Source organism: Anarhichas minor, unplaced genomic scaffold (genome assembly GCF_050575085.1).
Source record: "Anarhichas minor isolate MPS153535 unplaced genomic scaffold, ASM5057508v1 ptg000073l, whole genome shotgun sequence".
Lineage (NCBI taxonomy): Eukaryota > Metazoa > Chordata > Actinopteri > Perciformes > Anarhichadidae > Anarhichas > Anarhichas minor.
In genome coordinates this window covers 4,611,634-4,682,092 of record NW_027466519.1, presented here as the reverse complement: position 1 = coordinate 4,682,092, position 70,459 = coordinate 4,611,634, and the positions used below count along the sequence as shown (strand labels likewise).

The window sequence follows — 70,459 nt, the reverse complement described above, 5'->3', positions numbered from 1 at the left end:
TTCTGGCAGGCGGGAGTTGCAGAGGGACTGTGATCATCCGCCTCTGTTGAGCGCAGACGCTGACATTTCCCCAGTTAGCGAAAGTGGCAATTGGGAGCTTTCGCTGTCAATGAGTCATCAAAGAGCTTGTTTGAGAACAGCTGTTGACGTCAGTGCACTGCCAAAAGCATTAACCCTAGTTGAGAAGTGAGTTGAGAAGTTTTTTTTTTTTTTTCCTGAATTGCTGATGATCCTTTCATCTGCATGGGCAACATACAGATCTCAAAGTTCACAGAAATGTTATCCGTCATCAAAAACGGATCATCTTTTGACAGCATTTTTTTTCCTATTAGACTTTGGAGAGGTTGAGCAGAACAATGAACGTTATAATTGTAGTTTTTGAATTTTTTATCACATAGCTGTCAAACATTTTCCAAAGCATACATTTGAACAGAAAGATAAAAACAGGAGTTAAGTCTTGACTTGGATCGTACTGCTGTGACACTTGAGACTTCAAAATCAAAATACATTCAAGTCAAATTTCAATACCATGAAAAGTAGTAAAGACAAAAAGACATATGTAAAGAACAGTCCGCAGCCATGCGTGCAGCCCTTCATGGCTTTACTATGAGCTAAAGGCTAATATTAGCATGTTAAAAGGTGCACGATACGAGATTGAGTGCCTCTCAACGGCTCTCAACGTGGTGACGCCTGAGTCAGCGGCTCGTGGCTAACGGTGCCAACTACGCTTACAGCACAGTATGTTAGTTAGTATGCTAACATTTGCTAATTCACACTATACATAAAGTACAGCTGAGGCTGATGGGAATGTGGGTAGTGTGCAGGTGGTCATAAACCACCTTGACCTGGACTTACTGCATACCTCAAAGCAGCTCGGCTTTTAGTTGAGCTACCATGCCAAGATTAGGATGACAAAAATAAAGACATTCCCTGGGATGGATTATGCATCTATCCTGAGCAAATCTGAAGTCTGAACAAAATCAAAACATTTTAAATGTGTAGGTTTGAAAACAGTCATCAATAAGCTGATGTAAAGTAGAAAATGGGCTAAAACATGCAGAAACATCGGCACCGTCTTTCAGCTGACCTTTCCCAGATTTCTTAACTCCAGGCGCCAATCTACTTTTCCTCTTTGAATATTTCTCAAGTCTCCACAGACTACAAGTTTCCCAGCAGCACAGAAAAGCTGCTCATCTTTGCCATGAAACCACCCTCATCCCTCCTCATAATCTAGTCTCGTGTTTTTGGTTCGTGGGGTTTGGAGCCCCTGCTGTGCTCGCAGCGACAGCCGTCGTGTCATCCTCTTTAATATTCAGACTTCTTCCAGCCAAACAGCTGTTTTGCATGGCAGATTGAATTAGAGCTTGTCCGGACTCCTGACATTCAGGTGGCAGATAGAAGTCTTGAATCACGGCGCAGCGAGAAACACATGAAGACAAGTTGCTGTTGAAAACGAACTGGTACCGTTGTCCCCGGCACACCAATGAAGAACTGCAGCAGACTCTACTTTTTAAATGTACTGTGGGGGTTGTTAGTGTGAAAGCTTCACATAGTGTACATCTATACTTGTATATAAATTAAGTTTTACAATGAATAAAACATCTAGACTTCATATGCAGGGATTTTTTTAGCTTCGGAGACAAGCGTCAAAGCACAGAGAGAGAAAATTAATCGCTGCAGCCACTGACAATATTTCTCCTCCGTAAAAAAAAACAAAAAACTGCAAATGGATTCGAGGAGCGAGCGCGTGGTAGGCAGCAGCCTTTATTAGACACAGCTGAATGCATTGCTTTTGCTTGACGGCGAAGTCTGTGCACTTTATCACGGCCCGGGTAATGAGAGATAACTTCCCTGCGTCTGCGGGAAGCGAGTCCGGCACCACAGCCCCCATGCATTTTTTATCAACCGCAATTACTCAGAGCTTGTTGATATTTCCCATTCGTTTCATTTGGGAACATTTGCATCAGATAACCAGAGGCCTGCTGTAGGGCTAACTGAGCCACGCTGCAGTAAATTATAGGTCTCTGGCTGTCCAACAACAAACCGGAGGATCTGCTAATGGCCAGAGAGGTCAGCGGGTTCCTTTTGACGGTTACTCTTGGCACACAGGTTTATCCATTTCTAGACTTGGGTCAAAACTTATGAATGCTTGTTTGGCAGCATCTCGAAAGCTACTCGACAGATTTTTTACGTTTGGTGTACAGTTTGGGCCAAAGTGATCGGGTCAAACCGATTAGATTTTGGCTAATTGTGAGGTAGAAGAAACATTTTCTCCCCTAAATTGTTTGGTTCTAGATTCATCTTCCTGTATAGCCCACACATTTATCGAATGGACTGCATACCACGCACACGGATTATGGCGGAGTGTCAAGAGCCATTTGGAGCCTTGCTCAAAGACACAACCGACATGTGGACAGGAGGAGCTGAGGATCGACTCACCAACCCCACAATTACTGGACCACCCGCTCTACCTGCTTCCTTTATTACATTTCATCCAGACTAAACATTTATTTCCAGTTTTTATCAAATTTGGTCAATAAACAAAATAACTCTGCAACCTCCAAAACGTTTTGAATTTGCTCTACTGGTATGACAGTGCTTTCCTAAAATTTGTTACCAATTTGCAATTGCATCCTAAATCATGTGGCACATGCACACATCTAATTCGCGTGAGTCAGCTTAACTATAAATACAGTGGACATAAATCATGGGACATGAGTCTAATATGGTCAGTCTGTCGATAGCTATGTTTTTTTCATCCAGGCTCAGACTCGCATTAAAAATGACACACTTGGAAAACTGTGCAGTCTTAGTACTTTCCAAGTCATCCACAATTGTCAGCTTGCCTTACAAATCAAGTTCCTTTAAAACTGTAGTTAGTAGCATAATTAATAAGAAAGCAAAATCCTTCTGCGACACAAAATAAAGTATCTTTCAGGCTTCCCTCTAATCTCTGCTGGCTTCTTGAGGATTACTGCATGACTTTACCTCTTCAGGCCTTAATAATATTCAGACATACGCAATTAATGCCGAATATATTTATAAGATACTCAACCAGTGACAAGAGGTCAAAAGTGGAGTAAAAAAAAGATCATTGTGTAGTACTGTATTGTGTGTTTCTGTGCCATACTGCACAATTAATCCTAATTAGCAGCTGTTCTGATCAATTATTGCTACAGTGTTGAAGTGGAGATGAAGGGCTGAATATCAATACCTCCCTGACAGGACATGGCTGATTGACAGGCAGACCTCTAACCCGATCACAGCGCTGAGACCAGGGCGGCTGCTTCCAGGTGTCTCAGACTTGCTGTAATTGACAGGTGCAGGGAGACGTTCCGGGGTCCTGGCGGAGCTCCGTGCCGTTTATGCAGATTAACACGTCAAAAGTACAAATGAATAAATAAACTGGTAAGCACAAATCAGGCATTTAGCCTGAGGGGACGCCATCATTACCAGATTAAACAAAGTGACTAATCACAAAAACAATCCGCTTCAGAAGTGGAGGAAGTCAAAAGACGCCAAAGCTTGGGGGTAAAAAGCTAAGTCATCGTAATTATTCAGCTATAGGCCAACAAAGATATGAATACTTAATGAATGGAGCAGTGACAGATAATATTTTTATTTTCCAACAGCTATTGTAGAATAGATTATGAAGCTGAGAGGCGACTGCTTTGATGAAAGAGAAAGCGCTCGACTTTCTACAATGATTTACATAAGGACGTATAGGACAATCGGATGCTTTTGACGATGGAAATTGCGAAATTCAAACCCAAATTGAGGCTTGAGGGGGGGCTCACAGGGATGGCACAAATTCCCACAGCAGCCAGCGAGCGCGGGTACCAGAGGTAGAGGCCTTGGGGGAATACTTTGGGTCAGGCTAAAGAAGAAGGGGAGGGGGGGGGGGGGGGCAACGGATAACGAACAAACGAGCCCCCCACGCAGGGTGTTTTGACACTAAAAAGAAAATCCTTCTTCCTTTGAAACCCAAATGAGCGGATGCGAGGTCCTCCTTCCAAGCACACACCCAGGCCCATGAATCGAATCCTTAGATGTTCGACTCTGAGCCAGAACTGTTGTTTTTTTTCATGGTATTTTTTTGTTTTTTCTTATACCACCGAGCTGACCGGAGCAGCCGTAACCTCAGCTTGAACTTCCTTCATGCCTGGACACAACTCGGCTGTAAACACATCACTTCTCTTAAATTGGCCTAAAAGCGCCCCTGGTTTCGAGACCTCCCTCCACGTGCCGCAGACCCCAGCCTCCTTTGACCTTCAGACCGAGCTGCGGCCCGAACCTTGGCTATTGATTTTTCTAACTATCTGTTTACTCCTCGTCTGCACACTTTCCCAGCTGCTTGGAGAGCATCGTTTGCCCCGAGGCGATCAGCAGGGCTCAGCTTGTTCCAGTCTTTGATCATCGTTCAGCCAGAGGATTAACATATGCACACTCTCTTCCTCCCTTTGTCGCTGAGCTTGATAATAAATCTACGGCCTTCCTCTCTCTCTCTCTCTCTCTCTCTCTCCTGCTCCAATACGGGACGAGCCATGAATCAATCACCCCTCTTTACGCCTCGTGTCCGACATGGATGCAAATCACAGAAGGATCTGTGGGTAAAGCTCTGCTTATTAAAACCCGATGCCTGACTCATTACAACCCGCCCATGCACATGCATGTCGCCAAGATGAACAGCAGGTAGCGCGCGTGAAACACAGCAACATTGGTGGAGATAAAACACAGACAGACTAGATTAACCGATTTTTAAGCCTCACCCACTTTGCCAAAACTAAAAGAATCGAAAGCTAATGAAGTTAATTACCGCATCATTGTGGGAGGTTACAGCCTTGTCTGAAAGAGGCTTAATCTGAGGGAAAACTGCAGTGCGGAGGCTCGCCTTCCTACCTGCCCTCGCTGTGCAGTAAGTGTACTAATTAAGGTTGGTTTGAGCCTACAACCACCCCAGTTAGCTCACTTAAAGGGCCAAGCTTCTGGGGTTTAGAACAACACGCATAAGGACTCTGCAAGTAGGACACTGAGTAAATGTGTGCAGGAGAAAGAGAAAGTGTCTGCGTTTCCCAGTAGACGGGTGACTTTTTTTCTTGAAATGCAACCTATGTGGTTTCTCTAATGGCCACTGTTGAGACACGCCCCAGCTCCCCGTTGCCTCTCTTATTTATTACGACCTAATTATATCAGCGTGTCAGCTAACGTAACCAGCTCCTTGCCCTAAATGCCGCAATGCTCTCGTGGCTGAGCTCCTTCTTGCAGACCTTATGTTTTCCAAGGCATGTACCATTTAACCACGGCTTCTCGAGGCACACCGGGTTGTTTAGCCTGCACTTCCACCCCCCCTCACTCAGTCCATCAAGAATGCAACGGACAAGACAGAGGAGCACACGCGGTGAATAAAAATACAGTAACAACATGAGCTGAGGACTGGCAGGAGGAGGAGGAGGAGGAGTGAATCTGGGACGAGTTCCCCTCCTCATCATCAGCGTGTCGGCCTGAGCGGACCGGCGAGGTGCCGGAGCTGGGGCCCTATTAAAAAACCGAAGCCCAGCTTGCCGGAAAAGATCCGTCCTCTCACCTCGGAAAACAACAACCCCGCTCGCCCCGACAGCGAGACAATCAACCGTGCACTGCTCGGGGTGAGGCGGCGGTGACCTGGTGTGCCGAGTTGAGGCCGGTTCTCCACACTGATGAGCGCTTTCGCAGACATCAAACGGGAAGGTGTGTGTGGGGGGGGGGGGGGGGGGGGGGGAAAGGTGCGGCAGACCTCCCCACGACCTGCCTGTGCTGCCTTGTCTCCTGCTCTCTGCTTTTATTTAAGGTTGATACGGGCAGACGGATCGGCAAATATCGATCACGGAGCGCTCTGTAAAATTCTCCCTCCAGGTTTGAGAGGTGATTACAGTGCCCTGGACCCAGCTGATGCAGACTGTGTGTGTGTGTGTTTGCATTTAGGCTTTTCCTACCCTACCTGTCAGACAGGCCGAGGACAGCAGCCCCATATTCTTTGGTTCGTGTGTCTCCAATCATCTGCAGAAGAGAGACATCTTTAGAAAAAAAAAAGAAAACACCCAGACAGGCAGGCAGGCAGGCACACTGTACAACACAGAAAATAGGTTATAAAGCGCGGAGAATAATGCATGTGAATCCCAATCATCGAAATTCAAATGATTTGGATGCATCCCCAACCAGCCCTCCTCTCCTTGTCTGCCTTCTGTCGCGGCCTCAGAACTCACCAATAGGATCGGAGGGGAAACAGGCTGCGGATTCAGAGGGTTTGCATTAGGAATGGCCCGTTATTAATTAAGCTTGTGGGGAAGAGATTTTTGACAGCGGCTCCCGAAGGGCGGCGAGCGGTGTGGATCTTGGCGCTGACCTGGCCCAGCAGGGGTAGGAGCTGTGTCTTTGAGGTGGTGGCTGTAGAATGGGTGGGGGGGGGGGGGGGGGGGGGATATAGTGGGTGGTGGGCGGGAGAGAGGGGAGGAGGGGGAGGGGGGGGCTGGCTCCATGCCGACAGCCAGGCCTGCCACGTCTGCGTGCCCGCTTTGAAGTGTCACCTTGAGGGAAGAGCCGATGGCCGGGAAGCCGGGAGGGCGGGAGCCGCGGAGAGGAGTGGCACGGTTGGCATTGCCAGACATGGCCCTTTAATATTGCATGGGCTCCCGTCCATCTCTGTACACACTCAGGACATTCCTTCTGCTTGATTTAGTTTGAAAGTAGATCTTTGTTTGTTTTTTTCCTCTCCCTTCTCTCCCTTCCCCTCCTCTCTCGCCATGCTGTGGCTCAACACCTGTGCCTGGATTTGTGCTCATTCTTGCCTGAACAAATGTCAAAGCTCTGCAGTCGGAGGAACTTTAAAACAACTACCCTGCGTTATCAGAGTTGACAGTGTTGCATTTGGCCCGCTGAGTGACGTGATACACATGGCTTCTTTTAATCACATTAAATAATTACACTGCAAAAATATCATCTCCGTCTTATGGAGTCAGTTCTATCTAAAACTGATTTAAAAAGAATAATGCTAGAAATATTGACAATACATATTTAATTTTTTTCTTAAAACAAGTGAAAAACTGCAGTGCGGTGAGAATATTTGCACACGTTTCCATTAGAAAGCAACCTTAGAAAATGACCATGTGTATCTTGAAACACACAATCTAAAGCGCCTGTTTACTTACTCCCTCGTTGAACATAGAAACTGAAACTAAAATGACATTCATACTGACTTTCTAAAACCAGATTGGTTTTAGGAAATGCATGAGAAGAGCTGATCTGCAGAGGAACTGACAGACTTTTCTTCACTTGTTTCAGGAAAATAACACTTTAAGGACTAATTTATTAACTGAATAAACTTGCAAGCAATTAAAGATCATCTTTTTCCTCAGAATGAAAGTGCAGAGATTGGTAAATAGATAATGATGTGCCTTATTGGCAGACTTTCTGTAAATAAAAAAAAGAAAAGGGGAGAGATATTCACTGTGGTGTTGCTAATTGCTAATGCTGCTTTCATCACTTCCTCAAATGGCATCTTCCTTTACGAAAAACGAAACCGTACCACCGGAGACTAAACTTAAACTTTAAATATTTCTCTCCGTGTTTTTCTGACCTGCTGCCAGCACAGTTACAGAGCGCGGCGGAGAATCAAACATGGCGTTAGTTTGAGGAGATGCATGAGAGGGAGCTGATCAACAGAGGCTGCAGGAAGGAGGTGTTTTGAAGTGAGGAAAAACGTAGGAGAGAAAAAATAAAGAAAAAGAAAACACTCACACTGCACGCACTTTCTACCCACTTTAACAACCGTCCCAGTTCACAAATAGCAGTTTTAACTCCCCTGATTAGCGCTGACATCTGCAGCCTTTCATCTCTCCCTCCATCTTGTTTTTTTTAATCAGATTAACCCAAACGGGCATCCTTTAATGGCCTCTTTTTTTTTTTTTTTTTAAGGAAAGCTGAAAGAGGAGAGATAATTAAAATAATTAAACCGCAGGGACCGGTCTGTGCGCGCTCATCTCCCGCTCTTTTCTTTTCTTCTTGCCTTTAAGTTTGGATTCCGCCTTGCTTAGTGATTCAAGCAGCACACAGAGAGAAAGACTCATCATCCTCACTTAATTGCATTAAGTTGACTCTCGGAGGTCCAATTTTTCCCCCCGAAACCAACAGCCAATGTAGGATCTGATCTTTAGGTGCATGTCAGCGATCTAAATGTGGAAGTAGAGGGGGGAGGGCACGTTTCTAAACAGCCTTTATGGAGCATATTTATTTAGGCAGCGAGTGTATTTTGCATAAGGCCGAAGATAGAAAAAAAAAAATGAAAAAGCGGGGGAAAAAAGTATCCTCTTTAATGATTATTTATTCATGGACTTTTAAGCTTTTAATGAGGACAAATGAAGCCGTTTTCCAGAGTGTCAGTATGTAGTATGCTTACCAAAAATATTCTTGTTTAGCATTTTCTTTTGCACTGCGTGCCCGTGAGGAATAAACACTAACATTTAAATATAACTAGGAGTTTGGAGCAAGACTTTCTAAGCGATCAGTTTATCTTGATTTTGCATGAATATAAAATTCCCCACAAGTTTTGATCAGACTCGACGATGATGATTTATTAATCGTCAGTAACGCTTGTAATTGAAGCTTAATAGATAAAATGTAATTAATGACCACTGTGTTTTAGAAAAATGGGTCATTCTGGATCCTTCTCAAAATAAAACGGCTGGAACTTATTTTAAACTAAAAACATACACAGTAACTTTATCAATCAATGACATCCTGAACTTGACAAACGTTTGCTCCTTTAAATCAATTATTCACAGCTGTGTAATTTATAGTTTCATTCATATGAACACACGTGTTGTACGATTGTACCTTCTAACTTCTACACTTCTTCTTTGAACCCGAGTGAAAGAAGAAAAAAAAATAAGTAGGCTATACAGCACAGTCTGAGTTATATTTTGCGCTATAGGTGTATCTTGAATATTATAATTACAAGTCTTCAGATGAATTCAAACTTTATTTCCTGTCAAAAAGAATCTAATGAATTCTTGCATGAGGATTTTACCAAGAGCAAGAGCCCCGACATCCTCCTCGGAGTGCAGCCCCAACTTTACACAAGCTCGCATGTCCCCCCCCCCCTCCCCCCTCCTTCATACACTTTCACTTCATTCAGATCATTTTCACAGGGCTTCACTTCAAGTTGGCACAAAAAAAAAGGGGGGGGGAAGAATCCCTTTGCTGGAAATACTTAAGATTTATGTTTAAATTTTCATGGAATCTTTGAGAACATTGAGGAGCAATTTCACATTTGCACTGACATCTAATTTCTCAAGTAGCGTCTGAAAGCACAAATTGCCAAGGATTCCCTATGTGCCCAATTATCCTGCATCAATTTCCTTGACCCTGCGGAATGCTGGTAAATTAATCATACCGCTTTCTTTTTTTTTTTGGACTCTCTCGTGAAATACATATGCACACGTTTGATAAACTAATCATACTTGGTCGGTTGTACTCACAAAAAATGATTCAGTCCTGGAAGCAGGATGAGAGTTAACAGCAAGGCCCAGGGAGTTGGGAGCTGATATAACACACACACACACACACACACACACACACACACACACACACACACACACACAGAATGCTGTTAGTGAACAAAGTGTCAAGTTTTCGAATTTCCAGTTCAATGTTCTACAAAACACATTTGTATGAAGAAAACCTTGTGATAAATTCATGAATTTATAAGACAATTTATAAGTAAATTGTCTTGTGTTCAAGAATCAGTAATAATGGTTTTAGTGTATTGTCTGCTGTCGTTACAGGTGTTTTTATTTTACTGTTGTGATACTATTTCCTAAAGTACCTCAAATAAAGTGAAATATTGAAGAAAAAAAATACATGAACTCAAAGAACACATAAGAGCACAGCATCGCCAGTATCATCAACTGTGCCGTCATATATTGAACAGCATGGTTACCAGCCATCTGAATCATCTTCCATCACAACACTTCACCAGACCCACTCACTGTACCTGTTGATCCCGCGGAGGCTCGGCGAAGGAGCTCCGGTGTTTTTGGAGCAACAGTGTCCTCTGGTGGAAACAAGACAAACAGGAGGAGAGAAGTCAATACAAACATGGAAACAGGGACACCGGCAGTATCTGTGGGGGGGGAAATATATATATATATATATATATATATAAATATCACAGAAATGTAACTCTTCTTTTCAAGGAAAAGAGAGCAGAAAGGAATGAGGTTTTTCTAGAAAATGTCAAACAAACCTTTAAGTTGGAAGACAAAACATTTCGAGCACCACTTTCTTTAGCATAAGACACAAGGTGCTCTAAACATAAAAGGCTGGCTCGTATGCTGTCTTTTGTTTAGCCAACATAACGCTAAACATACATGTGTGTGAACATGTCAGACCGACACTCACCTCTGTTCGTATTTACTGAAGGAACAACTCGACCTTTTGGGAAATAAGTTAAGTGTATTAACTTTCCTGTCGAGAGTTGTAGTCGAGAAGACATATCATATCCGTCCATTTAATATGACGCTATGAGCACGAGGCAGTTAGCTTGTCCGGGTGCGTAGATTAAACTCACGCGACGTAACGCGTTAATTAGTAAGTTTAAAGCAGCTGTGGGGTATCTTGGACAGGGCTACCTGTTAAGTGTTAAGTGTTAAAGCTAAGCTAAGCTAACGGGGTTTACAGGTCACACGTGAGAGTGGGAGCAATGTTCTCAAATGCTTTATTCTACACACTTGTATCTTACAAGTGTGTATTTTTTCTATGTACTGTGGCAGGGTTAGTCAAGCTCTTTTGACTGAAGGCCATATACAAATACATATTAGGAGTCACGGGACGGACAATAGTGAATGTGTAGTTTTCAACATGACAACAAAATTCCTATATTTGGTTCTGCTCATGGCCTAAGCTCCCACATAAAATATTATGTTAATGTAGTTAAATCCAACATGTGAATCTAAGTTTCATATGAGGATGTAACAAAAAGAACAGGCAGAAATGTGTAAAATATTGGTTTCTGGGCCAAGAGGTTAAGACACGGATCGTTTCTCTCAATTTAGTCGACATCTAGTGTTTAAACTAGGATGTGCAATGGACATAGTGTAATTCATTAGAAATATGCTCAAGCAATATTCTTATATTTGAAAAGAAATCACCGTGGCCACCCCAGTATACCGCATCGACGAACTACTTTTAGTATTACCTGTAATAGCAGTAGTAGTTGGTGTTTAGAGCCGTTTCGGTGTTCAATCGTTGTCTGTATGATATTTGAGTTTTAGTACAAATATCAAGAGTGCACTTTTGATACCTTAGTTTAAACCCCGTTATAAATTGAACAAAAATATACTTACTGCTCAATACATCCCCTCTGAACCCAGATGGCCTCCAGCCAGTGTTAAATGCATGTTAATTAGAAAGGCTTAAGGATTTAGATTGGGAAACGTCTAATCAAAGAATGTAAACAAACTTAAGATTCTGGTCATGCATTAAAAAAATGGAAATAGAAAAAAAGTAAATGACCAATCACAATTTCCCCCAGAGCCAAAAGTGTCCAACCAACAGTCCAAACGTCAAGATATTCAGTTTAATATGGTATGTGATGAAGAACAGCAGCAAATCCTCACATTTAAGAAGGTGGAAAGATGAGAATTTAAAATGACTAAAGCGATTAATCCCATATTAAAATGAACTTTTTTTTTCTGTGCTTTTGGGCCTTACCGTCTATCACAGGGATGACCACCAAAGAAGTCATCTATGAATTTATACACTCATTCATTCTCTTTTGATCAGTTTTCTATTGCGCTGTAAACCACACAGTATAGGACGGACTGACTTTTCAATCTACAAACATCTGAACGTGTCCCGTCCCAAAAACAAACTCAACACGGCAGAATGACGAAAACACCTTGACGCTGCATTTTACAAAAGGGCGGCTTACATTCAGCAGCAGAATAAAAGCAAAACTCAGAATTGTAGTGCAAAACATTGAAGACGATCTTTATTGTTCACAGTTAAAACACAAGCCACTGCTTTAAGAACTTCCTTTTTTTTTGCCGTTTGATCCCAGAATGTCCAGCTCCGGTCAGAGTCCTGGTTTCTTCAGTTTGTGCTGATTGTACCTTCTGTCTTGGTTTGCGGTAGTTACTACGGTTGGCATTTAAAGTGGATTGTTGAACATGCTTTAGATAGCGAGGCAAAAGGAAGTGACAGCAGGCGTTCCGGTGGACAACAGGATTAGTTTACTTCTAATACTCAGAGGAAACTCCCTGTTTATCAGACCTGCACAAAAGGAACCCGATTGGACGAGCCGTTGTCTTTCCCACGGTGTACCAGCTGACTGTACGCGCAGCACGAGAACCAACACTTCTGTTCAGAGATGTGCGAGTTCAGCCAGAACACAAATGTTTGTATGGCACTTCAAAAATGGTCGGCAGATCGTCCTGAACAGAAAAAAAAGAAACGAACCATGATTTCTATAAGCTTGGGCTTGTGTCATTTGCCAGGTCTGATTCAAATTTAGAATATGTACTTCATGGCTGAATAAATACAAAAACAAACAAAAAAAAAGGTACAACAGAATGTGCAAATTTCAAACACTTTTTTTCAGGGTTTTAAAGGGTGGGTACACCCAAACTATGAATAAAACTAAACATTTTCTCACTTGGTTTCAGTGGTACAGACTGGAGTTCTATTTGTCCAAATTTGGAGATATTTGTGTCAGAGATTGCCGTCTCCACATGCAACACAATGGAGGTGGCTGTATTGGTGGTGCTAACAGCATTTACTATTAAGATTATATTATAACAGCAACTTGTCTTTCTGGAAAACGTGTCCCCATCAGAGAAGACTTCAGTTGGTGACAGCGTTTCAGAAGGTTGTTTTTAGCGCCACTAAACTTCCATTCACTTCCATTGTGCCAGCAGAAATCTCAGAGACCGATTTCTCACAATTTGGATAAATGAAAGCGAAACTTTCCGCATGGCTGGTACAACTGGAGCCAAGTGGGATGTTTGCAGTTCGGATGAACTGACCCTTAAAAACGTTGGGCTCACAGTGTCACATGTGAGTTATTGATCACGTTGATCACTGTTCGGCGTATTTTCGAGCGTCTTTGTCTCATAATCAAATTCATAAGACTAGCATCTTCTCTGGTAACATCACATCCACTTAGTATCCCTCTCATCATGTCAAAAATTCATCGGGGGAATGACTCGGAAGAAAAAAGAAAAAAAAGCAGAAAAACATTGTGGGAAATCCTGTTGTCTACTCAGAGGAATGGAACAAATAACACAGAAATCCAAAGAGTTGCTGACGGGTTACTCTTTCTGCGGATTTAGCTCTTCTCCGACGTTAAACTCGTCTCTTGACCTCCGTCCCGGCTCAGTCCAATGTCTCTTAACTGTGCTCGTGATGCGTTTCATTGTAGTCCATGATCTTTAGCTGCTGCTGCCGGGGGCGCCCTGAACCCGCCTGACCCCGCCCTCCACCTGATCCCGCCTTCCTGCGGGGGCTTTCCTGGCTGGAGGCCCGCTGCTTGGGCTCAGAGGGGGGCTCCTTGGTGGGCACAGTGAGAGGAGTGGCGAGGGCAGGGGCCGGGGCGGCGGAATGTGCCGAGCCGACGGGGGCGACATAACCGGGGCAGGGCGGCTCCACGCACAGCTCCGTCTTCAGGCCGTGGGCGAGGCCAGCCAGGCGCGACGACTGCTGCTGCTGCTCCTCGTCACACTGGCTCTCGCTCTTGTTGCGGAACAGCTCGCGGGCCCTCATGCCCAGGAAGCTCTTGGCGCTGGGGTAGGAGCCCACGGTGAGCGGCGCGTCGGAGGGGGGCAGGGGCGCAAGCAAGTTGGGGTCGGGACAGGACAAGGAGGGCTCCACCAGCAGGGACGGGGCCTGGTCCTGGCTGCCGGAGTAGGCCGTGGTCCTGGAAGAGTTGCTCGCCTTTGGTTGACGTGGCGATAAAGTGCTGCTGTGGCCCCGAGGGGAGCCGCGCGGTGGTCTGCTGCCCACTTCTTCGTTGGTGTGAAGTTGTCTGTCTGGTACCGTGACACTGTGGAGGACAAGAAAAACACTAAAGTAGTAAGTATTTATGTCCATCAAGACAATACCAGTACATGCATGCATTACATTTAGAGCTTTGGTTTATCTGGTATCACTGATTAGACACCTGAGCCTGGAACAAGTTTCCCTGCGGGACAATAAAGTATATCTTATCTCGTTTTCGATATTTGTTTTTCCACTCAAGATGTAAAACTGTCCACGATGACTGTACGTGGTTAAAAAGAATACAATGACAGATCTCTGTGTGAATTGCTTGCAAAAAGTAGAAGTTACAAGTAAATTTGGCAGTCTAAATGTAACACAGTAGTATGCAAACTGAACAGCTACACTACTACAAAAAAAGAAAAAAAAAAAAAAAAAAGTGCTGAGCCTGACCTGGAGTCAGCAGAAGCGTGTGGGTCAGCTCCGCCCCCTGGTGGCGATCTGCTGGCGGTGCCGGCCGGAGTCTCCGTCTCCACTCTGCTGTAGAGCTGCAGGAGTTCAGTCTGCAGCAGCTGAGTGATTCTCCTCTGAGCCCGATACCTGCTGTCTGAGCCCTGCAGCTCCGCCCTGCAAACAGAGCGAGCAGAGAGGGAAAAGAATCAAAAAAAGATGAAGAGAGAGAGAGAGAGAGGACACAAGGAGCTTGTGTTGAGGACTCGGGAGGTTCACGCTCACTTCGCTTGACACTTCACGTCCTCGAGGAACTTCTTCTGCTCGGCGATGAGGTGCTCCTTCTTGGAGTGGTGCGTCTCCAGCTCGCAGACTCTCTGCTGCGCCGCCTCCATTTTCTGACCCTGAACCAGCAGGCTCTGCCTCAGCGTCTCCACCTCTTTCCCATAAGACAGCTTCAGCATCTGGGCCTCCTGGGTCGTCGTCCACACAGGTACAAAGAGCAGGAAGCAACGAGAAATGAACGAGAGGGTGAAGGAGACACGGATCAAGGATTGTGGAGCTTATATATATATAAAAAAAAAAGAAAAATGTTTATAGCCATGTGACAGCAGCTCGTTCTTTCCATGGTAGTGCTATGGGGAGTTTTCAGTGTGCGTCACTATTTTTCTATGCAATAAATGCTACTTTCTGCCATCATCTACAGCACCTGTGAATGTGCTTTGACTCAGAGTAACCCGTGTTTCTTTCTTTTTGTACACCTCTACGTCATGTGGTGCATTCGATGAAGCTCTGGACATCTGAAACTTGAGTGTCAACTGAGAAATGATATGAAATGGTAATTTCAGGAGAATGTAGTTTACAATATGCTAATTATACAAGTGTGAAAATGCATCCAAAGTGTGGATCTGTAGCAAAGTACAGGAGTCAAATCTAGGAAAACAAATATTGGATTTTACAACAACTCAGGTCTCCCAAACGTAGCAGATAAAATGCACTGCTACTCGAGTGTTAATAGTTGCGTTATAGCTGGCGAGAAAAATCTGCCAGCGTTACCGTCTGACTCATTATCTGAGCTACTCTCGATACAAAACCCCCCAAAAAATGTTTCAGTAAGATGCACGAAGCAGGCCTCTCCATGATCACAACCAACTATGACGTGCATTTCACTCAGGATGAAAACATCAACAGAAATAAAAAGCATGGGAACATGGGTAAGATGCAAAAGGATAACATCTGGCGCAATTGCATGATGTGACAAAGGCGGCAAATATACATAATTTTCTAGTATAGAATATTTTCTAACTCAATTGATTACTCCTTTGGAGGCAAACAAGTACTCAAAAGCACAAGTTGAAATGAATTTAATCTACAGTCTATTTTCTAATCTTTGAATGATTGACCAACCCCCAAATCTTATCTGTGTGTCGGTAGATTACATTCAAAAGGTTAGAACGTGTGACTTTAACACTGGAGGGTTAGTTCATTTCCACACCTGAACTCGTCAGGCTCTGTTGAGGGTAAAACACACAAAGAGCACTTAGGATTTACTTTCCTTCCTTTTACCGTCGGGGAAGTTAACGGATGGGAATTCATGAGCAGAATATATTTTACGATAGACTTAACAAATAATGGAGATTGAAATTAAGTCTTTTCTCACCCTTAATACAACTATATTTTAAATATTTATAACTATGATGACCATGACATGATCTAGACAGACCATCTTACAGTGAAGCTAAAAACGCTTCAGCGGGACAGTTTGACTTGGCGCCCAACAAACCCAATTAGTGTCCCTTTTTTCACCTCAGTACGTCTTCTCCGCAGTTCTCCCACACAGACACTTCGTTCCACCGTACCTTGGTATTGTCGGCGCCTGCGTGGGGTAACTCCTGCATGGACAGCTTATGTGCCTCCCCGAGGAGCAGCAGCTGCTTGTTCAGGAAGCTCATCTGCTGCTGGGTGCTCTCACTGTTGCTCAGCTGAAGGACACACGAGACAAACAATGTCGACGGAGGGCAAAACAGCAATTAAGCTACAAACCAAACCTGTCCAGGAATATCTGGGAGCGCATCAACAACGAGCACGGTGGAATTAGTCACTAATGATCTCTCGCAGAAACCCGCTGAATACTCAACAAGCTGCGCCCGACGATCCGTCTAAACATTTCAGTGTACTCATCACTCTAAGGAGCTACTTCATGACACTGTACAGACATTCTCTGAAAATGATGTTAAGGTATTAATCCACGCACGTCTATTCATTCTGTCTGAGTATCATAAGTAAAGACCTTTAGTCATCTAACAGCCCGTTTACTGAATCAACTGCTCCGTTTGTGTCAGGATTTCGGGTTCAGAGGAGGGAAACAGACTTCAGACAAGCCCCAGGAGGCAAAATAAAACCACCCGGACCCCCCGTGATGCTGACCCAAAAATAGAGAGGGAGAGACGGCATCTCCAAGGCAACCGAGCCCTGGGACAGTCTGCTGTCTGTGGAGAGGTGGCAGGACGAGGACATGCGCTGCTGTAACCCCAGATGTCCTTCAGCCGGCTCCACTCCTCCATTTAGAAAGGCAGGAGGCACGCAGGAATCTTTTGGGATTCAAATTTGACACTAGATGAGCCAGAAGGGCAGCAACCAAAGAGTGCTGCTCATTTAAAGGAATAGTTTGGATTTTTTTTTAAGTGGGGTTGTAGGCGGTCTACATGTCTGGAGCGGCCTTTTAATCAATGACCTGAAACTAGTTCACTCAGACCATTAAATAGGTCTTCCTTTACCTTGATAGTCATCTGGTTGAGGAGGTGACCAGTGTGGCACACTTTGTTGTTGGCCCTCTGAAGCTCCGCCTCCAGCTCATCTATCCTCTTCTGGCACTCCTGCAACTTGCTCTGGAGAACCCGAACAGAACCAGATTAAAGAGTCACATTATATCTTCTAACGGTAACTACGGTGGACAAATATAGGTGCACTTTATCATTATCATGAAGCTGCCTTAAAACGTATACAGTTATTTATACGTTTGTGTGCCTGTATCTAGATCAGTGTGTGTGTGTGTGTGTGTGTGTACCTGGAGCTCCTGGTTCTTGGTGTAGTAGTCGTCCCGACCCTGCTGCAGCTGTCTGATCTGACTGTGCAGCCTGGTCACCACCGTCTCCCGGTCGTCCCACAGCTGCCTGTACCGCTGCTGCTCCACCTGCAGACTCTCCCTCAGAGACACGATGTCCACACTCTGCAGGTTCAGCTGGTCCTTCTGCGCACACACACGTTAAGTACAAAGAGTACGGGAGTTTCTAAACGTCTGTTAGAAAGAACTGATGTTTAAAAGCACTTTGCAGCAGTTTGTGGAGTCCAGCTGGGTTTTTTTAGCGGTGGCAGGGACGGACATATAAGACTATTTTTTACCGTCACATAAAACATAATTACTGTGCAACAAGTTCAGCCGATTGCTGAGTGAATGCGTCAGTGCTCCACCTCGTTTACACTTCATTCCAGAAGACAAAACATTTAATACTGTTTTTTTGGGGGTCTCCAACAGGGCTAATCTGTGATAATGAGCGCGTGCACACTTGCCATAGCGTTGTTCTGCTCCTCCAGCGCGGTGGCGTTGATGATGCGTCGGAGGAGGCGTCGGTTGCGGACGGCGTGCTGCTCCCTCTTGTAGCGCTCGTACAGCAGCTGGTTGTGCAGCAGGAGCAGCTGGCTGCGCAGCGTGTGAAGCTCGTCCAGCGGAGCCGAGCCTGGGGGGGCCACGGTAATAACAATGTAATTAACACGGTCACACGCACGAGTAGAAATCAACTTGATTATTATTAAAGTGTGGAATAGCACAGGCGACGCAATGAGATTTCGCCAAGCCATAAACGCCGACAGCCTTCCGGTGTAAATATCCATCATTCGCAATAAACAAATCAAGTTTTACGTATCTCACTTTACAAAAGGGAACATTTGCTGAACAGTGACGGGAAACTAGAAATGCTAAACTATTTTAAGGGCATAGATATTCGCTGGCTTTCTGTAATCCTTTAAATTAGATTTTTCACAACACAAAACGTTAAAAAAATCGAATTTGGATTATAATGTGCATCATAAACATAATAGTCATGTGATGCATGTATATTTTTCTTTTCAGATTATTGCAGCAAGTCATTACATATTTTCATGAATGAAGCAGTTATCTATGATTTCTTCAAAGCCACGAGACTCCTTTGACAAAAACTGTTCCTCGCAGAACACGGGAGTATCTTAGCTGCCATAAATCTGTATTGTTGTATGTGTTATTGTGAGTCTTCGGTATTTATATGGTTAGTTTGGATCCATCAAAGTCACACAATAACACAACAAAAACTGATCATGGTAACTTCCTTGTTCAGCAAGGTCAAATTACTGTTTTTGTCAAAAGGAGTCTTGTGGCTTTGAAGAGGACTTCCTGTTGGAAAGGGCTGTCTGACTGCAAAGCAAAGCGGTGAAAATATTGTAAATATAGCATACACTTCAACTAATATTGATTTTGTCTAAAATGCGTTTTGCTGCAGCCCCTGGTCCACAGCAGAACATTGCATCGCTCCCGTGCTGGTACTCCTGTCTGTTTCTCCAAACTGGGGGCCGATACAACATACAACCCCACTTTAAAAAAAAAAAAAATCCAAACTACTCGTTCAAGGCTGCCGTTTACCCAGTTAATCACATTACAAAATATATTTTAAATGTTGTACTCTTCAACCCCTACAATTGGCCAACATTACTCTGGATACAGAGCTTCACTTGTCAACGCGTACGAAGGGGACGAGAGCACGGAAGGAACATTTAAATAGAAAAGTATCCTGAGAATTTGATCCAAGACCTTAACAGTGTGCCAGACAGGTTTCATCAGTCAGCCACAAGCTCCGAGTTGAGTTTTGTTTGAGATGCAACCAACATTACATGACTCCTATCAGCCAACCAGGGGAGATGATTCAATTCTAGAGTTGTAATTACAAGTTGGTCAAGAGTATTAACAAAACAGGCTCTGCGTGACTGTGGGAACTCTGCGTTTCTGATTAACTTCCGCTGAACAAATTCCCTGTCTGGCTGGGTAACATTTCAACAGGCTGCTCATGTCTCGGAGCTTGTGACGAATCCCAAGTCATGCCTGAATAACGCTCCATAATGGCTTCTTTTATCAGTGTACGGCAGGCTAGTGCTGCCAGTGTTTTACCTCCAAAGTGCGTCCAGTCAGCTGACTTACTTGGCAAAGGTAATCTGGAAGAGCAGAGAAGGAAAGAAAAACATTTTAGAAGAAGAATGATCTCTCTGGGAGGTTTCTTCTCTTTAGTGATTCATGGCACATACACACACACACACACAATGGAGATATAGCCCCCCCCCCCCCCCCACATGTTCCCATACACAGCTAGGATACTCTTAGATCATCTTAGCTTAGCATAAAGCATGAAGGGGGAAACGGCTAGCCTGGCTCCGTCCACACATAACGAAATCCTTTGACGATCCCCTCTGAAGTTCACTAATTAGCACCGTATATTTATTTTGTTTTACGTGCCATTTCATGGTCAGGAATTGCATCGGCGTGAGGTTGCTGGACAACCAGCAGAGACTTTTGGGCTTTTTACTTTATATATAGCCTGACTGTAGCTTCATATCTATTAAACAGACATGAGTGGTATCAATCTCTTTATCCAACAAGAAACTGATAATATATATATATAACCACCAAAAAATGATTGTAAATAAATTTCCCTATTGGTCATTTGTCTCAGCTGTAATGTCTTTCCGCTGATTGTATTCCCTCCATCCGGCCGTGTTTGTCTCCGATGAAGACAGACGTCGGGGTGATGAGCCACCGAAAAGAGCAAAGCCAGATCGTTCTGTGCCCAATGTGTACTTTGCTGACACGGTTGTATTATTGGCCCGGAGGACCGGCTCACTGTGTGTGTGTGTGTGTGTGTGTGTGTGTGTGTGTGTGTGTGTGTGTGTGTGTGTGAGAGAGAGAGAGAAAGAAAAAGGGCCGAGGGATTCTGAACAATGTCGTGCTTGTTCTAAACTGGGTGTTTCCTTTCGGCCGCGGTAACAGACTGGAAACAACCCAGACAGGCTGTTCACAGTGACCAGCACACCGAGACTCACAACACCCTCTTTCACACCGACAACACACTCCAAGTCTAGAGAGCAGTCAAAGAGCAAAAGTCAAAATGGTGGAAAAAAACCTGTTCAGGTGTAAATGGCTAATAAAAGATAACAAAATAAAAGCCAGAAAACCTCAAATCAGAATCGACCTGTGCGAATGAGAAGCTAAGCCCTTACCTCTTGAGAACTTTATCATGGGTGTCGCTCCCCTGCTGAACAAGGCGATCCAGCACCTCCAGTGGGGAAGCGGTCGCGACTCCTTCCTCCTCCCCGTCCTCCAGCCCCTCCTCCCGCTGCAACATCCTCTCCAGCGCCGCCTTGTGCACCGCCTCCGTCGTCTTCTGGCCCACGAAGAGCGAGGCCGCCCTGGGCAGGGCCAGGTCGAAGAACGACTCGTAGGGCACCGGCGCCTTGTCGCACGGGCTCGGAGAGAACATCCCGAACTTGGCCAAGTCCTCGTCCGGGGCCGAGGGGCTCCGGTGCAGGTGGTGATCGATGGGGGTGAACCCTGACTGGAAGGACCAGGGCTGCTCGAGGCCGAGGGCTGAGCTCCTGCTGTCCCCTGCTCCGCCTCCTCCCCTTTCGCTCCCCCCTGCTCCACCTCCTCCCCTTTCGCTCCCGCCGCCGCTGGTACTCGCGGTGGTCTCCCCTTTGTCCGGCGTGGATACTACATGCTGGGTGTCACTGGTGGGACCACCGGGCTGGATGTCGGAGAAGGTCTTGTCTTGTGCCTGACAGCCGGTCAGAGTCTCCGTGGTGAGATAGAACGGGGAGTCGAAGTCCCCCAAACCCGACAGCTCCTGCTTCTCCTCGGTGATCTTCAGCAGCTCCTCTGTGATGGCAGCTGCAGCAGAAACAGCATATGGGTGATCGAGGTGGACTTAAGCGGAAATATTTCAAGTGTGAAGTACCTGCTATCCGGCACAGATAAAAACAACAAGGTGTCTGGGATTCTGTTTGGTTTTCTTTCCTCAAAGAGAGAAGGGAAATGTTTAAGTCTAAGCAGCTAGCTTTGGCAGCAAGAGCTTGTGCCATTTGGCAGATGCTTCCATGCAAAGTGCTTCACAGTACTGTAGGTGCATTTATTTTTAGTACGAGTGGCTCAAGTGGGATTTAAAACCAGTGACTGTGCAGAGATAGCTGAACACAATCAGGTATATCAACAGGAGTGTGTTAGCATCCTGTATGTTTAGTCAAAGTGTGTGAGCACAGGTGCATTCAGCGCGTGGGATCCAATTAAAAACATTTGGGTTCAGTCAAAACAAAATACCGTACTGAATGACTATGAAACAGTTGTGATGTTGAAATGATGTTAATCGCACCAAAATGTATGGTCTCCGCAATAGGATATCTCTATGCTGTTAGGCTGTTTAAAATAGAGCCAAATATTTTTATGTTGGCTAAAGAATGAATTTGGGCAAATTGGTTTATCGATACTGGAACACCAAACCTGGGTCTGGCCATTTTAGTGGTGTGGCTGTTAATACACACCCACACACAGCAGTTTCACTCCTGTATTTTTTGTGCTTCCCCACCAAGAAAAATCTAAATACGATATTTTCAAGTACAGCAGATTTTGGTTGTGTGAGGATACCCACAATTACGGCTCTTGGCTCAAATCAAGTGGACACTCACCCTCTTCCCTCTCTTTCTCCGTCCTCAGCTGAAGCTCCAGCTCCTGTTTCTTCATGAAGACCGACAGCTCCGTCAGAGTCATGGAGACGTTCTCCGCAGCTCCCGCTTCTGATGAGGGAGAGTCACACAAGTGTGGGTCAGAAACACGTCGACTCAAAAAGAAAAAGCCAAAAACATCGAAATTACAAATCCACCTCTGATAGTTATTTTTTTAGGAAAGTTTGCACCTCGTTAAGATTAACGATCCAATTTTGCTTTCGCAAATAGAGATAGGTAGAAGAGACAGGTCTGTCTGTCAACACCCGAGTGGACTCTCTGATCACGTGGTACATCGAATAATCATCACAGGAGGAAAATGTGCTTTTTGAGGCAGACAGAGAGTGAAGTGCAGTAAAAACAACAAATACTACTGAACCTTTTAACCACGACTGAGTTAACTTCCTATCCGGGTTAAATTATTAACCGTGCTTTTCCACGGGTTCATTTTGGATGCCATTGAAAATTGAGGTGTGAAGAACTTTACTTTGAAATTAACGACGATTAAATCACAGAGATGAGACACTTACCTCTGTTTGTTGCTACTTCCGCACTCTTCTCTGTATCTTTCACTGGTTCCTGTCTCACCAGTGCAGGCTTTCCACTTTCTCCATGTCGACGATCCTGGAAAGTCAAAGTTTATAGTTTTAATTCATTTTCATTTATCCTTTACGTTGTAGTGAATGATGTGGGATTAAAGACCTCAAGGGCAGGCTCTTATTATTGCCTACTTCTACATTCATGCACCAGAATAAAGAACATTTATGAGACAAAAAGCACCCCCCAATCAGACTCCTGCTGAGAACCAATAATATGACTGCGAGGATTTCAACTCTTTTCTCCCGATGCTTCACTTCAGAATCAAAGCATGTTAATGAATTTGCCTCCTGCTGACTAGGAAATGAGTTTTCAAGACGATACAAGTTAAGATCATTTGAATTGCCGGACACGTTTGTTTATATTTGCATGGACGTTCCTAATTAGCAACACAAGAGGAACAGTCTCCTGAATAATTAAACTATTGTGAAATTCAGAAAAGCAGCATTTGCCTTTTGTGCTGAAAAACAAAATAATTGAAAAAGTCTGTTTGTGAAAGTACAAATAAAATTCACAAATAGACATCGACCTGTCACTAACTCACTGACGGGGGAAAAAATGGAAACAATGACAATGTTGTAATGACAATTTTAAAATGCAGGGGAGAGAACATACCTTTCTTGGTGGACTGGACTGGACTGTGTTGGCTGGTAAGGAGATTATGGGGAAGTCATCTGATAGGGTGGGAGGTGGGGAAGAGGTGGCTGGAGTGCTGGAGGCAGGCGTTCCTTTTCCTCCTGCTCAAAAACAAATCAGTGGTCAGCAGAAGAGAAAATTCCAGATCAGTGCACCAACAGCTCTCTTGTTAACGTGCGAGCGCTGACCTGATGTGCATTGGAAGCGGCCGGGAAGGTGTGAGGCACTGTGGGAGAGCTCCGAGTTGGGCGACATACCTCTGGAGGAAGGGGGCGTGGCCATGCCACACAACGAGGAGGGGCTCCACAGAGGGTCCTTCCCCCCGCAGGAAGAGTTGAGTTCACCGGAGGAGTTCTGTGAAGAAAGAGACCCAAACGATTACAGCTCCGACAGAGAAACCATCACAACACAGACATAAGCTGCCGATCTCCAAAGTCAGAGTTAGTGCTACGTTTACACAATAGTCAGTCAGGTTGCGTTGACGGTCTCAAAATCTTACATTCCACCTTGAAGGCTGAGGGGCTGAAGTGGGGTGCAATTACATGGTTTCCCACATTGGTTTATAACAGAGATCGGCCAACTCAGACACAAAAATAAAGCAGTGAACATTTGTTGTTGTTGTTGTTGTTGTTGGGCATCTAGTAACTAAACCTATCACGGGAAGATGTGAGTCAAGATCTGGGTGGCTCAACGCCTCAGCTAAACAATTTCTTGGGGGGAAACTGAGTTGGTAGTTAGGACTCACTCGAATATCCAGATCCTTTGGCAGATCGTCCACCTTGCTGAATCCTTGACCTCTGACCTCCCTTCAGAAAACGCAAGTGTTGCATTCGGGATCCATTTACTGCGTTGTTACTGTTATTGCTGTAATGATTGTAACTGAGGGAGGACTACTTCCTACTTGAAAATGTATGTAACATTAAGTAATATGATCCTGGACACTCTCACGTTGTTGATGAACCTTTACTGAAATGTGTGACTTTCAATATACAATTGACCTGGTAGTGACAGTGGAGCAGGTGGAGGCTCAGCATCTTGCCCAGAACGACACAATTTCACTCAATGTACCCCCCCCCCCCACAAAAAAACAAACAAACATTAAATGGCGGGTCTCCCATGTTTTCCAAATTTCCATCTGTCTGGGACAGAGAGTGTAACGCAGAGACAAATACTCAGACAGACCCCCATAGGGGGTAGAAAAACACCCAGACCCAGGGGGGGGATGACTCAGAAACTGTCTGTCCACTCGCTTCCTGTCGGCATCTTAAAAAAGCAAACGTTGCTCTGATTGAGGACATTGTGTGGTTGTCGGAGGGAAAGCACTGAAGTCACTCTGCCTGACGGGTGACATATGGAGTTTAAACATGACCACGTGTACAAGAGCTGGCAGCAAACGGAAGCTTAACGACTAAAGATCTGCTACCACCCCCCCTCGATCAGCTACCTTGCGTCTCAACCAACATTCTGACAGCGTTATGGATGAGCTTACCTGCCGTCTGGTGGTCTGTGGGCTGCGGGGGGAGGACTGCGTCCCTGAGAAGGGGGGCAAGGACAGGGGCGGGGGTAGCGGCTGCCGTGGAGTCGAGAACGGGGTCGAAGAAGAACTTCCTGTTGTCAAGAAGACAAATAGTCTGATCAATCCTCAAATGGTAGCACCTACTGCTCTTTAGGACACTGCTGTTTGGAGTTTGTCCTTTAAACCAGTTAGAACAGTGTTTAATATCAAAAACACAAGCGCTGTACTACTGCAGCACATACTCATATTAGTAGCACGACACATGGACACAACCAGTACTGACTGTTAATAACATCAGAGGGATGATTCCTTTTGTTTGCACTCTATCCAACATACTATTGCTAAATTTACATGTGGACAGAAAGATGCACTGAAACGGTTTATTCCTTCAACGGGGACACTGAGAACTTAAAATTCAAGATGTCAGCTGAAGTTTTGCCAATATTTTTATCCGACTGTACATTAGATCTATATATGTTGTTGCATTCCCATATCGCTATATTACCCATAAAATATTTCTCAATACATTATGTCCCAGAAAATGTACTTTATTATGAAATATTACATGTACGCTTTCACATTAAAAGAGTTGTTTATGCCAAAATACACATGTAACATCCAAATGTGGCCCATAAGATTTTAAACTCTCACTAGATGTCAGATACAGATTACCAAACTGCGTTAGTTCCAGCATAAATTGAATCAAATGTTTGTTTGGTTTGGGTTTTGAATGACGTTTTGAATGTCTGTCCGTCATATTTTATGACGTCATCATCGTAAAAAAATTACCCCCAAGATAGACTTTTGTCATTGCGGTTAAACAAACGTAACCTATGGTGCCGTTAGATCGCTGCTAGACCGTCCGGTTAATGCCATTCAAAGCTGAGCTTACGTTTTTAGATGGCATGTTGGATTTTATTTCTATCATGATAAACACAACGTTGATATGTGAGGAGCCAAAACCCATCCTGATATAATGATTATGATTGTAATGTCCTGTCATATCACTACACATGCAACTACGGCAAAAGCATATTGTATAACTGTATTTATTGGCTGATGGTAATAGAAAGTTTCCACATTGCATAGTTTTTCCACCAGAGAGCAATGTTCATTTTTCACCAAAAATAAGACGAATATTTATAGTCATGTGCTTCCTGTATGGTTGGGGCTCTACCAGGCGTCATACGTATGAGGGGTTTACTGACCGAAGCTGCTGTGGAGGTCTGTGTAGGGGCTGGAAGTGCAGTCTTGTGGTCGCAGGTGGACTTGGGGGTAAAAGTTCGCAGGCATGTTGGCGTAGCCCTCCTCACAGGAGGCCTCCTTGGGGTCTAGAGACACTTTGGCACATTCGATGACGATATCGTGGATTTCATACTTTTTCCACCTGCAGCAACAGCACAGCACCAATCGTCAAGGAGATGCGGTAGACTTGGAAAAGGAGATTAAACACTGAATTGTTCCTTTACAAGGCAGAGCAGTGCAGGACTTACCTGGCGGGGTCGAGCTCATGGTCCTTGGTACCCGTCACCAGTTCTGGGTGAATACGAACGTGTTCAAGCATCGGCTGGATGGACGAACGGACACAAAATCTCCATTAGTACTTTGTAATAATGTAGAGTGACAAAGCACGGCAGCAGGGGTGATATCCTCACCTTCACTACTTCCTCAAACGTTTCCATGTTCTCCTTCATGCTGTAATGGGAGCGCAGGTAGGACACAAAGTTGCAAGGGTACATGCCGTAGAGACGGTGGAAGAGCGAGTAGACGCTGGCGTGCAGGTGGATTAGGTAAACCTCCGAAACGTGCCCTGAACGTGTCAGAAATATCCAATATTCAAAAGCTTGAAACACTCACATATTCAACGAGAACAGCAAGATAACCGTCTACAGTTGTTTGTTTTGGCCCATTTTGTCGTCCCAGACTTCCTCCCCTTTCACCAAAATTAGATTTCCTTGCTCCAGTTAACTGCCTGCGAGTTCAAACATCATCTCAGAAGTCTATGAGTAGTTGACTCTTTGGTAGATGAGATGAAAATACAGTAAATACAATATTCAAGTTGCTAAAAAGGTTTATGTAGTATGTACAGTATTAAAAGGGATATTTTCTGCTAGCAATACATCATATATCATTATCCTGTGCTGTACTAGAAGTTAGTGTGCGAGTAGTTGCCACCCCAAAGACTAGCTGGGGCGACCCATTCATACATACACGTTGCACCGACGTGTTCTGTGAGATGTGACAGGAAGCACCTACCGGGATTCTTAAGGTTCCAAGACGCCAGGCGGCCGAAGATGTCGCAATACTCCCACAGGTGTTGCTTCCCGGCTTGAGGGATCATGGGGAGCAGAGTGATCAGCACCAGCACTCCGGTTATCAGCACCACTACGTCCGTATCCGTCTGCCAGGACGTTTGTGACAAAGTCAGAGATTGAAAAAGTTGAAATTAAGAACTTTTAATTTGTGATTTGACAAAGACGGTTAATTAACTGTAGGTGCCAGAATGGGCCGGATATCCTTTAGCTGGGAGAGGGTTGAGGAGGCAGGTAGTTGGTTGGTTTAAAAGCAAACACCAGCCTATTGCAGCATACTATGCACATAATCAATATCTCATTTGACCAAACAATGATTTGCTAAAATCATGTCTGAAATAATTGAAATATATATAATAAGCCTAGCAAAGTGGAATCTTATACTTAAATCAAAGCGTTATTGACGTAACGGAGCTGTCCGCCATTCTCCGTTATGAACGTACTCCTCACTACCGCATTACATTGAGGGATATTTATGTCGCAGAAGGGTCCAATAGTATGCAATTCACGTACTGTTGGTTTCATACTGAGGTTTCGGATATTCTAAAACTGTTTTAGCGCACTAAATAGCATAAGATTCCAGCTCAACCAATGCTCTAAGAAGTCTACCTGTGCTGTTAGCGAGAGCGTGTTGTTATCTACACGTCTGCTTGCTTTGTTCGCAAATTAAACAAATGTATATTGTTTGATGGAGCGCCGAAACCTTAAAGGAAATTATAAATTATAAGAGTCCGCCCAAATATCACACATGCTATGCGATTCTAAAGCAGCTGGACGAGAACTTCCGTAACCGTCGTCCGTCCACACGCCTCTCGGTGCCTCGACGAGGCCTTTGCTCACCGAGTCACAGCTGGGTGGTTACCTTGAGGCATTTGAGCAGCGACAGCAGCAGAGGGTATCGAGCGATCTTGTGGATCCAGGACGGCTGCTTGCGGATGACATGGCCGAGCAGGGTGAGGGTGGGCAGACGGCAGGCCTGTCTGGTCATGCACTCATTCATCTTGTCCAGAAGGTGCTGCGATGGGGAGGGAGGGACAAGCAGAGTTAGCTCTGTATGCAACACAATAAGGTGGCTGGAGTTGTTTTTCTTATTAGTAATTGATAAGGAGAGGAAACTATCCTGAAACCTAATTTAGAATTGCACTTTTTCTATATCTAGATCATATATTATCAAGTTACACAAAGCAGTAGCAGCTACAAATCACCACTGTGATTCTACGCCGACCTCTCGCGGAAGTTGCTACGAGCGTTTTGATTAGATGCAAATTAAATCATAGGAGACTGCAGAAATAATGACAATTACCTCAAAGCCCGACACCACAACACATCCACATCTTAGTTTGCTATGGCAATATGCAAATACAAACACAACAACGAAGCAGTGGATGACATCACTAAGAGCTGAGGACAAGGCCACCAACACAATTAATGCCTATGTTCTTACAGAGTCATTATGCGAGTGTCCTGTCCTCTGTTTGTATCAACAGTGCTTTCAGTTCACTAGTCTGGTTTTTTTTAACTTGAGTTTTGTGTCTGTCTCAAAATGAGAATCCAAAAATGAATGAAGCTATTTAACGGTGCTGAACCACTCACTGTTATTTAACCTGCTGTCAGAGTGAGGGAATGGTTTGCAGACAGTTAGGAGACTGAGAGTCGATGGTGACAATACGTCTTCTGAATAACCCGTGTGAACTTACTGCCCCGCTAGCGACTGAGCTACGCTAGCGAGCTCGAGGAGCTTCCTTTTCCCTCGTCATTATTGGACACAATTCCGGTCGGATGTAAAAAGAACGGTGGGGAAAATTAGAGAATTATGGTTGCAGTCAAAGCGGACAGTTTTAAACGTCCTTCACTGTCAGTACTACGGGACGTCCCACCCCGTAAATAAAATGTTATCAGACCCATCAGCCTGTACTCTTTTTACTTTACATTTAGAACAGAGTCAACTTTTTAAAAGCTGTATAGAATAATGATCGTGATGGAGTCTGTTGTTTAACCTCCATGTTATTCAAGTATTTTACATGAAGAGCTAGAATCCTATATATAAATCAAATGCCCAGATTGCTGGGCCTGTCCCTCTCAAACTACAGAAAGTCAAAACATGAATCAATAGTCACGGGGAGAGGAAAGCAAAAAAAAGAAAGAAAAAAAGTTGAGACGATTCAATCGGAAATAATTGATTTCACCCAAAAAATGTTGTTGTTTTAAATCCTGTGTGTCTCTCACCTTATCATGTGGCTCTCTGACTGAGGAGAGGATATGCATGGCCTGGGCAGAGTTCGTTTCCAAGAAGTGGTCCACCAGCGCGTTCAGCAGCATGGACCCTCGCTCTTTAAGGAAAACAGGAAGGATAATTGGGAGGAGTTTGTTTATTTCTTTAAGAAATAGCAGTGAGCATACTAAAACCAGGAAATCCCACCAACAGCGGAGCGACGCTACAAGAAGAAAAGTCCGTGAAAAGAGATGGTAAAAAGTACATCGAACCTGGGTGATGAGGCACAGGCCAAACTGACGAGTAAAGTTACAATTTCTCAAAGCTCCCCAGATATCTGAACACAGAAGGATAAACAACTGACGGCAAAAGGAGCCAAGCCGCCCTACCAGTGCTGAGCTGCTCGTTGATGAGGCCTCTGATCTCGTCTAGCTGCTGGAGGTCGGAGGTCTCAAGGAGCGGGAGGAGGTCCCCCACGTTGGGCTGCTCTCTGGCCATGGTCGGTGGCAGTGCTGGAGGGGGAGGCAGCGTCTCTCTCTCTCGCGGTGTCCGTCCCTGCCTGCCTGGAGGACTCCTGGGGCCACCCACCAACACAGTCTCCAGGCACCTCTACATCACACACACAGAGAACCAAATTCATAAACATTCCCAGAATTAGCGAGCGCTGTGATCTGGGATTAGTAGTCACATGACAATACCGACCGAGCACTTGGAAGCAGGGTTTGTGCTCATGGAATTTTGTCCAAACTGGTAACTCATCAAAATGACTCAGACATGTGATGTGGTGTAGTTATTGGTGACAACGGCGGAACTATAATCCCTAACAGGACTGTTTTCATAAATTATCACAAGTAGCAAAGATCACTAGCAAACTGTCCGCTGGCAGCACTGGCTCGCTAATTGAAATGGCAAACCAGATTAAAGGGTTCCCATGTGTTTTTTGGTTAACCTCTATTGGCACGATGTCTCGTGCACACCAACAGAGCACACGCGTGCGGCTGTACATGCAAACGTACGGGCGCACAGGTGACGAACCGATCGTGCCTGCCAATAAGCCCTTTCCAAAGCAGCCATTTTGACAAGTCATAGTGAGGTAAACACAGGTGTAATTGATCAAATCAATTACAGTACCAGTCTATGTAGTGTGTCACAGCCATTCCATTGAGCCAGTATGCACATTACCCACGTTTACCCTGCAATGACATGTCAAAATGGCTGCTGTGAAAAAGGGCCTATGCTTTCACACTATATCCTCAGATCTTCAGGTGGTGGCGACATGCCGAGAAATGCAGCAATTTCTCAAACTTTCAATGAGAACAGGCCCTTTCTCACAGCAGACGTGTTGACGCACAGGTGTCCCCGATAACGACGTTAACAATGGCTCGACAGCAGGACCCTGAAGCTGAAGCAGCTAAAGGGAACTCAGCCCTCGTTGTCATCATTTACGTCTGTGACTTTCCTACTGTGTGTTCGGTAAAGAAGGCTGACATATTGTGTTACTGCAATGAGAAAATAAATCAAACTCTCGGGAAAGTACAAACCCAGGAGTCTAATGACAAAGCACATATTGAGCTCCGTTGTTCAACATCACCATACAACACGTGTATCACACCACACTTAACGAACTGGAACTAGGTTTTTCCAACCCACAGCATAGGATGCATTTTGTCACGCACTTATACTGAACACATGCACAGCCTCACAAACAAAAATAGACCCAAACCTCCACAAGTTTAGGGAATGCATTAAGACAACAGATATGGTGGAAAACTCCCATGAAGTAATTAAGACAAATATATGACCCGACCACCCCAAAGATTACTTTAGGAGCTGCAGTTACTATTTATTAAAAACACCACCTGGCCTAATGTGTTTACCAGTTTCAGCTCATTAGTCTATTTATGTCGTCTGCACTGCATTTCGGGCTAGACGCAGAGTCACCCATTCAAATTAAGAAGGAGGCCAGGGAGAGCCTTGCAGAATCTCCCATCTGAAAAACAGGGGATAAATAATCCTGATGGGCAGGTCATTATCGTCAGGGTGTCTGCACCCAGCAGCTTATTCTCCAACAGGAGTAATGAATCAGCGGCAGAGAGCCTCATCAGCTCCTAAGTTCTCCTTTCAACACTTAGGACAAAACACTCCACATGCTGGAGGACGAATCCCACCAACTGTTCCATTAGCGCGGGATACTGAACCGTCCCAATGCAGTCACGTGCTACCGAACCCAAGACGACAGGAAGAAATGAATCAAGTATCGGATTTCATCTTACTTCCAATAAAGTCAGCCAAAACCTTCTATCACGATAGATAGATACACACACACACATCACAATACAGCATGTTTTCTGGTATACCAATAAATGTCTGAATGAAATAACCTCACGGTCTTATATGAATTAAATACTTTTTTTTCCTCATTTAATTAAGAGAAATGTGATTGCTTGTGTATCACGATATCAAATTGCGGTATGATTCCATGGAAAGACGATAAATTATGAAGTTGAGCCCTATTTTGGTTTGTGACAAACCAAAGATCTGATGATTGAATGCTCTCCTGTTTGTTGATTCACAGAAGAGGTCACGGCGCAAACGTCTCCCTGTTCAATCAATTAACTGCTCGGTCACGGGGTTTGGGAGTCGGGGTGTGGAAAGTGGAATCAAATGACGCGGCTGGTTGTTGTTTTTTCACCCTCCGAGCGAGCGTCTTCGGCGGCACAACCACGAACCCCGCTCAGTGTGAACTCTCTCCGGAGGACACAAAGAACCTTTATGCAGCCCGAGCACTGGAAACTACATTTGGCAAGCGGTTTACCAACAGCCTCTATTTTCTCCTGGGTGAATAATCAAAAGCAGTTTCATAAAGCACACAAACAGCCTGCTCAGTGCACTCGAAGCAATGGTTTTCATCAACCCAACCGAGAGCCGGCTCATTTAGCTAAATAGCACATTTCCTTTTATCTGCTCGCTGCAGGAGATGAAAGGAAACGTTGAAGTGGTCTGCTGGACCAAATAGGGCTCAGGGCAACAACTGACAATTATTTTGAGTACAGATTACATCATGTTCAGAACTATTTTTGACTTATAATAATAATGACATCTTTCTGGTCTATTTAAATATCAGAAAATACAGCAAAACACTGATGCCTTCAGGTGTCTTGTTCTGTCCAAAACCCAAAGACTTTCATATCACATCATGTCAGTCATTGATTTTGTTTTTGCTAGAGACATTAACAATTAATCCATCATAAAACTAATCAATTCATTGACTTTTGACAATAATTAGGTCGAGTATTATCCAAACTTTTACTTCCTTCATAGAAATTAAACTGGAACCTGCAAAATGACCGAACAACACCTTTGTAAAACAGTTTCTGAAAAACCTCTACGAAATACAGGTTTCAGTATTTCCTTAATTTAAAAAAACCACCAGTGAGAGGAACACTTTGAAACTTAAGGAAATGAAATGCACAGAAAACACAGCTGAATGAATAAAATACAATTCAAAAGTATTAGAGCATTTCAGAGACATTATTGTTTTTGGTTATCTGGTCAGACATCGAGCACATGACTTCAGTACCTCTGTAATCCTATAGCTACGGCCCTGTAAGATATTAGTGTTTTCATAAACTAGCAAAGTTGTGACAAACAGACATTAAACATGGCGACAGCCCAGCATGATGTGAGAGTTGGGTCGAGGAGGTCAAACTGTGAAACTAGTGAAGCATTTTGTCTGCATGGTGGCAGGAGAGCCTGATGACGAATGAATGAGCACATGCTAGCAGGATATTAATGATCGACATGATAATCAAATGAGAACAGGTGTTATCCATGAGCGATTGCAGACGAATGATATAAAGCAAAGGGATATGATGCAGAAAGCTGCAAGAGATATGCCACTGTGATGCATTATGAGGCAAACAAATAAGCCAATAAAAAAACACACACAAAGGCTATAAAGACAATCTGTTATACCGACATGCATAATGACAGCCATGCCGGCCAGAACCGGGCCGAGGTCTGAGGCTGAGAAGCAGCTGCTGTATGTGGACTGACCACTGGCTGCTGCCTGCCGTAAACAACTCGCTGAGAACAATGGGCAGGGTTGGGTTTACTTTATCCGATTATACAAACATGCAGGCGTCTTTCCTCTGGTAAAGAGACAACCTCGTCAAACCCAACAGACAACGCAGATAGAACCACAATTAAACGTGCAACGTCTCCAAAACCCATCACCGGGTCTTTCCAAAAACAAGTCAGTCCCAACGCAGAGAGCTAACGTTAGCTGGGAGCAGCGACCCACACTCGTCCGGGGATTCATCTTGCCTGTCAGCCGCGTTGTATCAGCGGAGAAGCAAGCCGAACGCGTCGTGCGCAGTACAACAAGTCACATGCGTTGAGATTCGCTGCAAGAAACCCACAGAAGACGTGAATAATCGGACCTGTTTACCTGTTAGAGTAGCTGCACTCCACAGGGCGCCGCCATCTTTAACACCTCACAGCCAATCCCGCCGCAGTCAGCCTCCGCTGTCGGGCTGCATGCAAACTAATCCCCCAAGTTAGCACCTCGCAAGTCGCAACCGCAACTTCAACAACTTTTTCACCCGAACAACATCTAAAATAAACTAGGTTAATTATATGTATGAACACAGACGTAGTATTTAATCTGTAACCCCAGATATAGTTTTGCTCTGCTGCAGAGCTAAGATTGTTTTTCCCATCTCCTCATTGGTGGAAGGATGAAATGTGTGTAATGCGGTTTCGCGTGACCCACATGTGAAGAGCGCACGCGCAAATTATTTGTTTTTTTTATCCCAGGTAGTGGGGAGATCTATATGGAAGCCAATTAATACAAACAATAAATACAAATAAAAAACAGATGCAAAAGTAGAATGTATGCATGTATGGAGGGGCATAACTGAGATACTGAGGCAACAAATTACGAATTTTAAAGACAAAATGAAGTAAGTATTAGTTCTATATATGTTTGTAAGTCAGAGTTATGAGGTGATGATTCAAACTGTTTTATTTACATCCTTTATCATAATTGGGACTTGTATTTTACATTTTTAGATGTAAAAGGTTGAAATTCTAGCCCAATTATGATGCCAAAAGTTTAACCAAATATAATTTGATATAAAAATAAAAATGGTGACTTACCAGAATTCTTACGTAACATGACTATTTTTGGTTTGCCATTCCTGACATCTTATCTATTTTTTTGTCTTTCCTGCCATAAATGTACTTCCATATTCTCAATACTATAAGCTGGACATTTATTTAACATTTTGGTACATTCGACCTAATATAATATGATGCTACATCATTGACGAAATGTCTGCAGTCTGTCCATAGGAGATTTATTCTGATTGAGCTGCTGGCTGGACTATAGGGTGCTATACAGTGTATTTTATTGATATTCATATTCGACCAAGGCTTTACACGAAGCTCTATGAACTTGCCCATCTGACAAGTCAGCTACTGTTTTTATACATATAAATTTATGTAAAAACTGGTGTGTAACCATAAAGTAAGCACACATTACATAAGATATTTCTAAAGTGGTTATTAAAAAAATCAGTTCAAAAGTGTTGTGAGATGGTCACAACTGAGTGTAACTGATTCAGAAGTCTTTTATGGATGAATAAATACAATTACATATTATAAATGCATCTTTTATCAACGTCCAGGAAATACCCAAAGTCCCAAACTCCAATATAAGCGTCAAGATTTTAGACACACACACTCTCCACAAGATGTCGCACTTGCACTTCTTTCCTCGTATACATCCTCTCCTCCTCCTCCTCAAAATGTTTCTCGACTCTTCGACATGAAGTTCTTTCAACATAATTTGATTAAACAAAAAAAACAAAAAATAATAATAATTAAAAAAAAGAAAAACGTAAAAAAGCTCACTCATTTTGTCATTTCAATCTATCTTGCCACTGTGCTCATGCATGACACCAGCATCCTCAGTGTGAAGAAATCTCTTATATGAATATTGACATGCTTTAATAAATAAAGACAGAGTCAACAGTGTCGATCTCCCAGACTGGTTTAGTGTGTGTATCTTTGGAGGAGCTACAGTCTCATGTGATCTTTTGGCCGTTTGTTAAATCGTGCACACAATACACAGCATTACTCCGAGTAAATCCTGTAAATCAAACATTGTGAGGTGGAAATAATGTTGTTCGGATTTTGTTCGTTGGAAGAACTTACTTTTGTTTTTATGCTTTTTTTTATGAAAGAAAAAGGTAACTTAAATTGATGTATGTTTGGTTTGAATTTAAATGTATTTCTAACAGTGCGATTAGGCAAACATGGAAACAAACTGTCTTTCATTTAAAGCGCCGAAACGCTGTGCTCGAAACGAATATTCATGAGCTTCAATTTTATCATTTGACCCTTAACGCACTACATCACTCTGTCTACACTAACTGTTCCAGTGACAGCTAAGGCCCCGTGTTATATGCAAATTTCCATCTGCAGGTTGGCCTTCTCATTGGTTGAAACCACAGTCAGATTCCCCTGCGAAATTATCTGATTGAAAATCAGGGCGGGGAGAAAAAGAGAGAGCAACAAGTGTGATGTTTTTTTTTTAAACACTGCTTTGCTTTTCGGACTTTTAGGAAGGGATTTTTTTGCGACGCGTCTTTCCTCCGCAGAGCCGCTTCACACCCAAAAGAAACGAGGACAAATATTATTGTTAATAACTGCACTTTTCCTTTCGACGGGGACCTGCTCGGTTAACGGTGAGTTGAGATGTGCCGACTACAATAACTTCTAGACCCTGCGAGTGAAACTTTTGACGACTTGTTTTCCCCACAAATAATAGAATCATTTAAACATCTGAAATATTTAAACTTCTGTTGGCCTATCGACCAAGTATAAATAAATGATAATTCATATTAATCAATTAGTGCGTGAGTTTAATAGAATAAATGCAATAATAACTGAGTAACGCACCTGCAATTAACGACTGAAACGATAACTTCAGAGTAGCCTGACTGGAATTATATACATCAGTAAAATCTTAGATTAAAATGCTTGTAGTGACCGGGTTTTTTTTAAACAAAATGTGACATAAGCAATATTTTATTGACAATCATGCTATATTTCAAAAATAATTTATCGGTTCGCTAACGATGTTTTGGGTGTGTGTGCCTGTGTGTAGGATCAACATGCCCCGGTCATTCCTGGTGAAAAACAAGCGGTGCTCGTCCTATAATGTTCACCGATCACATGAAGACGAGCCTGAGGCCCCAACATGTAAAGGTAGGACTCTGTCTGCTACTACTCGTGTCTTTATTTTAAAGCTGCTGCTGCGTTCGATACACATGCATATATACTCTATTACTGAAGTCATACAGTTCTACACCTCAATGTTAATTACTGAATAGATGCTTCTTACTTAAACAGAATGTCCTCCAAGAAGTATTGCAGTTGTTACAGAGTATTTACTTGCTGTGCAATTGTTATGTCCATAACTTTTGAACACAGGGAGAAATCGCCCCCCTTCCTGCAGCCATGTGCTCTCAATCGCCTCCAAAACACAACAGCAGGCTTAAGTCAAATCAAATGGATTTAATATCCAAGAAGCATAAAAACAGATACAAACAGTTACAAACCGAATCACACTACTAATAACAAAACAAACATATAAATTCCATGAAATGTGAGATCCAATCCGAGCCACCCAGGAGGCTGGTATGCCTCCTTGGTGGCCAGCAGAAGATCTGAAATCCCCCAGAGTTTCAAACCCCTTGTCCCCTCAAAGTTTCATCACACAGAGCCGTGTCTGTTGCTTAGAATTCAATCACACTTTTATTTGCAGAAGACACATCGGAGGTCCAGAGCACAGAAGACAGTCCTCAGTCTTCCCCTGCAGACCGCTGCTCCTTTGAAAAGGAGGAGGCCGAGCTTAAACCCTTACCTGCTCACCCAGAGCCAGCCAGACCCCCCGTGGCTCCCACACAGCCATACTACCTAAATGGTGAGCTGCCAGTGCATTCATCTCTCATCTTTTCCTGCCACCTCCATAAGCTTTCAATCCGATGGGTGATTACTTCTTCTTTTTTTTGTGTGTGTTTGCTGTACGCGTGTTCACCCCTCAGAGCCCCACATGGACAGATTCACTCCTTACTTCAAGCCGTCGTACGGCTGGGAGCCGGTGCCGTCCTCCTACAAGCTCCGCCAGTTGAGCTTCAGCCCCACGGTGCTGCAGCACACCAGCGACCTGTACGGCACCCACATCAGTCGAAGCCCACAGCCTCAGCAGCCTCTGGACTGCAGCACGCACTACTCCCCCACCTCAGACACCTACTACCACTGTATCGCCTGCGAAAAGGTGAGCGCAACATTTTTTGTTGTAGCTGTGAAGCTTCTCGTATTTATCGAGGCCAACAAGGTCAAATCTGTGATCAGCTAGAGATCCAGTTGAACTTGTCAGCCACCTATATTAATGGACTACCTCTCATTTAGGTGTTCTCAACGCCCCACGGCCTGGAGGTTCACGTCCGGAGGTCGCACAGCGGAACCAGACCTTTCGGCTGCAGCATTTGCAGGAAAACCTTCGGCCACTCCGTCAGTCTAGAGCAGCACATGAACGTCCACTCTCAGGTATGCCGGGGACTCAGAGACGCTGAACAACACAACACATTACAAGCTTCTGTTTAGTGGGCTACTATAGTATCTAAAAGTATAGCTACATCTTTCCATCCCAACGCCTTTCGGTTTGTGACGCAGGCGCTTCGTTAAAAGTTGCTCTTCTCTGTGCCCAAGTTGAGACGACCCGGGTTACATCACTATGACATCACCGGGGTTATTATGTATCTGTAGAGCTCATTACAGGGCATTACATCACTTTTCACAGTCTGAGCAGTGTTCAGCGAGATGAGTGAACCCAACTTTATGTGTAAAATGGATGCATTGCCCCATTTTCAACAAAAGTTTCCCTGCTGCATTGAACTTACCTGAGTGAAGTTCAAAGTTTGTTCTTTAGTTGCTGAGTTAACTTCGCTAAACATGACAAAATACATTTGATAGATATGAAGATCATTAAAATTCGTTTAATCATATTGACTAAATGGTAATGGCTTATCTATTTACCATTCTTTAAAAGATCGGTTGATGTCACAGGATTAGGTTTTACAAATAACTGCAAAAAACTTAAAACTGATCCAACAATTTCAATACAAGGTCAATGGAAGAGCAACTTGCAGGTTGACTTTTATTTTTTTTTACTAAATTTATACTTAACCTTCCTGAAAAGGTAAAAGTTAATGCAGGATTGTATATGTTTTACATGACGTAAGGGCAGGATTGTATATGTTTTACATGACGTAAGGGCACACATTCAGAGGGGAAAGTAGCAGTTTTGAGCAATGCTTTTAAAAGCGTTTTTTTCAAAATAGTTTTTTTCATATTACGTAGGCTAACGGAGTTGCTGTCCTTGCCTTCTTTTTGCTTTGATGAATCTGTCATCGTGTCAATTTCAGTTTTCAGGGCCATAATGAATCGTGAAGCTTCAACCTTTCTGTACTTGTGCTTTCGTCCCTAAATCAGGAAAAAAGCTTTGAGTGCAAGATGTGCGGCAAATCCTTCAAGCGCTCCTCCACTCTCTCCACGCACCTTCTCATCCACTCGGACACGAGGCCTTACCCCTGCCAGTACTGCGGCAAGAGGTTCCACCAGAAGTCTGACATGAAGAAACACACCTACATTCACACCGGTTAGTCACACTATGCAGATTGTCTGTTACAGCAGGTGGCCATATATGAAACTGTCCATGGCTCCTCTTGCTGTAATCTTCTGCTTTCCAGGTGCAGCATGCAGGAATTGTTTCCAGGAGTAATATAACTACTGATAAATCAGAAAAAGAAACTTAACCAAATGTCCTCTGGATTTGCATATCTGGTTTTCCTGCTTCATGCGGAGCTCTGTGAAAGGAAGTCTCTGTGAATCTGAACAATGGCATGATTCTTCACCTGTAGTTATGCATGCTTATCTTTTTTTGGGGGGGGAAACCCATACATTTTATGGTGCGCATAACAAACCTGAACTTCTCTACACAAAATTATTTGGAAAAGATTTCTCGCTGGTTTATTTGTGTGCGTTTTATTTTGTAGGTGAAAAGCCCCACAAATGCCAAGTGTGCGGCAAAGCGTTCAGTCAGAGCTCCAACCTGATCACCCACAGCAGGAAACACACGGGCTTCAAACCGTTTGGATGTGACATTTGCTCCAAGGGCTTCCAGCGCAAGGTGGATCTCCGCCGGCACCACGAGAGCCAGCACGGCATGAAGTGAAGAAGAAGCACCGCAGCCTCATGTGTACCATACTACACATCTACTCAAACAATGAGCTGGTATTAAGTTCTGGTTGAAGGAGATTTAAAAACAAAACAAAAAGTCACCTGTATCATGAAGAAATTCTTAGTATGTATATGTGTTAATATATTGGAAGTGATCTCTCAGAGATGCGTTTACATGTGGATGAACGCGCTATTGTCATTCAGATTTAAAATATGCTTTTGGCTTTTGATGACAAAAAGGCAGCAAGAACATTATTTTTGGATTCCTATAATTTATTTAAAGTGTGCTTAATGCAACGCCTTGTATATAATACTTTCTGGAGTCCGTGTGTGCGAGTTCCTAAATGCTTTCCGTTGAAATAAAGTGTGAAAAGCAGACACATTGTTGGTTGTCCTTCTAGACTAAAGACATGCAAAGTGAAATGTAAAATCATTTGCACCTTCCAGGCAAAAAACACATGCGCACCGTTTGTCTAAGATGAGCACTGCAAACACACTTTAACTTCAACACTCGCCTCTTTTATGTGTGTTTTTCCCAGCCACGCTCACGTCGGAGCAGGATGTAGAATGACTAGCGACTGTGGCCTCGGGTGAAAATCTCTTACGGGACCAGAGATAGAGTGTAATGGAGTAACGCTGCATTCAAATGACACGCCTGGAACGCCATGCAAATCCCAGGCCAGAGAGCTATTCGTTAGCGGGACAGTTAGCATCCGTTGTATTCGGTTTGAGGCTCAGCAACTTCCTCGAGAGACATAACCGGCTCTACAATCTCAGTAAAAAAAAGAGAAGAAAAATCACAATTCCACAAGCTGTCAGAACTTTGGCCACACACCCTTGTATACATGGAATGTAACTGCTTGGCCTTTACAGTGCATTGGGATACAGGGATTAATACAAGGCTGGGGAAAAGGGATTGAGCAGTTACCACACCCAGCCAGCCTTCTGGATTAACATCAACAAACAAGCGCCGGATCTTAACACCACCTTCCTCAAACACCAAACCTGTTAGGACATTAAGCTGCTTGAGGCAAATCACATCATCACCGGTGCCTTTTAAATCTGACACCAACTGGATGAACGGTTGTCAGAGTTTGCACAAATGTTTTGATCTTTTTCAGATACATCAGCACAATTTTTTCAGCTGCATAGATCTAAAAAACACTTAGAGAGATATATAGAGAGCTAACTGGGACTAGAAAACACATCACACCTGTACTGAAACCGCTCCACTGACTGCCGGTTGAGTAAAGAATTGAAGTTAAAGTGTCACTGCTGGTCTACAGGGCCCTAAACAGTATGGCTCCAAAACATATTCTCACTTGCTGTGGCCCAATCAGATCATCAAGCATGTGTCTCCTGAATGCGACGAGAATTAAAACTAAACCAAGTGAATGTGGTCAATATGATGCTGTTCTCTGGAACTGATAATCTGCGGAAACTGAATCTTCCTTGAAAAGCATCTTGAGACAGATCTCTTCTCTCAGGATTTTGGTAGTTAGAGTGTGTGTTCCTGTCTTAGGTTACCTTCTGGGTGTGTTTTACCCATCTTGTGGGGACATACATCTGATTACACAGTCACATTGTGAGGACTTTCCTTCTTTATTGGGACAAAATGCACATCTCCATTTTGTAGATCTTTACAATATAGGGTGAAGACTTGGTTTAAGGTTAGGTTTAGGATAAGGTTGGTGTAAGGGTTAGGTAAAGGTTAGGTTAAGGTTTATGTTAGGCTAGGATTAGGCTGGTATAGTAAAGGCAGTGTAATGTTCCAGGAAATTAATTCAAGTCAATGTAATGTCCCAAAAGTCATGAAAACATGACTATGTGTGTGTGTGTGTGTGTGCGTGTGCTTGCGCCTGTGCAAGTCCATGAGTGCAGTAGGAGTAGGACAGTTGTTAAATAATTTTATATTATGTATATGTGTGTTTTGTATGGTTGGCTGAAAGGTTGTATTCAAATAAAGTATTTTTATAATTTATTTTCGTTTTTTTGAGTTTACCTGCAAAAGTATTGATATAGAAATTAGAAGAAGTGATCATAACTTCCCCAAAAGTGTATTATTCACCTATGCTGTGCCACGGGGAGCCACTGCTGCAGAAATCAGTGTCTGCACAGGGAACAGAGGAGACGTGAGGGTTTACGGTCTGGCAAACAAATCTGAGGTCTTTATGCAAAATGTGTTGGTATTGCCAGGGCAACAGGGCCTGTTGTGATCCATTACAGTTAGGACCTGCTGCAGCCACCGCTGCATCCTGGTGAGAGGAGACAGAGCAAATCACAATCCTGCACAGGTAACCAACAGAAAGAAGGGACAAGCAGGGTGGGACTTAACAAACAGGACATGGGTCCTGAAAGGGGAGGGGTGGTGGTGTGTGTGTGTGAAGGGAAGGGGAGGGGGGGGGGGGGGGGGGGGATGCATGCACCTGTAACATTCCTTCAACTGTGTATAATTGTATGAGCGTGAAAAGATTGATGTGGAGTCATTTTGATTTAATTTAATATAATGTTTTTAACACAGATGTCAGAGGAAATAGCAGATGAGGACTGTGCTGGAGTTCTTTATGTGGTTATCCAGCTTTTGTTCATTTGCATGTATGTTGCCTGAGGCATTGTAGTGTCCTGAAAGCTGCAAATGTACTTGATGGTTTTTCCAACAGTTAGGGCCCCACCTGGAAACAGTTTCTTAGGGAAGTGGGTTTTTTTTAAATCAGAAGCTGCACGAAAAGACGCATTGAATATATTTTTAAAGTATTGTTTGCAGTGTGACTGCAAAGTTGCTGCCTTAACAGTGGAGTAACAGCACAGTCTGATACCAGAAACAGTCTCAGCACTAACAACAACAATGATCCACCAAATCTGTTCCATCCAAGAGACCATTCAACAAATAAAAAAGAAAGAAAAATCAAGTTTCCAAACATCAGCGCTGTGCCTCAAAACCAACAAACCCCAATCCAAATGCGGCTCCATCTCACACAAACACACACAGAACCTAAACAAGGCAGAAATTTGTCTTGCAAATTGGCTGCATGCAAATGAACGCTGGCTGGTACTGTGGAAATGCTGCAGGATGGAAGGATGGCCCGAGGCATCTGAGGCATATTCATGGAGGTAAGAGAGGGAGATCTCCCAGAGATCTAAGAAAGGTTGGAGTCTGAGTCATTGTTTACCGTTGGAAGACATCCGCCACTACCGTACACAAACCTTTTATCACATCTAATATCTCCAACTGAACAGTTTTTGACATACACGCCCCCCTCCCCCACAAAAATAATCCCATTTACAGTTGGAGGACCCAGATTTCTTCTCTGTTCATTCATTTTTATCTGATTTTATGTCAACCGTTTTAGCCGTTTCAGCAGTTTAGCATCCCAATGACTTGTTTTTCATGTTCCTCATTACAAATGACTGAAACACAAACCTTTCATGTCCTTCATAATATTTTGCATTTGATGGAGCAGCATGTTATGTGCTTTCAATAAAATTGGGGCCAAAGGTGTAAAATGAGTGGGTTTGAGCCTAACTGGTTCATTATGTTCCGGTTTATACAAAGAAAGACGGTTTGGAAGTTGAACTCAGGGGGTAGGTTTGGCTTTTATTCTAAAAATGAAAAATAGTTTTTGTTCAAGTGAATCACAGGGAAGAGACAAGATGAAGCTACAAATAAGTAGGCCTACAAATCTGTATGAGCGGTGTGACTAATATAGAGCTGCTGTTTTATAGTGCTTTCCCAGAATACACCTGTGCAAAAATACCACATTTCACAAACGACTGAAGTGTAATTTTATAAAGAACATAAATATGAGATGCAGTAAAAACAATTCTGGCATTTGAAAGCGATTGCAAAAAGATGATGCAAAGAAATAATGAGTGCAAGAACTCGGAGCATCCGTTAATCAACAGGGAGAAGCTGGAAAAGTTTGGATGCTGAAGATCCAGAACAGGTTTAACAAAATGTATAAGTGAAAGTTGTAGGCCCTGAAGTCACAATAACAACCACAGGGAAGCTACGGAATTGTGTTGCCTTTGTAGAGTCAGTGTTGAGTGACATGCCAGTGATCCATCACGTTGTTATTTTACACCGACAGAATAATCCAAACAGAAACATAAACTGTCAGCAGATTTCCTCTGCATGACTGGACACAGGGAGATGCTGTGTGATCACATCCGCTGCTGTCACGCAGTGTCGGGGTGAGATACTATTTGATTGCCAGTGACACTGTGTTGTGGCCCAGCACGTCCTGCGCTCCCATAGATAAGCGCGGCGCAAAAACATGCACAAAAGGCCACGCCTACAAAGTGTCAGAAAAAGACAAACTTTTCCTGTGGTGGCCTTTTTTGGGGATTTAATCGTCCATTTCACAAGTAAGCAAATCAACACGATGCCTTCAAGTCACACTCCAATGCTGGAAACAGAAAAGAAAAACGTTGAAGCTGCTCATGAACGCTCATGAATGATGACATGGTTACAAGTGAGAGCTCCAGAAATCATTTAAAGTTTAATTTTACTTTCTAAAGTGTGATGTTCAATGACCTTTGGACTCTTTGTCAGTCAGTGAAGGCCCCATTTACATGCATTCCTCGCAAAATGCATTTGCATTCGTCGCAAAAGATTAATTTATCGACACGCCCGTCTGCCCATGAAATATGCCAAGAGTGGCGAGTGCTGATACTGGCTGGGGCGTCCTGGGTACCAAGCGGTCTTGGACCTGAGCCATGTGGTGAGCGGTATCCCAGGAACCACATGCCATCCCCTTCACTCAGTCCCCGTGTGTCCCTGTCAAAAGCTGTCCGAGAAAAGCAAACAATGCCATAAAAATGGACGACTTGATGTAATGAATAATGTATTCTTATTTTCTTTTCATTGATTGTGTTAACTTATCGACACAATTTTAAAGAAGGCATCATAGCAAGCAGATAGTCTGCTGCAGTGGTTCCCAAGCTGAGGATAGGGTCCCCTCTAATGGGTCGATAAATCTAGAGGTTCATGACATGATAAATGGGACAGGAAACACTCAAATTAGATGTGTTTCTTCAAACACTTCTCTGGTCTCTTTTTATTCGGTCCAATTACTGAATAGATTGTCTTGAAATTTTGTACAGATATTCATGGTGCGCAGAGGATGAACCCTAACGACTCTAGTGATGCCCTGATTTTTTTCTCTAGGCCAATTTTACCTCAAAGCACGCTGTGCTATAGTTCATTCTATTTCACTCAAATTACTGGATAATTTTTCATTTCCAGGCCTCTAAACGTTATTCAGGTAGAACAGGGAAACAAAATCCCTCTGATTATTTTGGTCATAATGCACAAACTTATTCAACCAGTGACATGGGTCAATATTTTGCATTTTGAGATATCAAAAATAAAACGGCTTGTGCAGTAACGTGACAGCTGTGGGCGGATCTTCACATCTGAGCCTCTTGAACAATTTGCAAAAGTGCTGCGAAAGCAATCACTGACACTGATCTTTAGTTTTGCCTACAGAGAGCGACAAGGCTTTGTAGGTGCGGCCTAAGGTTTACATCACACGCTCAAACATGGCCATGCATACAGGAAGCCCGTCCAACCACGAAACAGTCAGCTGCAGGCCCAGAGGACGGAGGTGCAGATGCTGGGAGAAGGGATGACAGGAGAGGAGATACGCTGAGTGAGAAGTTAGAGGGAGTGGGAGCAAAGGGGTGAAATCTGAGGGCAGCAGGCTCTTTCAGAGTAAGAGACTGTCTGATAACCTTATCACGGCCTCCACACACTGCAACGGCCGGAACACGCCAGCAGAGCCGAAAGGGAGGAGCGGACAGGCCCTCGACTGAGATAGCACCAAGAGCTGGACCAACATTCGACGGACAAGGGCCCTGAGACAAAAAAAAAGAAAGAGAATGATCATGTAAATCCTTACTTCACCATAGCACACAACAGATTGTCAGTCAGAGCCATGGGTGCTTTCTGTCCACTCCCACAAAACACATGATGGGCCAGACTGGACCTCACCATGTATGTTTTTATTGAAGCTCTGATAGTGTTCACAAAGCTGCTTCAATTTTTCATAAATGGCGGCCAGTCCTACAGAACGCAGAACATGACAAAACTAACATATATGTCAGAATTTGTATGGTCCAAGGTTTCCCAATATTCTCAAGTATATTCTTCTTTCAAAGGTGGAGGGTCGCTGACAAATCTGGTCTTAACTTGTCAGAGCAGGACAAGCGCAGGTGTTGCTAATGACGTTAACGACGGCTCCTGTCTATTCAGCTATCACGGTGAGCCTTGTGTGTCGTTCAGCGAGCCATCAGTAATGTTATAGATTACAGCTGTGCCCGAGCCCAATGTCCACGCTCACAGACTTTGAGGTGCCTTCCTGCAAAGTCCGTGAGGGCCTCGTCAAGTGCTTAAGTGCTTGACATTTTTAGCCCTTTAGGCACACTTTGCGTGAGTCTGCATTTCTGTGGTCCAAATCGCATACTTTTGTCTTTTTACGTTTAGCACACGCTGCAGCCGCTCTTATAAAGTAGGTACTGTTGCATGCAGCATGCATTTAATTGTGACATACTACTTCCTCTTAACATGGCATCTTGAACTTTGACCCTCTCGCTCATATATTGTGGGTCAGAATAGCCAGAAAAGCATGCTGGCTTGCAAACTGCAGAATGTGACAGGATGCAGAGGGACATACTGCATACTGCATACTGCATTTGACCTTTTATGTATTGGGACATACTAGATCTTTTTTCATACTAAAATTTATGGTAGTTTTGGGATCGTCAAGGTAGCGTGATGTGTCGCTGCAAAGTGAGAAAGGTGTAAAATCTTACCCAGAGTCAGATGAGAAAATCCCAGTTTTAACCTTTGCGTATCCTGTACAGAGATGGATACAGCAACTGTTTAGCCTAGCTTAGCACAAAGACTGTAACCTACAGGTTTGAAATTCATTAGTTGTAGCTCACTATCTAGCATATCAGAGTCAACCAAAAACAGCATCACATTCTCCAACTGACCTCCAATTAGGGGAGTTATTTTTCTCTCCCAATCCATACAACTGCACTTGAATGCACCATTCCAGCAGACTTTTCATTTTGCACACCAACAGCACATTTTCCACACAGGGACATCTCATACATATAAAAATATTTCACCAAAATGTCTGACTGCTCTTTAAAAACAATACAATAATAATAATACAAAAACCTAATTCTTTAACTGAAACGAAGGTGATTTAAAAAAAAGTGAATATGAGATGGCTAGAAGCCCACATTGTAAATGTTAAGCCTTGCACTCCCTTAAGGCATGGGAGAAGAAGACACACTAGAATCTAAGCAAACACAGCGTTACATCAGACTATAATCGCCTACATAACAGCATCTTATATAACTTGGTAAACACAACTGTTTCTTCAAAGTCTTCTGTCTTCTCTGAGGGGATGACGGTTTGTTGACAGTTTCTGGGAGGGATTTCTGCTGGGAGGGACAGCACACAAATCCTCTTTACCAAGGGCCCTCTGAAAACAGTGGATGTCTCCTTTTGGCAATACAAATACAGCCTATACTGTTAATGGCTGTTAAAATACCCAATCCTCAATATTACATTACATTACAGTCATTTAGCAGACGCTTTTATCCAAAGCGACTTACAATTCAGAGAATTTCTACATCGTAGGCTCAACTCCGGGAGCAATTTTGGGGTTAAGTGTCTTGCTCAAGGACACATCGACATGCGACTAGCAGAGCCGGAGATTGAACCTCCGACCCTCTGATTGAAAGTCGGCCCTGCTATCCACTTAGCCATAGTCGCCCCGTATTAATTAATAATACATCTACAGATGAGTCACAGAGACGCAGGGCATCCATGAAGACTCAGTTACTTGAGTTGTTGAACTTTGATGGATGCATGATGCTTTTCCCACAGCCAGAGAATTTCCTCAACCGACCACATTTTGTTTGGTTTTACATCGCCACCCAGTGGCCAAATATGTACATTGAATTTGTTGTGACTGCTACTTTTATTGTTTCATTAATAATAGATTGCAAATAGAAGATTTTGCAATGGAAGATGTAGGGGACATCAAGAAAGTACAGGTGTGATGGGATGTTACTTGCATCATGTAAACACAGCTTGTATGCTAAAATTGATGAAATAACCCTTTTCAAGAAAAGAAAAATAATTTACAAGATAAAGGAACAGATTCATAATACAATCTTAAAGTTAATCAACTGAATATCTTGTTATGTCGCTGAGTCAAAGCTCTATAAGTAGGCTTTCATGCATTTCATGACGTTTTTGAGTTTTTTTCAGATCTTTTTTTTAGACATAAAGGTAAGATATATTATCCGTGATGGCTACATTTCAATGTTTGACTTAAATATGTTGACAATGTGGTTCATTTTAATTTTGATATCTTTGATATCGTAAACGAATAACACAAAAGAGCCTGATGTGCTGAATATACCCGCGGAACTAATAGGTGTGCGCATTTGTTTCCGCACGGTGTTATTTTGCACTTGGACACTCACTTCCCCCCCGCTGTAACTGCAGCAGGAATGTGCTAAGCAAGTCTTCCTACGTGTAACTTAGTTAGGTCACAGGAAACAGAGCGTTAGTATTATGCCCGCGTGAATATTACAATTAATAGAACCAATATGGCGGATTCTAAGGGGCCGAAGCTGGATTTTACTCTGAAAGAACTGACTCTTTCCTGTCCGACTGAAGATGTGGATGTGCCCGGCAGTTCGTCCAGCGTGGTGCTGCAGGACAACAAACTGGTGTGTGTGGAGTATCCGGCGGTGGTGAACAGCGTGGACAAGATGCTGGTGACCCTCGGGGGTGTAAAAGGAGTGTCCAAAGTAAGCAGGCCATGCAATATCTACGTGCCATACATTTACATCATTTTGTGATACCTATTACAATTCTAATACGGTATAATGTATAATGGAGTTTTCGAACAAGACATTGCATAGCTTGATAGTACATTCCAGGCTTTCAGAAACGCAAAATGCAAATATGGCAACTGATTTTAATATAATTCATATTCAGTGGTTTTATTTTCAATGTGATGTCAAGCATTCTAACTTATTTTTATCTTGTTTTGCCAAGTGTTTTATATATATTTTTTATGTGTAAAGCAGGATTACTTTCATGAAAGTTGCTTTACAAATATTATTATTTATTGTTTTGTACTTATTCTTTATTTGCTCTTTTCTCACATCCCCTACATACAACATCAAAGTGTATTTCGACCCTTTGCAAGAGATTACACTACTTATAAAGTCTCTACATATTTACAATTCAGCACGAAAGTATACACATATATCCAAACAAATATAATATTAACAACCATGAAAATAACCAATACAAGGATATCAAAAGTATAACTAAACATGGGTTACACACACTACCTTACATAGGCACACACATTCAGTCCAATACACATAGAATTTAGACAAATAAAGATTATTGTTATTATTATTAAGATGGTTCCTGCTTTTTATCTTGAGGCCACAAGGAGGGGTTGAAATGGGCCTGGATGGTTTGTAGCACAGAAGTGAATTGAATAAAGAGAAATGACTGTTTTGTGAGTTCATGATCGTCACCATCTTCCCTGCGGTCACATCTTCATCTTCCCCGCTGTAGTAGCTAAACTGCACTAATCTCACTCCTGTCCTTAATGTCCTGTGAATCCCACAGACCTTCGCTCACCCCAACAGGCGTCTTGAAATGCGCTTCCGACCTCAGGACCCTTTCTGTCACTCTCTGTGCGGAAACCGCTTCCCATCAAGCAACCTGGTCCTCAGAGTGCGGCGACGCGTGCGAAAAAGGGACCCCAAGGACGCCGAGATCCACATGGAGATCCTCGGAGTCATAGGAACAACATACAAATTCCAAGGTTACATTTAAAGTCCTCACGGCGCATGAAGTTTATTTTCCTTTTCACTATTGTCAATGATATTGTTCTTGAATTGTGTAATATTGGGTTCTCTTTGTCATAAAGACATTGTTTTAGTATTAAAATATTCGGGTGGTTGTTCTCATTCCCTGTTTGTTTTTCTGCAGGGATGGCAGACTTTCAGTGCCTCGCTGTGCATTCAGAAGGTGGAAAAGACACCTCTTTGTACGACAAAATCATCCTCCGCAAATCAGAGAATCAAGAGTTCTTTGAGCAGCCCATGCCCCTCTTTCTCCCACCCGCCAGCTTCTCCCGCCTCGACTCTCCTGTGGATTACTACTACCGGCCCGACATCTCTCAAACATCCCCGTAAGGGAATATGTCACGACATTTGTCACTGTGATGCAGCTTATCTGCAGGAATCTATTCAGAATATTTCTCCTCCTTTTTTTCCCGTTTACAGCCAGGTGCCCAACAGCAAGAACAACTTTATCGGTTTGAATCGAGCTCGCCGGCCCCACAACGCCATTTTTGTCAGCTTCATGGATCCCACTGTGCCCACCGAGTGCCTCGAGGCAGCCAAGGTCAACTGGTTACGGGTGTGCGTGAAGGAGAAAGACAAGCAGGCTGAGGAACAATTGAAAAAGGTGTGTGTGGTTGCTGGTTACTGGAAGCACAACACGCTCTGTGATTACCAGGGTCACGAGTGTGACCTAAGGGTCATTTAGAGCAGAAGGCACTCTGATGTTAGTCCTATGTTAAGCAAAAATGTCGTATATGTTTTGGTTCCAGCCAGACTATGTTTCGCATTTTAATGACATTACGTCGGTCTCTAGGAAATAGTGATGGTAATATTTTCTGATATTTATAAAAGAAAATTAGATGATTAAAAGAGCCAATCATTAAGTGAAGCCTATCTCCCCCTGTTCTGTTCTCAATGGAAATAGTTTTTATTTTATTTTTGTCTCTCTGTGTGCATACAAATTTACTGTTGTTTTTGAAGAATTTAGCATTTTATGAAAGGAAATAGGGCATGTGAAAAGTCTCAGAGTTTCAGTTTACTTTCAGTGTTATTCACCAAAACACACTGTGAGGCCCAACACGCGTGCTGAATCCATCTTTCCTTCCTCGCAAGCCGTTTGCGAATGCTGAAACCTGCGTAGTTTACACTCACTCATGTGCGCGTGAACAAAAAAAAAACATCATCTAGTGTAGCCAAACCATCATAAATAACTGTTTTCATTCAAGGAATGGCATCTGGTTGATGTCAGGAAATGTTCTTTTTACACGGGCATGACCGTTATTTTATCTGAAACCAAACTTTTTTTTTTTTTTTTGTGCTTAGATGTTTGAGAGCCGACCCATCTGGTCACGAAATGCGGTCAAGGCCAACATCAACATCCACCCTGATAAACTGAAACTGCTGCTGCCCGTCTTCGCCTACTACATGGTGAGTGTGGGGGTCAATTTAAGGTGGAAAGTACTTGCTGTTCAATGTATTTTCCCTGACGTAAACCATGAAAGTTCAGTGCACTGCTCCTCAGAGGGGTGTTGCTTTGCAGTAGCTGAACAGAAATATTTAAAAATGGAAAATCTCTGTAGAAATAGATTCCAAAGCTGAAATCTATTGATTTGTGAATTTATAACATTGCTTTAGACTGTGGTGAATGCTCCAATCAAATTTGTATTTTGTTGTACAATTTCACTCCCCGTGCTTTTGTAGAGTGACTCCTACATTCTGTTCTCTGCTTTAACGAAAATAATGAAGTCCCAATTAAATCACCAATGAAATGTTCTCAAATTAAAAGGGAGAATCAACATCTTTTTTCCGCCCAAATGTAAGCTAACACTGCGATTTTCTCTTGAAGGTGACTGGACCCTGGAGGAGTCTGTGGGTGAGGCTGGGCTACGACCCCCGAAAGAGTCCAGACTCCAAGAACTACCAGATACTGGACTTCAGGATCCGCTGTAGCACCAAGCACGGTAAGGGCCTCAGGCAGTTACGGAAAGAGAATTTATTCAAATGTATCATCTACTGACTTACTTTGGGTTTTCCATTTTTGGCATTTTATTGTCTTGTCTTAATTGAAAATTCAAGCCCTGTCTGCCTGACACTGACTGTTGGTTCCTCTGTCTTCCTACTTTTAGGGTATTCATTATCTGACATACCAGTAAAAGCCAAGAGGAGTGCCCTGAACTACAGTCTGCCTATCACATTCAACAAAGCAGGTGAGCCTGTGAATTTATTCTGATGGAACTCACGTTAAGGAGCCTCAGGAGATTTTACTATTTGTACATTTCTATGGTCACATGATCCGTAGACCATCCAGTCATGTATGTCCACCACCTGTCTCTCACAATAAGGAAGTCCATATAAACATTTGGCACTTAGTGACCTCCGGTTTTAAAAAGTGAAGCCTACGCTAAAGTGCCATAAAATCTTGCATTCTCTCTAATGTCCACCAGGGGCCAACATCTTTATTTATTACCTCAGTAAACATTGTAAACATGATTTTATGGTCTCAATCTCTAGTTTTTAAGTCTTCTTCAATATAGCATGATGTTCAACTGGTACATTTTGCTCCCATTTAGAGTCAAATAGACCACAAAGCAGGGTATGCTTTAGGGCGGGGCTACCTGGTGATTGACAGGTCGCTGTCAGAGTCATATACGGAGTCTCTACAACACTCCTCTTTAGTCCAAATATGGTCACTTCCACTCAATGGTTGCAAAAATGTAACTCTCTGTATTATCACCTAGTTTAGTTGTTTGTGAATTGCGTATGTTTAAATTAGTGCTGGGCAAGTTAACGCGTTATTGTCGCGTTAACGCGTTAATTCATTATTTCTTTTTTTATTTTGAAAGTCCGTTGCTCACTGGCAGCGGTGGAGGAAGTCTTCGGCAGACTGCATTGGATGCAGCGTGTGGGAGAAGTTTAGATAAACAAAAGCAAGACAAGCTAACAAATGCCACAGAGAAGTGGATACAAACTGCAGCCGATTAGTGTTGTGGAAGATGTCGGTCTGAGGAACGTTCTCACGGTGCGTTCGCGTCGCGTTTGGTGTGAACGCACCTTTAGGATCACAACGAATGACGGCACGTATGAGCCTCAAGACGCACCGTCACAAGAAGAATACACGAGTTGTATGAGAAGGAGAGGACTACAACAGCGACGGCGTTACAGCGTGCACCAGCTGTTGCTCTCACTGGAGACTACTGGACATCGCTGGGTACCATCATCACCTCGGAGTTACAGCATTATATTGATGAACAGTAGAGCTGCATTCACATGCTCTGACTGTCATGAAGACACAAGACACACATTTAGATGAGACGTGCTGATACATTGTATTCATGTTGCACAGCAGTGGAACGTTTCACATACAGTCACACACTGAGCACAGATAGTGCAAGAAATGCTACTGTGTAAAGGGAATACTGCTGCTAACAACAACCTGATGTGTTTAAAGTGTTTGCAAACCAAATGTTATTGCCCTTTTGTTCATATAGCAGTACTTTTAAAATAAAAGTGCATAATACACTACTTTTGAATAGATTATTGAACTTTGCCATCAAATGCGATTAATTGCAAAAAAATCATGCGATTAATTGCGATTAAAAATTGTAATCGTTGCCCAGCACTAGTTTAAATGTGTCTTCATGTTCATTAAATGTCGTGTATCTCAGGCTCAGGTCTTTATCAAGCGGGCTTTGTTTCCAGAGCCACCAAACTAAAAGGCATACTGCTGCAATAAATAGTTCAAACCATTGTTTCCTCAATAATCTCCAGTCGTAGAAAACGCTGCTTTATTATTTTTTATTTTTTTCTAGGTCCCCAGGCAGCTAGTGTGATGGAACTTCCAGCTCAGGAGGGTCCAGGCTCCAGTCGAGATCCAGTCCCCATCACTTACCAGCTGAAGGTCGGTGATAGTTCATAATCACCTGCTGTAGTTACGTCACAACATTATTGGAGCGCAGCGCTAACATGCTAGTTTCAAGCTCTTCTTGGCGGAATCAGTTCCATGCTTAGATTTGATATTTTGTCTGTATTATTGAAATAATAATGTCATGTCTGGTGTTTTTAAACATCCAAACATTCTGAATCTCCCGAAGCCAAAATGTTGAAATGTGAGGAAGTTTACCTATCGTAGTCATGGAAAACTTTCATTAAATGAAAACTGTGATATCGACCTCCACAGGAGTCGTCCTACATTTTCAAAGAGGGCATGCTGCCTCCTCACAGACAGATGTTTTACCAGCTCTGTGATTTGGATGTGGAAAGGTACGTTACAGTTCTTTGTTACCTAATGATCATTTTATAATAAGTACTTGAGGGAAATGAAACTGCTATCAGGGTATCGGCATGTGCTGAAATCTTTTTGGAAATGTGGTGTTTGTCTCAAATACAAGTGTAGTGTTATAAATTCAGTTTCAGGGACTGAAAGAAATAGCTCATTATTGACGGTCAGAAGAAGAAAGTGAAGGGGAATTAAGGAATTAGAACTTACTGCAATGAAAACAGCCATTTGTCCCCCCTGCTGTGGTTGGTGTTCAGTGGTGGAAGCAAATACTCAGATCTTCTACTTAAGTTAAAGAAGTTTTTTTTATTTTGTCATTATATTTTGTATTCTAAATCTCTGCAAATAAACTAAAGTTATAAAAAAAAAAAAATATATATATATATAGGCATGTAAAAAATAATATTTGTATCTGAAAAGTAGTGGAGTACAAGTATAAAATAAACTTCAAGGACCAGTAAATTGTACTTAATTGTCAACCACGGTGTGTCTCCAGTATCAGACGGGAGGTTGAGCAGATGAATGAAGATGAGCAGCAGGTTTGCGACGAGCGGGACGGCTGGTGTGTCCTCGGCACCACGGACAAGCTGAGGGACATAATCTCAGCCATGATCAAGACGGTCATCCGAGCCCATAAACCATGTAAGGAAAATACCCAGCGCATGCCCTCATTCAGGGGCACTTCATGGACACATTCACTGCTAACAGTTGCACCGATAAAGCACTTTCCTCTTACCATAGACACAACATGGCCAGGGCAAGACTTTGGCACCTGTAACAACTGAACACTGTGTTTAAAAGCGATATTTTCTCTCCACCCAGCGTTGCCAGAATTCCCCAAGAGACGCAGACGCATAGGCCTAAATTCCAAATTCTCAGGGAGAGATCATACGGATGAAGAGGAGCAGGAGCAGGACGACGAGAACAAGGACGATGAAGACGAAGATGAGGAGGATGAGTTTGAGCCGTCGGAGGGCAGCGAAAACGAGATGGAGACAGAAATTCTGGATTACATGTAACAAATCACGGCCAGTTGGATTACATTGATCTTAAATGTGTTAGTATTGAACTTGTTTCTGTAAAAGGTGATGTGTTTGAATTATCTTTTTGACTTAAATGTAAATAAATATTTGAAAGTAGTTTTAGTGGTTTGTGTAAGAACTGTATATTCTTTGTAATTATGTTTTTGGTGGATACACTACACTGGACTATGTCACGGATACCAGTCAACATGCAGTTGTATTTTAAAACCTCCAAATAGCATTTCAAATCATGACACAAGAGATGCACAACATTGTCAAAGTAAATACCTTGTAAATAACATGTGGCGGTCACATCCTGTACATACTGTGGATCCTTTATTTAACGGTCATACGAACTTATTATTCTAAGACAGACTGAGATAAAAGGGAAACACATTGACAAGTGAGAAAACCAATGAGCATTAGAGTAAAAACCCATACAGCATAGTTAATTAAAAGTGCTACAAACTACTACTAATCTATTCCCATGTTTCCATCTCGTGATGAAGGTTTTAGAGTCCAGCTCTGCTGCGTTAGGAAAAGCGTCCTACATGAAACAAGAAAAATTGGATTGGCTGCAGCTGTGAGACTTTGAGTCCAGTTGGACAGCTGTGTCAACTCAGCAGAGGATACCTTCCTGATACACAATGGAAAACGTTTGAAAAGGCCATTTTTAGCCAGCAATTGTTTTGAAGTCCCCCACTACCCATCTCGGTAACACTTTATAATAACTACACACTATGAAGCATTAGTTAAGTATGAGTAAACACTTAATTCATCATTTATAAAGCATTGTTCCTACATTAATAATTCATTAGTATGCAGTTCATAACAGTTATAAATGTTTTATTCTTGATTAATAAGCTCGTCTATTATGTGTTTCATTATTGTGTTTTCATACTTTATAAATGATGGATTCCCCATTTGTAAATGAAGTATTATATATTTTACAAACCAATTATTAAGGAGATGTAGATGATTACTAAGATAATTTATAAAGTGTTAGTAAATGATTAATAACTTATTTAGATTATTCATGCATTTATATGATTTAGATATACACTAATGGTTAGGGACTATGTTAATACATGCTTTATAAACGCATATTAATACTGCAATTCATGATTTATTCATGATTTATTAAGGTAGTTACTACTCGTTAGTAAAGTATTTTATGTGACCTCATCTAAAGTGAGGACTATTTATGCCTTACAAAGCATTTATAAATGACGTTGAAAGGCCAGCAGTGCCTCAAAACACAGTTTTTGAAGAGAAAAGGCAAATAGACACAACACAAAGTGATCAAAAACATTAATATTTATTGCAAGATGCAAACAATATACTGTTAAATACAAACCTCTCATCCATTAATTCATGTAAGAAACAAACAAAGACATTCTCCTTCAGGAGAACATGGCTGGATACATAACATTGTAAATATACGACTGCAGCTAACCAGGAGCTTTGCATATTAGTTTACATTTACTTATTTAATTATTCATTTTAACCAAGCATATCGATCTCATTCACATCCACTCCACATATAACAGCTAGTTAGCCATCTGTCACCTGGATTGCTCTATTTACAACAGAGGTGACGCGTTAGCGTGCGCCTGTCTCAGGACCTCTAGTGTTAGCTGGAAGGCTAGCTGGATACTCATCCTCCATAATATGTAACGTTATGTGCCAGCAAACTAAGAAACACACACACACACACACACACGGCCATTGAAGGCCCGTCAGCAGTCATTCTTTCTGGCCCGGGTCCGCGCGCCCTTCCAACTTAGGTCGGAGTTTTCCATCGCGTAAGTGCACTTCTGTACCAGTTCCTGAGCGAAACGTTTGTCCCATGTTGATGACGTATGAAGCGGTCTTTTCCTTTGTCCGTCTCACATTGATGACGTTTTGAAAGCGGGATTTCGCTTATAATGAGCAGATTCGGCCGGCTGCCATCGGGACATGCAACTGAAGAAAAGTGCGAACAGTGGAGATCGATCTGCTTGGTTAAAATGAATAATTAAATAAGTAAATGTAAACTAATATGCAAAGCTCCTGGTTCCGGTGAACTGCATACTAATGAATTATTAATGTAGGAACAATGCTTTATAAATGATGAATTAAGTGTTTACTCATACTTAACTAATGCTTCATAGTGTGTAGTTATTATAAAGTGTTACCAATATCTCAAAACTTTTCTAAAACCCAACACAACACCTTGGGCTTAGGGGATGCCATAATTTCCCTTCCATTAGAATTGTACAAGCATCCTAGAAGTGAAATCCATCCAGGTTTCACATTTATATTTTAAAGGGGACATATGCTCATTTTCAGGTTTGTAATTGCATTTGAGGTTTCTACTACAACATGTTTACAGGCTCTAATGATCAAAAAACATATATCCGAAACGCTTTGTTTAAAGCGCCTGTCTCTTTTAAGCCCCCCACCCGAAAAAGCCCAGTCTGGTTTGTAAGAAAAATATGGTGCGCCTTTGCACAAGGAGGGTTAAAAAAGGAGATATCACGCGTCACTGCACCAGACCATCTTGGTGAAGAGGGAGCTGAGCCGGAAGGCAAAGCTCTCAATTTACCATTCGGTCTACGTTCCTACCCTCACCTATGGTCACGAACTCTGGGTCGTGACCGAAAGGACAAGGTCGCGGCTACAAGCGGCCGAAATGAGCTTCCTCCGTAGGGTGGCCGGGCTCAGCCTTAGAGATAGGGTAAGGAGCTCGGTCATCAGGAGGGAGCTTGGAGTCGAGCCGCTACTCCTTCGCGTCGAAAGGAGTCAGCTGAGGTGGTTCGGGCATCTAATTAGGATGCCTCCTGGACGCCTCCCACTGGAGGTTTTCCAGGCACGTCCAACTGGGAAGAGACCCCGGGGAAGACCCAGAACACGCTGTAGAGATTACATCTCCCAGCTGGCCTGGGAACGCCTCGGGATCCCCCAGAATGAGCTGGAACATGTTGCCGGTGAGAGGGAAGTCTGGGTCAGCCTGCTTGGCCTGCTGCCACCGTGACCCAACCCCGGATAAGCGATGGAAAATGGATGGATGGATATCACGCGTCATATCATTGGGGTAAAAATCTATAAGCAATCATGAGTAAAATAGTCTAATGAGCCTATGAACAGGGGAACCAAATCTAAATGGCTTGTTGAATCACATGTTTCCAGAAAAAAACTGACTGGGTCGTCTGATTTGACAGTTTGTTGGTTAGTATTCCACATACCCAAATGTACAGCATGTGCGCAAGGACTGACCAAGTGAGTTCTTTAATGATGTCTCCTCTTTAAATGTTGACTCAAAACTTGTGGCCAATATTCAAACCGACTTCTTTACCTTTGTCGAGGGGAAACTTTCAACTGAGTCAAAGGGCTTTATCAAAGCACAAGGGAAGGATGCTCCCTTATTTCCTCCCTTTTTATTTGCCATTACTATTGGAGAAGAGAGCATTAAAGGACAGGACAGGGTTGGTCCACTGCCATGGCCAGTCCTTACACAACTTCACAGTCAGGTTGCATGTTGCTAGTTGTGGCGGTCATGTGGGGTGAAGGTGGTGAAAATAGTTCTTCATGTGCGATAAGAAAAGAACGGTTCAATGAAATATGTCACTGTTTATTCACGTTTCCCTCCACTAACCACTGAAAACCACATGTTTACAAGTTGGCCTACATCTTTATTTGATCACTACATATGTTAGTTTGATTCAGCCAGAGAGGTTTTGAAGTGTTAGAGGTATTCCATGTAAAGTGTTTCGGGAAAGTGCTGTGGACACAAGGTGGTTAAATATTACGTGTTATGTAACAGTGGGAAAAACAGGCCCACTGACTGCACACTGGTCAGATGTTGTTCAGGGGAGGAGTCTCTCCTTTTATATAAGTCTGGCCGACCATCAACCTGCTTGTCTCAGTTTAATGATGATGGTGAAGCTGGGGATTTTGGTAGCTTTTGCCGCGTTTCTGGAGACGGCCTCTGCGACCTCCGTAAGTGTGTTTTTCTAGTGTATCTTGTGTAGTGGTTCTCAACTGGTCTGGCTGCGGGACCCACCATCACCCCTTAATGACAAGCCGCGACCCAAATTTTCAACTTCTCAAATGTAGTTAATGAAAAGATGGTGCAGTTTGAACCTGAGCCGAAAGTGTCCTCTGCAGTCGTCGTAGTAGGGAGCTCTCTTGTGCAGAGGAATTGTTCCTGTCAGTCCCCGTCCCACACATGTTTCACGCTAACGAGTAAAACTGCTTTGTTTGTTATGTCTGTAGATTCGTCCATTTGTAATGCAAAATGACCACTTGCCTTAATTCGAGCTGTGGTCAGTTGTTTGATGTCATCCGACATGTCTTCAATTCGTCTACTTATAGTGTCATTTGACAGAGGTATAGTTTTCAGTTCATCCGCTGCTGATTGATGTAACACGTCCATGTCCACGGCTGCAGGTAAGTGAGACACTTTTGTGATGTCCTCCGGTCTTGAAGTCGTCTTCGAAAGTACTCAACAGGTTTATCTTTGAGAGAAGGGTGTTTTGTTTCCAAATATTCAGTTTTTACGGCTTCGTGCTTTCTTGTGCCAGAACCTCGCTGCACAAAACACACTGAGGGTTTTGTCCTCAATGTAAGAAAATCCATATCTCATGTAGTCGGTGTCGTACTTGCGCTTCGCTCAATTAGCACATGAAAAAAAACTTTGTGGGTGTTCTTCTATACTGTGAAATGGCGGGTGTCTATTAGCATTACAAGGCATTAGCGCCAAATACTGTTAAGGAGTGTGAATAACGCACTTTTTTTTTTTCTTCAGGCAAAGGCCTGCGACCCACTGAAAATAGGTCCGCAACCGAAAAGTGGGTTGCGACCCACCAGTTGAGAATCACTGATCTAGTGTATCCAAAGAACCGTGTGTTCAAGTGCCCTGTTCAGTATCTGCAAAATAGTGTTTAGTGTGAAAAGAGTTCCTGAAATTGATCTTCTATTCTGAAGAAAGTATAATTATTTGTTCATTTTTCAACCATCAAACACTGATAGATTATATTATATTGGGAAAAGAAAGTCTTCATACGTTTTTGTCACAAGATATTTCTAACCTAGTTATTTGTAATTAGCATTTTTTAAATATATATATATATATATTTAAACATATTTAATCTTTTTTACAAATCATGCCAAAATTCTGATAACTAAACTGATCATTTTAATCTAAATGGAGCACGCCACACGTGATTTGGTGTAGTTCCGTGTGAAAAACTAAAGTAAATGAAGATGTTTGTGTTTAACTTCTGTAGCTCGGTGTGGTGTACACAGAGGGAGGTATGGTGCAGGGCGAGAACATTCGTCTTGGGTTCCGCCGTCACATGGACGTCTTCAGGGGGATTCCCTTCGCTGACATCCCTGGAAGGTTTGAGAAACCAAAACGTCACCCAGGCTGGGACGGTGGGTTGACTGACAGGACTTCTCACCCACTGGACTTCACACCAATAACTCACCTGATAAATTCACTCCACAAAGATATGTGTGCTCCTTCAGCAATCATAGCCGGAACTCCCGGCAGCCAATTCTGCCACTGTTTCTCTTTTACCTCAAATTTATTGGAAACTGTTTTCTCTTCTAGCTGTCGGGGTAGATGAGCCTAAACTGTTGATGTATGCCTTACCCTGCTCTTACACCGTATGTGTCTCTCGTCAGGTGTTCTGAAGGCCACCGAGTACAGGAAAAGATGCATTCAGGTGAACGTCGTGACGATAATGACCAATACCAGAGGCAGTGAGGACTGTCTTTACCTGAACATCTGGGTTCCTCACGGCCGCTCAGGTAAAGACTGAGAGAAGTCCACAGAGTGTCATCCATATAAGATCCACACTACTACTGGCTCACATTTTCTCTCTCTTCTAGTGTCCACTGGTCTGCCCACTATGGTCTGGATCTACGGGGGAGGCTTCCTTACCGGAGGCTCGATGGGTGCCAACTTCCTGGACAACTATCTGTACAGCGGGCAGGAGATTGCAGACCGAGGAAATGTTATTGTGGTGACGCTGGGATACCGCGTGGGCACTATGGGCTTCCTGAGCACCGGAGAATCTGACCTACCTGGTAGGAGCCGGTTTCTTTTCTTACTAATATGACAGAATTAGAAGATGTTCCCCGCCAATTTTATGTATTGCAGTATTAAAATCAAAGTTCCTTGATTGAGAGAAAAATGTGATACTCGACAGGAAACTATGGTCTGTGGGACCAGCACGCCGCCATCGCCTGGGTGAACAGGAACATCCGCTCGTTCGGAGGAGACCCCGACAACATCACCGTCTTTGGAGAGTCTGCAGGCGGAGTTAGTGTCGGCTTCCAGGTGAGAAGATTTTTTCTTTTTATTATGGGTGTAGATAGATGATGGATTTGAAATTAAAATTAAATTCACAGTTTGTAAATTTGAATCTAGCTTTGTTCAAAAAATAACCAAAAACATTCTGAAATATGTCTTATGACTGCCCACAGACTCTCACTCCCCACAACAAAGGGCTGTTCAAGAGAGCCATCTCCCAGAGCGGCGTAGCCACTTGCTCGTGGGCTATCAACAGGAACCCCCGCAGGTTCGCTGAGGAGGTGCGCAGCGGCTACTCTTGATGTGTTTTAATTTTTGCTGTGCAACACTTTTGTGGAATGGTTAGCGCGGTATGAGTTCAGGGCCGGTAGACAACTCAAGCGAATTTAAACCCTCTCCCCAGGTTGCTCTGAAGGTCGGCTGCCCCACCGATCAGACTATGGCTTCCTGTTTGAAGATGACTGATCCTGTGAAGCTTACGCTGGCTGGCTCTATCAGTATTTCCAGCTCACCCGATAGTAAGGATTGCACTCCATACAGTCTACTTGACATTTTCATTTTAGACACCTTGTTGCTTTGTACCACAACAATGGAGACATTAAAAAGTCAGCCCACTTCTTCTGCAATAGTGTAATGGTACTCCACCGGAGAAACTGCGCACTACATATTTATTGTAAATTTAGCTTGATGCATCCAACTCATATTGCAAACATAATAGTAGTAAATGGCAATAATTAACATTTTCTTGAAATCCATTTCAAATGTGCTCTAAATTTGAACGGGAACTTTGCCCCAACACACCGAGCAGACCTCCAACGGCTAGTGGCCTAACGTCTTCTAAAATGTGCACTTATACACACAGCAAAGACTACACCCAATGGCTAACTGACCACCAACATGTGGGTAAATTCTACAGTGCACGCCAGTGTCAAATTTTGAAAGCTGCCCATACTGTCTTGGCTGTTTGACGCCACTAATATCTTTTATTCAAACTAGCAATTTTGAGATGTCGATTGGTGCTTCCATTCCTTTCATATCAAGAGTTTTGGTTTATAAACGTATTTGAAGCATAACAACAGCAGATCTAGCAAATTGGAAATTAGAAATTCCAGTTATGTATGAAACATACAGTTAGAGCTGTATATGGTAGGTCTCTCACTGTATCTGCCTCTGTCAGACCCCATTTTCTTCAACCTGGTCCTGTCTCCTGTGATCGACGGCGACTTCGTGCCAGATGAGCCTTCCAACTTGTTCCACAATGCGGCTGAGATCGACTACATCGCTGGAATCAACGACATGGATGGACACCTCTTCACTGGCTTAGATGTTCCTTCAATCAACCGCCCCCTGGTGGACACCCCTATGTGAGTTTAAGACATGTGATCACTGTGTGAAACATTGACAATTCTACAACGGGTCTACCCGAAGCAGCGTGCTGTACTTTTGTTAGAGTTGTGGTGCTGTGGTGTTTCATCAGACCTCATTTTCAAACCTTCCTGATCTCAGCGAGGACGTGAAGAGGCTCCTGGCTTCATACACTAAGAAGGGCAAGGCTGCTGTGGACCATGCGTACTCCACATACACCTCAACCTGGGGCTCAAACCCCAGCAAGGAGATCATCAAGAAAACCACTGTGGCAATTGGAACAGACTTCATCTTCCTGGTTCCTACTCAGGTCGCCCTCTACCTTCATGCTGCCAACGCCACGTGAGGATAAGATCTTGCTATACAGACGTCGCTGTCAGTTTATTTACAAGCCCTTTTGTTCAACACCTTGCTTTTGAAGTTGGGGATTAAAAAACAGGGTTTAACCTTTTTTTATTTTAAGGGTGGCCATTGAAAATCAATTCAAACAGGCCTTAAAGTGGCCTATGAGTGATTCATCAAAGGGAAAATATTTATCACCTTTGCTAATTTGAGTGAAAAGTTCCTTTAATTTCCTTCAGGTGTTTTCCAAGGCGACTGTGGCTAAGTGGATAGCAGGGCCGTCTTTCAATTTGAGGGTCGGCAGTTCAATCCCCGGCTCCGGCTCTGCTAGTCGCATGTCGATGTGTCCTTGAGCAAGACACTTAACTCCAAAAATTGCTCCCGTAGTTGTGCCTACGGTGTAGGAAATGTGATTAGACTCTGAATTGTAAGTCGCTTTGGATAAAAGCGTCTGCTAAATGACTGTAATGTAATGTTAATCTCAAGTTTCAAAGACAGGTTTCTGTTTTAGGTGTGGATGAAATTCAACCACGCTGTAAAGCAGTAGGCAAAAGTAATGGAGATGTGACAGATTAATTAAAGGTCTAATGCTGGGGTATTCAAATAAATTTCCAAAAGGTCCAGATTGAGAAAATCTCCTCGTGCAAAGGTCCGGAACGTTACAATAATATCTAACTTGCACTATTTAGTGCCATATATATATTCAAGAAACCTAGTAGTAGTAACAACGTCTCTGTGTAGTCAACAACTGTCAAATCAAGTAAAGAAATTACACATCAATTATATTTTAACAATTATTATTCTCAGTTTTCAAATTTAACTGGATGGATTATAAATAATACATAAATAAGTGTTCTTCTCATTTCAAGTAAAATAAGGGCTGGAATAAAGAATAACTGACATAACAGAAAGCTTTTGAAGAATGCGCATCTTCTTCATTCAGGTGTGAAGTGATGTCAATCAAAAAAGCCACAATATTATATTTTTCTCATCTTCTAACGAGAGAAATTTGTGAGCATGGACTTTATCTGTGGTTATTAAACCACTTGTTTCAGCTCTATTCACTCTGATCATATTGGGCTCTTAGCTTTATTTTCTGTGTCTTCATTTCGGATGTGAGAGGGTCGTTCGCTCAATATGAGACATACTGTTTTTAAACTGCCCGTAGACAGAATGTATCTATATGAGTCTTTCCAGTCTTGGTTAAAGACTCTGGTCTCTCTGAACACTTTTCTCTTTTTGGAGAATGTCAAGTGAATTAATTTCTATTGCACACGCAATTTTTCTCCTGCTCCTCGTACTATTTCCTCATCTCAGCCCCGTGTGTCACATCGCGTGTACATCTCACTCGAGTCGGGAAACTTGTTAGAATACCCATATTTGATTGGCTGAGCTGCATCACGTGATGTGATTTACAACGCATTGGTCGGTGTGTTTCCTGCACCGCTGAACAAGTGCCGTAAATGCTGGAAAAGCTGCGCAGGTTAATTAAAATAGAAGTGCCTCATCAAAATTTTATAATTCTCAATTATCTATCGGTTTTAGGTCCTTGGTTCGGATACAATGGCGTCTGGGTCCGGATCCCGACTGCGGTCCGCCAATTAGTGACCCCTGAGTGTGTAAGATTTAGCAGGATCTATTATCAGAAATGGAATACAGTATTCATAACTATGTTTTTAGTAGTGTATAATCACCTGAAACAGTATCCCAGAACGGACAAACCAAACACTGGCTCGAGAGAGGGCCTTTCACATTTATACGTTACCTGAAGGATGCGTTATAAACAAACAGGACTTTTGTCCAGGACTCCGCTGTTTGTGTCCCGTTGAGTTAACGTTAACCACGCTCTTTTCCTAAACCTTAACTAAATTGTTTTGTTGCCTGTACCTAACTTCCTGTGAAGACAGAAGTTTATTTTGAAAATACTCTATGCATGTAGCGAGTGGAAACTGTCGCTCGAGGGGTCCAGAGCGTCATAGTTTGAAGCGTAGGGCCAATGACAAAGTGTTCGTATTTGATGAGTTGGGAAGGAGAATGTGTTGGAAAAGGAGGGCTGAGTAGAGGAGTATTCAGTTGGTTGCAATCTGCAACCTCAACCTAGACGCCACTGAATCCTACACACTGGACCTTTAATAGAAAAAGGTTTTTTATTTTATACATTTATTCAGCAGTTTAACTTTTAAACATAATAGGGTGACATTTAATCATGGTTTTATTATATTTATTTGATTGCATGATTTAAACACAAATTTAGTTCATTACTTTGAAATGTTTTTTTATGTATCAAGTAATTGATTCACTTTTAATGTACCATGGAAAAGGTTGATGATTATTCTCATAGCACAACTTCCATAAATACAAACCCTGCAGTGTTTTATATTGTAATATCATGAGAGGTCAATATGGCAGGCTAGGGTGGGGTGGTGTAAGATAATTCATAAAAACAGGCAAAAAAATCAAAGGTTCTCAGAATAAGATCACGTTTTATTCTTATTCTGCTAGTGTCCTCGGCTTTTCACCGCCAACCAGGTCTTCTTCCTTTCAAACCCTCCTCACTCTGGTTCGGAACTTTTCTTCATGTAGATCTTGGAGCTCCTTCACACCATGTGCTCTCTCTCATCTCCTCTCCTCTGGTAGCTCTCCTGTCCTTCTTCTTCTTCTTGTTTGAGGTTTATTGGCGGTTGGCAAACAATGAATTAGTGCATTACCAACTGGTATGGAGTGTGGATCAGGATGTCTAATATACAAATTTAAATTCAAAAGGAAAAGAAAAAAGAAACTCTCCTGTCCTTCCTTAATCAGGTGACCCTTTGGACCCGAGAGACCCCCAGGGGGGTCTTTTTAGAAAAGTGTATCCTACAGCGTGTTGTAGAAAGCATTTTTCATAAACAAATATAATTAATGCTCCAGACATATTAAATATCGAATTAACGGAAAAAGTCCGAGCAACATCATACCAGCCATTGTAAACACTGCAAACACAATTATACATGAACTAATATCATATCTGGAAGATATCTAGAAGATTCACCACAATTTTGGCCCAAAATCGACGAACTATGCTCTCTGTATGGATCTCTCATCATACAGGCAGGCAGCACACATGGCGGATTGATACATCACATAGGGCTGCGTTTCAACGCCGCGACGAACAGCGTCGTCAAAATTACTCTCTTTCAAACCGTTCAAAAGTTATGGATATATAAGCCAACATCAGCCAGAGGTCAGCAGAAAACAAATTGGGTAAACAAACTTACGTTTTGATGGTTTTGGTGATGAAAAACGGATTTAATCCATCGGAGTTTTGCGCAGCTACTTCCTGCATGTCTTCCTGCATGTCTGTGAGTGAGATCAATGCGCTCCGAGAATGAATGACAAAATGGCAGGCGATTCTGCGAGGTGGACCAATGCATGTACACAGGGGGGTTCGGACAGCAATTCGCGATTTTTAGTCAGTAAACAGACCCGGATACTATCATACACCCCCGCATGGCACCCGTTGGACTATCCCGCATCCAAAAAGGTGTTACATGAATAAATCGGCCAATCACAGGCCTTACCAGGGTCACATACACACACATTATGAGCCATTTATTTTTATGATTGACAGATATGACACATCATAACTGCTCAAAGTTAATCCAAATGGTGTCAAACTGCTTTATTAGGATTATTGAACACTCTTAGTGATAAGAAAAGTGAATATATAGTTAATATTTAGTTATATAGTATATACAATTATAATACAGCAATGCAACTGCTGGTTCCGAAAATCAAAATTTTGCTTGACTCAGACCATTTATGCTGGCCTGCTTCACTCAATCGAAGTAAAATATGTTGTGGGGACATGTAAAACGTGTTGTGCTATGTCTGTGGCGTATTTTTAGGCAAGAATCTGCATTATTAAAAAAACAATTGTTCAATACAAGTGCTTTTTTTCAGGCGAACCTGAAACTTTTTCAATTTCAGCTGTGCCATAAGTGTATCAGTTATTAACCAGTAACATATACACAATATTTACACAATTCAACACATCTCACAAGTGTTACCTGTATTCTAGCATCAAAATGATTAAAATAGACCTTGTAGTTAGAGCTGTGGACTCTCTTGAGTATGGGTATGCAATTTTCGAGCAGAGGCCTAAAAATAGGGCTGGGGTTCAAAATTAAATACGCACACCTGGGTGAGTGGCGAGGCCTTCTGGGAGCTGTAGTTGTTGCCTCGGCGGCCATCTTGTGGTGTGGCTGCTGATCCTTAAAGGGGAAGTAGCACCCATCTACCACCTGGCTCCTTGTGATGCCACAATATTTAGTGGGTTCACTGCAAAAAGTAGCATCAGGCATCGGTATGGTGAGCTGCAGGGCATGAAATAACTTGCACTACTAGACATCTGTCATTATAAGCAGACTTCTGAGAACCTGCAGAATAATTCTGCTTTGAGAGTGCTAAATTTGATCTTTATTTTTGTAGCCCTCACCTTGGTGTAGTCATTGTCACATCCCTATTCTTTTCTTGTCTCACCGAAGAACCGGTCGCACCTACTCCTACCTATTCTCTGAGCCCAACCGTCTGGGCGGCATTACCTTGCCTTACCCCAGCTGGATGGGAGCCGACCACATCGATGACCTGCAGTACGTGTTTGGAAAGCCTTTCACCACACCTCTGTTGTACTGGCCTCGCTACCGTGACCTCTCTGGCTACATGATCGCCTACTGGACCAACTTCGCCAGAACTGGGTATAATTCTGCAGACACGCGTCATGGGAACTTCATGATATCAAACAAACCTAAGTCAGACACTGAAATAGAAAACTAAAACAGTCTCACTTCAGTTGCCCTTTTTCTCTGATTCTGTCCACAGGGACCCCAACAAAGGAGAGTCGAGCGTGCCCGTTACCTGGCCTACGTTCACCAGCGATGGACACCAGTTCCTGGAGATCCATTCTAAGATGGACAAGAGCTATGTGGGACAGAAGATGAGAATGCGTTACGTGCATTTCTGGACCAGTGTCCTACCCAACCTTCCCATGACCATCTCAGAATAACAACCTGTGCACCCGCAGTGTGGTCCCATAGATCTGAAGTATCAAATCAGTATTGGTCCATGAAAAAATGAATTGATCACAAACACAATTTACATTTCCTTAGTTTTATTTTGTGTTGCCCTCTTTAAATTCACAACAGGCTATGTACAGTAGTGCTAACCCAATTCACTTTGCATGTATGGAACCTTTTGGCTTCGTTTGTTTTTTGTTGGCTTTTTGGATGATAACAGAAGCTATTAGCCTTCTACTGAATACAATGTTGGTGTTGATCTTAATGTACAAGATGTTAATTGTTGTGCAGAAGTGTGCGTTAACTTCGTAATAAAAAATCTAAACGGACTAAAAATATGGATCTGTTGATATTCAGGCTGCAGTGCCAATTTGCTACCAGTTTATCTGCGTTAGCTAGAGCAGGGGCTCTCAAAGTTTTTGGGGCCAGGGGCCCCTTGCAGGGGAGAACATTTCCAAGGACCCCTTCTTAATTGTAACACTGATTAGGCATACGCTTACTGCCATTTGTACTCTTGGATTCCATTGGAACTATGTGTACTCTAAAACATTTCCACCTTAATACTTCAGACCTATTTCATGGTGATAAACAGAAACACATTTCAATTTAAATCATGTTACATGAGATGAAATAATCCTTTATTAGTTCCACAGCTGGGAAATTTGGGATGTTATCAAAAGGGTTAAACCTTTAAACAGACGGGTATTTTATCCAAACTGTCATGATCTCAACTGCCACGGACCCAACTCACTACATGGTGAGTGTGGGGGTCAATTTAAGGTGGAAAGTACTTGCTGTTCAATGTATTTTCCCTGAAGTAAACCATGAAAGTTCAGTGTACTGCTCCTCAGAGGGGTGTTGCTTTGCAGTAGCTGAACAGAAATATTTTAAAATGGAAAATCTCTGTAGAAATAGATTCCAAAGCTGAAATCTATTGATTTGTGAATTTATAACATTGCTTTAGACCAGGGGTGGGCAATTATTTTTCCCAAGGGGCCACATGAGAAACAGGGACTGTTGTGGAGGGCCACACCAATAGACTGAACTCAATCCTGGTCAATATTATTCCACCTCTTTATAAAAAGCAGTATGTTGTATGGTTTTGATGAGCTGTGAGTGGTAAGAGTAAATGTTATGATCAGTGGTGGAATGTAACTAAGTATATTTGCTTAAGTACTGTATTTATGTACAAATTCAAGGTACTTTACTTAAGTATTTATATTTTATTTAACTTTGTACTTCCACTCCACTACATCTCAGAGGGAAATATTGTACTTTTTACTCCACTACATTTGTCTGACAGCTTTAGTTACTAGTTACTTTGCACATTATAATTTTTCAAACCTTTCCTAACTACCCAAACTGAACAACAGAGTATAAAAGAGTTAAAATGAGCTCCACCTAAAACATCTGCAGCAGGAATAATTCAAACAACATATACATATGTAATATCCATATATAATAGTAAAACACTGACAGGGATCATGTTTTTGCAAAATTAGTACTTGTATTACTATAACTATTACTATACAAATTACATCTTTCTGTTTTTCAGTTCAGTACGAGAAATCTAGTCTTTGTTGGGCTTGAACAAGTGCACTGAAGTCAGGCTGAATGTGTGAGGTGAGATGTGAAGGACAGCTGAGAGGTGATGTCAGTGAGAGAGGATCTGGATCTGGATTTGTTGAACTTCATCACAGAGAATGCTTGTTCACAGACGTAGGTAGATCCAAAGAGAACCAACATCTTCTGAGCATGCCTCCTCATTTGTGTTTAAAGTTCTCTTCTTTGAGAGAAGAATAAAAATCCAGCAGTGATACTGACTTAAAGTGCTCTGCAGTACTGCATCAGACTGCAGGTCAATGAGTTGGAGCTGAACATCACTGAGAGCATTATCCACACTGCACGTGAAGGGAGAAGAAATCATGTTTCACTCTCAACTGTTTTGAAGTCTTGAAATGGCCTTGAAAACTCACCATGCAGTGCCCCTAACATGGATGAGTACTTGTGGAGATGTTCAACTGATGGTATGGCTTCTTTCAGGGTGTGCAGGTGGGTGAGAGTGTTACCTGCATCTGGCTTGAAAGAAACTGCAACTTTGTCATGAAAGCCTTCACCAGGCTACATGTCATGTGCAAAGAGGCCCTTGCCTTGCTGTTTGGTATTCAGATCATTCATTAGTGCCGTCACATCAACAGCAAATGCAAAATCTGTCATCCAGTTTACATCAGAGAGCTCTGGGATGTCCTTGCCTTTCTTCTCACACAACTCTTGAATCTCTGCTCTCAGGTCCCGAACTCTTTACTCTTTTAAGCACTTTGCCCAGGCTGAGCCACCTGACAGCTGTGTGGGAGCCTATGTCACTGT

At 42.9% G+C, this 70,459-nt stretch overlaps 4 protein-coding genes across 13 annotated transcripts; 3 read left to right on the top strand and 1 right to left on the bottom strand.

Annotated features, from left to right (window-relative positions):
- Positions 1-11,997: 11,997 nt before the first annotated feature.
- Positions 11,998-34,224, bottom strand: tsc1b (TSC complex subunit 1b). 5 transcript variants are annotated; one of them, XR_012947851.1, is made up of 22 exons: positions 29,911-30,130; positions 29,536-29,639; positions 28,172-28,324; positions 27,254-27,398; positions 26,653-26,807; positions 26,491-26,564; positions 26,206-26,384; positions 24,971-25,089; positions 23,670-23,835; positions 23,461-23,582; positions 22,779-22,872; positions 22,213-22,320; positions 20,755-21,421; positions 19,652-19,695; positions 18,028-18,194; positions 17,525-17,707; positions 17,235-17,345; positions 16,317-16,439; positions 14,743-14,930; positions 14,461-14,634; positions 13,059-14,074; positions 11,998-12,467 (listed from the first exon to the last, which is right to left on the bottom strand). XR_012947851.1 is itself a non-coding variant. In XM_076079724.1 (22 exons), the coding sequence occupies exons 2-22, from the start codon at positions 30,017-30,019 to the stop codon at positions 13,423-13,425; spliced, it is 3,837 nt and encodes a 1,278-aa protein (XP_075935839.1). In that variant the 5' UTR covers positions 30,020-30,130; positions 33,972-34,224; the 3' UTR covers positions 11,998-13,422. The 5 variants fall into 5 exon arrangements, 4 of the variants coding, with proteins under 4 accessions (XP_075935839.1, XP_075935840.1, XP_075935837.1 ...); XM_076079724.1 differs by adding an exon at positions 33,972-34,224 and having other exon boundaries at positions 11,998-14,074; XM_076079725.1 differs by adding an exon at positions 33,848-33,869 and having other exon boundaries at positions 11,998-14,074.
- A 1,749-nt stretch (positions 34,225-35,973) lies between these two features.
- gfi1b (growth factor independent 1B transcription repressor) lies at positions 35,974-41,813 on the top strand. The gene is made up of 7 exons (XM_076079733.1): positions 35,974-36,273; positions 36,696-36,796; positions 37,356-37,514; positions 37,636-37,868; positions 38,003-38,140; positions 39,086-39,251; positions 39,649-41,813. Exons 2-7 carry the CDS (start codon positions 36,703-36,705, stop codon positions 39,825-39,827), a joined length of 969 nt encoding a protein of 322 aa, XP_075935848.1. The 5' UTR covers positions 35,974-36,273; positions 36,696-36,702; the 3' UTR covers positions 39,828-41,813.
- Positions 41,814-44,267: 2,454 nt separating this feature from the next.
- gtf3c5 (general transcription factor IIIC, polypeptide 5) lies at positions 44,268-55,147 on the top strand. 6 transcript variants are annotated; one of them, XM_076079728.1, is made up of 13 exons: positions 45,353-45,720; positions 45,992-46,093; positions 48,537-48,670; positions 49,512-49,710; positions 49,878-50,079; positions 50,174-50,357; positions 51,056-51,160; positions 51,579-51,693; positions 51,859-51,939; positions 53,542-53,630; positions 53,910-53,992; positions 54,505-54,650; positions 54,831-55,147. In XM_076079728.1, exons 3-13 carry the CDS (start codon positions 48,632-48,634, stop codon positions 55,025-55,027), a joined length of 1,440 nt encoding a protein of 479 aa, XP_075935843.1. In that variant the 5' UTR covers positions 45,353-45,720; positions 45,992-46,093; positions 48,537-48,631; the 3' UTR covers positions 55,028-55,147. The 6 variants fall into 6 exon arrangements, with proteins under 6 accessions (XP_075935842.1, XP_075935846.1, XP_075935845.1 ...); XM_076079727.1 differs by lacking the exons at positions 45,353-45,720; positions 45,992-46,093 and adding an exon at positions 44,268-44,304; XM_076079731.1 differs by lacking the exon at positions 48,537-48,670 and having other exon boundaries at positions 45,350-45,720.
- A 3,795-nt stretch (positions 55,148-58,942) lies between these two features.
- Positions 58,943-68,372, top strand: LOC142935399 (bile salt-activated lipase-like). The gene is made up of 11 exons (XM_076079763.1): positions 58,943-59,011; positions 60,301-60,448; positions 60,701-60,826; positions 60,908-61,105; positions 61,228-61,358; positions 61,505-61,612; positions 61,735-61,849; positions 62,509-62,695; positions 62,838-63,038; positions 67,565-67,774; positions 67,899-68,372. Exons 1-11 carry the CDS (start codon positions 58,943-58,945, stop codon positions 68,080-68,082), a joined length of 1,677 nt encoding a protein of 558 aa, XP_075935878.1. The 3' UTR covers positions 68,083-68,372.
- Positions 68,373-70,459: the final 2,087 nt, after the last annotated feature.

Excerpts from the sequence above, each read along its gene's own strand:
- gfi1b (XM_076079733.1), top strand. The coding sequence starts at position 36,703 with ATGCCCCGGTCATTCCTGGTGAAAAACAAGCGGTGCTCGTCCTATAAT. Across the intron at positions 37,515-37,635 it reads ACAGCCATACTACCTAAATG|AGCCCCACATGGACAGATTC; the intron begins GTGAGCTGCCAG and ends TTCACCCCTCAG. Across the intron at positions 39,252-39,648 it reads ACACACCTACATTCACACCG|GTGAAAAGCCCCACAAATGC; the intron begins GTTAGTCACACT and ends TTTATTTTGTAG.
- gtf3c5 (XM_076079726.1), top strand. The coding sequence starts at position 48,467 with ATGGCGGATTCTAAGGGGCCGAAGCTGGATTTTACTCTGAAAGAACTG. Across the intron at positions 48,671-49,511 it reads GTGTAAAAGGAGTGTCCAAA|ACCTTCGCTCACCCCAACAG; the intron begins GTAAGCAGGCCA and ends TGAATCCCACAG. Across the intron at positions 51,161-51,578 it reads CCGTCTTCGCCTACTACATG|GTGACTGGACCCTGGAGGAG; the intron begins GTGAGTGTGGGG and ends TTTCTCTTGAAG.
- LOC142935399 (XM_076079763.1), top strand. The coding sequence starts at position 58,943 with ATGATGATGGTGAAGCTGGGGATTTTGGTAGCTTTTGCCGCGTTTCTG. Across the intron at positions 61,106-61,227 it reads CGGAGAATCTGACCTACCTG|GAAACTATGGTCTGTGGGAC; the intron begins GTAGGAGCCGGT and ends GATACTCGACAG. Across the intron at positions 67,775-67,898 it reads ACCAACTTCGCCAGAACTGG|GGACCCCAACAAAGGAGAGT; the intron begins GTATAATTCTGC and ends TTCTGTCCACAG.
- tsc1b (XM_076079724.1), bottom strand. The coding sequence starts at position 30,019 with ATGGCCAGAGAGCAGCCCAACGTGGGGGACCTCCTCCCGCTCCTTGAG. Across the intron at positions 26,385-26,490 it reads CATGAGCTCGACCCCGCCAG|GTGGAAAAAGTATGAAATCC; the intron begins GTAAGTCCTGCA and ends CTGTTGCTGCAG. Across the intron at positions 22,873-23,460 it reads AGTCCAGTCCACCAAGAAAG|GATCGTCGACATGGAGAAAG; the intron begins GTATGTTCTCTC and ends TTGACTTTCCAG.